General features: G+C 37.8%; 2 protein-coding genes and 3 pseudogenes across 4 annotated transcripts; 2 read left to right on the forward strand and 3 right to left on the reverse strand.

The window, feature by feature from the left end:
• Positions 1–13893: 13893 nt before the first annotated feature.
• LOC143536720 (uncharacterized) lies at positions 13894–19510 on the reverse strand. The gene is made up of 4 exons (XM_077030649.1): positions 18880–19510; positions 17840–18055; positions 16619–16999; positions 13894–14494 (listed from the first exon to the last, which is right to left on the reverse strand). Exons 1-4 carry the CDS (start codon positions 19408–19410, stop codon positions 14021–14023), a joined length of 1602 nt encoding a protein of 533 aa, XP_076886764.1. The 5' UTR covers positions 19411–19510; the 3' UTR covers positions 13894–14020.
• Positions 19511–20661: 1151 nt separating this feature from the next.
• Positions 20662–22605, forward strand: LOC143536723 (calmodulin). The gene is made up of 4 exons (XM_077030650.1): positions 20662–20814; positions 21946–22103; positions 22178–22258; positions 22364–22605. Exons 1-4 carry the CDS (start codon positions 20739–20741, stop codon positions 22496–22498), a joined length of 450 nt encoding a protein of 149 aa, XP_076886765.1. The 5' UTR covers positions 20662–20738; the 3' UTR covers positions 22499–22605.
• A 6485-nt stretch (positions 22606–29090) lies between these two features.
• On the forward strand, positions 29091–30889 carry LOC143536713 (protein C2-DOMAIN ABA-RELATED 4 pseudogene; annotated as a pseudogene).
• An 8596-nt stretch (positions 30890–39485) lies between these two features.
• Positions 39486–42142, reverse strand: LOC143536721 (protein DETOXIFICATION 16-like; annotated as a pseudogene). The gene is made up of 7 exons (XR_013135926.1): positions 41913–42142; positions 41280–41819; positions 40625–40711; positions 40412–40468; positions 39953–40310; positions 39777–39863; positions 39486–39632 (listed from the first exon to the last, which is right to left on the reverse strand). The product of XR_013135926.1 is annotated as a protein DETOXIFICATION 16-like (transcript).
• A 16721-nt stretch (positions 42143–58863) lies between these two features.
• On the reverse strand, positions 58864–60482 carry LOC143536722 (uncharacterized; annotated as a pseudogene). The gene is made up of 3 exons (XR_013135927.1): positions 59946–60482; positions 59633–59861; positions 58864–59171 (listed from the first exon to the last, which is right to left on the reverse strand). The product of XR_013135927.1 is annotated as an uncharacterized LOC143536722 (transcript).
• Positions 60483–72089: the final 11607 nt, after the last annotated feature.

Raw genomic sequence — 72089 nt, forward strand, 5'->3', positions numbered from 1 at the left:
TGGATACTGGGGCTGAACGACACGTCACTCAGGACCAAGGTATGATTCAACAACCTTTATCTTCTCCTGTTAGTAGTAAAATTTTGGTAGGCAATGGTCAATGTTTACCAATATACGGATCCGGGACAGGTTTTCATACCGTCTTCAACCGCACATACATCCTACCTGATATCCTTTACAGCCCCAAAATCATTAAAAACCTTATCTCTGTTAGACGTTTTACTCGCGATAATAATTTGTCTGTTGAATTTGACCCGTTTGGTTTTTTTTGAAGGACCTAACAACTAGACGAATTCTGTCGCGCCACAATAGCACCGGGGATCTCTACCCATTCACCGCTCCTCAGCTTCCGCCCTCTGCTTGTTTCATCACCATTACTTCATTACCTTGGCACGAACGTTTTTGCCACCTTGGTGCTCAAGTTTTGGATGTTCTTAGTTGCAATTTTAATTTTCCATGTAATAAAAACAAGTTTTTTTGCCATTCTTGTCAATTATCTAATAGTAAAAGACTTCCTTTCTATGCTTCAAATTCTTTCACTTTTTCACCATTTGACGTTATCCATTGTGATTTATGGACATCACCGGTAATTAGTAAAAGTGGCTATAAATATTATATGGTTCTCATTGATAATTCAGAACCAGTCTTGAAGTGAATGAATTAGAAAGAACGAAGAAGTAAGGAAATGAGACGACTCTTTCTTGAACTATATTATAAACAGACCTTCCCCTCCACACCAATCACGAGTTTTTCTCCATTCCTCTCATATATCGTCGTAACGCCCTTAATGCTAGGTTTTGAAAAAGACTTTTCATGTCATTCCCATTTAGGTCCGATTCGGATCCCTCCGTTGTTTCCTTTTCCTTCCGCACCTTTTCCTCGAAATGAGAAAGAAGATGGTACACTTGAATTGTATTATTTAATCCCACTTTCTTTGGATTTATCCTTTAAAATATAAATCTGAAACATTTACAACTTTCACAAATTTCCACCAATTAATTGCTACCCAATTTAACAGAAACATCAAAACATTCCAATGTGATCTAGGGGGTGAATTCGATAACAATGCTTTCAAAACCTTTGCTAATCAACATGGCTTACTTTTCTGATTTTCCTGCCCTCAAACCTCTTCCCAAAACGGCCGGGCGGAGCGCATGATTCGTCGCCTAAATGACATCATTCGCTCCCTACTCATTCATGCCAACTTACCACCAATGTTTTGGGTTGAAGCACTTCACACCGCAGCCTATTTACACAATATTTTACCAACAAAACGTCTAAACTTTTATACACCAACATTTGCCCTATACCTACGTCATCCAACATATAACCATTTACGAGTTTTGTGCATGCTACCCGAACACATATGCCACACAACCACATAAACTACACCATCGTTCGGTTCGATGCATATTCCTCGGATATCCCCCGGATTTTCAAGGCTACAGGTGCTTTGACCCCACCACTGGTAGAGTTTCACATATCTCGTCATGTCACTTTTGACGAGAACACCTTTCCATACGCAATCCCATCCACTACCAGGTCCTATGCGTTATTGGATGATTCAATCCCTCCACCTTTCGTTTTCCGTACCCCAGCTCAGCCCACAACAGCCGCACACCAGCCCCGCCCCCGTATCACACCCTATCCCATTACCTACACCCGCCGAGCTAGACACGTACCACCCTCATTGACTGCTCAGCAGCCTACCACTTCTACACAGCCTTCGGCCACAGTCCAAACACCTGCACCCACTTCAACTCCGACAACACCCCAGGGTCACCCCACCCAACCAGCACCGAACCCTCCAACTAACACTCATCCAATGGTCACCCGCTCCAGAGCCAGTACACATCAGCCCCCAACTTTCCAGAAATTTGTATCCACATCCATTTCTCCTGTTCCAACAACCTATGCCAAAGCCTTCGGGGATCCTATGTAACACCGCATCTCAAACCCTATAGGTTTTAGCCTAAAATACTAACTTTTATAAGTATAGGGACCAATATTTTAAATTCTAGAAATCTTCTCCCATCGCGATACGCGACGGGGGTAACATTGAACCCATCGCGTAGCGCGATGGACTTGCACATTAACCCAGAAAAGGGCGGCGTAGCGATACGCTACGGCTTAGCCACCAAGGTCATTGCGTATCGCGATGACCAGGCTAAGTAAGTGGACACGTGTCGACACGTGGCATAATGTGACATGCCACGTGTCACGATAAGAGATGGCGGCGTCAAATTGCGGCGTCGCGATACGCGACGGGTCACAAGGAACCCATCGCGTATCGCGATAGGGTTCAATTTCTGGCTATAAATAGAAGGCTACGGGTTTGAACCAATTCATCCCAAAACACACCCTCATATTCACACATTTAGCCTCGAAAGGCGTACCCCATTGCCGTAACAAACCGACGTGCCATTTTTCTCGAAGTTCGTGCAAGGAACGAAGTTATAATCAAGTAGCAATCATATAAGCGAGTAGATCAAGATCCTGCCTTATCTTATTATCAATCTAAGCATCAAATCTGAGGTAGGAGTTACGTTTAAGTTATTTGAACTATTACTTAGACTATCAATCGAGGCTATGGCCTTTAACCTTGATCGTATTTTACAAATCATTCACAATCATGTTTTCATAAATGTTACTTCATGATGAAGTAATGTTAAACGAAAGATATATTTTGACGGGCATGTAGTAACTGGAAGGGGGATATCACTAGTAGTAAGTTTCTTGCCTAAGGAAAAGTAATTCGCATAAATCCCAATCAACCGAGGGACCCGTTTACTTACCTGGAGAAACTTACCAACGTGTTGAACCTATTAGGCCAAAGCATGCTATATCAAACGTCACATAAAACTAAGTGTTTTCATTCACAATCAAAGATAAACGATTTCAAGGTTAAGCTTACAATCATAGCTTAACATCATTCAAAACATTCATACGAACCTATTTATGTATAGGTTAAGTATCATTCACAATCAATCAATCAGTCATGGTTTTCCAACACCGACGGTACAGGTGAATACGTTAACCTTTTTAACCAGTCAAAACATGTTTATACTCAATAAGACGAACGGGTGTTTGTCTTAACGAGTCAATCAATGTCTACATGAGATAATGAAATCTCTAAAACATTATAATACAAAGTAGAGAATAATATCAACTCAGACCGAATACGCATGTGTATGGATCCAAACATAACTGTTAAAGCTCAATCAATCAATCAAAGGCAATGAAGCCGCGAGCTTAAACGGTCATGACCAGTTCTCAGTTTAGGGCCGTTTAGCTCGGGGAATACCGTTGTGTGTGTAGGGCAGTGGTACATATACCGGAAGTAGAAATGCTTCCGCTGAGATTGTCAAGAAAACTACGTTTGTATTATAATCGTCATTCAAAATGTTTTATTGAGTCATACGTGTTCACCAGCATATAGCTGACGTATTTTTCCAACCCATTGCAGGTAATTAAGCTTAAGTAGCATTAGCAAGGATTAGAGTCTATATGAAGATAGAAGCGCGTACAAGATGGCTCCGTTTTTGATATAAAATCCATGTATTATGAAAACATATCTTTTGTAAACTAATACTCGGGTATTCTATTCCCGAGTAAATTTTCAATGTAAATTAATATTATATTCAACCTAAAGTCTTCCGCTAAAACAAATCCATAAACTCTGATATATTTACAAAACAGGTTCCAACTTTCTTTCACACGCCTAGGCCCTAAGTCGGGGTGTGACAGGTTGGTATCAGAGCCATCGATTTCAGCGAATTAGGTATTAAACATTAGTACCTAGGCTTTAACCATTATTATGATTATTATTACTTGTAGGGATAAGATAGGATTGGTAAACCTCCTATCCCTAATCTAACTAAAAATGCAGATGTCTTATATTAACTACTTTGGTCGTAGACACCGAGTAGCCATTCGATCAATACCGACAATCATTTACGAACCTTCCGATATGGAAAGTAGCAATAGTTATTATACTAGCTTTTTCAGTCACAATCAACCAATCAATCCAGTGATACCCTATGGGAGCCAACCCGTGTATCTCCCCGGCAGTCAACAATGTCCAATCGAAATTTCTGATAATACCGAGGACAACATTCCCCAGTATTACCCTTCCGACATCCCAACATATCATCTTTCCGAGGAACAGGAGGTGCAAAGCAAGATCAAACAGGAAACTGAATCGGAATCATCAAGTTGGATGAATTGTCACTCTAATCAAAGGAGATGGCAATTTGGATCACCACCATTGAACTATCAATACGAGACTCCGCCAGCATCGGCTGAACCCAGTCACAAACCAAAAATGAGGGTTAGCATGCCATACAAAAAGAGGTTTAACTCATCAATCAAGAACCCTCATGAATCGGAGGAAGATCCTGAAGAAGAGAAGGATCCCGAAGAAGAAGAGGAAAACAAAAATCCTTACTTCCCTTCATATTTAGGATCAAGACCTTCGATTTCACAACTAGCAAAGGAAATTCACAAGGAGGCAAATCTCATCGAGAAATTTTATACCAACAATATTTCCGATGAAGAAATGCATGCATACGTTGCTAATCCGAATATTTATCCAAAGGAAAATGCTTATCTCTTCCCAGCCGCATCCGCACCAACGGGATATCTAAACCCGCCTAATGCAGTGATTGACGAGCTGAGGAATGAGAGAGTGGACAAAAAGAAAATTGGGAGAAAGATAGCTAAGAAATGTGACAAGATGAAAAATCTTGTTACAAAATGGATTAAGGATTAGAACTCGTTGTTGTGTACTAGTTGTTGTAATCTTTTTCTTGTAAGATAAAATAATGTAATATAAAGCGTGTCTTTTCTGAATCTTGTTTTATTCATGTTAAAGCATGTCTAAAGCAAACAGTAATCCAGAAATTCAAGTAAACAATAAAGGAAAGACAATTGAAGAAATTTTACAAGAAAAAGCAACTGCGGAAAATATACAAGCCATACCACAAAATTATGTGCTTGGCATCCGCGATCTGATAAAAGAGGCTGTAAATCCAATCTATGAAATATTGAAAAATGATCCAAGTCGTTCCGCTTCACATTCTAATAAGAGAGCAAGTCAAAGTAGAAGTGAAACTGCTACTTCAAAAAGAGAATCCAAGAAAGAATCTAAGAAAGATTCGGAAAAGAAAGAAGATATGAAAAAGGAAACCGAGAAAAAGAAAGAAACGAGTGATGAAAGCTCGACTGCTGAAAACAACCTCCATGAGAAAACAAAGAAACTCAAGATACATGAAGGTTGTGATTTCTAAGGTGTTTAAAGTCTATAACCCCAAAGAGTTTCACGGGGATAAAGGAGTAATACATACCCTCTGATGGTTGGAGGAAATGGAATCAATTGTGCTAATAAGCAAGTGCACTGAGAGAGAAAAGGTTCAATATACCTCCCAGATGTTCAAGGGGGGGGACGTTGGAATGGTGGAATACCCTGATCGGAATTAAGGGTAGAGAGAATTTGTACAATCTAGACTGGGCAACGTTCAAAGCAATGATACTGAAAAATTTTTGCCTAATAAACGAGATGGATCAGATTCAAACTAAGTTGTGGAATCATAAGGTTGTGGGAACAAACCTTAAGGAATATAACACCAAGTTCCTTGAGTACTGCAGAATTGTGCCTCATCTAGTCACTCCTGAAATCAACAAAGTGACACGATACATTTATGGATTACCAATCGAAATCCGTGATTATGTTCGTTCACATATGCCATCTACCACAGAATCTGCCATGGAGTTGGCTGGATATTGATGGACGGAATGTTGAGGAATCGAGATGAGAAAAAGAAAGATGATGGAAAGACAAGTGTGGGTGGAAAGATAAAGAAGATGGAGAAGAAGAGAGAAGGGGGATTTGTGTATAGTCGCCCCATTTGCAAATCATGCGGTAGGAGACATTTTGGTAGATTTCTTCGACCAACTAACACCGTTATATGTGTGTTTTGCAAGAAACCAGGACATTCGGAAGCAGATTGTAGGAAGAAGACTGGAGTATGTTTTGAGTGTGGCGAGAAGGGGCATTATAGTACTGAGTGCCCAAAGAAGAAGCCAACGGTAGTGATGGTTGGTGCAAGTGGTAGCGGTGTGAAGTCCGATGCCAAGAAAGGAAACACTCATGTCTTTATGCTAGACACCCAGAAAGCAGCTGATATACTGGACATGATCACCGGTACGTTTCCTATTAATAATGTTTATGCTAGAATTTTATTCGACTCGGGTGCGAATCAAAGCTTTATAGATTATAAATTTTGTAGTCTATTAAATGAGCCCTTAGTTAAATTAGATAAACATTATGAAGTCGAGACAGCTGATGGCAATATAAGTAGAATAACCGAGGCTTTAGATAATGCCACAATTTCTTTAGCCAATCACGTCATTCCTGTACGACTGTTACCTATGACATTAGCAGGTTTTGACGTTGTTCTAGGTATGGACTGGTTATCGTATAATCAAGCCCATATCCTATGTAACGACAAAACTATCGACATTCGAACACCTAATAACAAAACCATTCGTATAATCGGAGATAAAGAAGGAGGAAAAATTAGATAAACATTATGAAGTTGAGACAGCTGATGGCAATATAAGTAGAATAACCGAGGCTTTAGATAATGCCACAATTTCTTTAGCCAATCACGTCATTCCTGTACGACTGTTACCTATGACATTAGCAGGTTTTGACGTTGTTCTAGGTATGGACTGGTTATCGTATAATCAAGCCCAAATCCTATGTAACGACAAAACTATCGACATTCGAACACCTAATAACAAAACCATTCGTATAATCGGAGATAAAGAAGGAGGAAAAATTAGATAAACATTATGAAGTCGAGACAGCTGATGGCAATATAAGTAGAATAACCGAGGCTTTAAATAATGCCACAATTTCTTTAGCCAATCACGTCATTCCTGTACGACTGTTATGACATTAGCAGGTTTTGACGTTGTTCTAGGTATGGACTGGTTATCGTATAATCAAGCCCCATATCCTATGTAACGATAAAACTATCGACATTCGAACACCTAATAACAAAACCATTCGTATAATCGGAGATAAAGAAGGAGGAAAAGTAGGAATTATTTCCAAGATCAAAGCAAGTCATTGCATAGGAAAGGGATGCCTCGCATTCATGGCCTATGTAACCAAGGGACCCGAACCAAAGAAGATGGCGGAAGTACCAATCGTGTCTGAATTTCAAGATGTATTTCCTGATGAGTTACCAGGAGCCCCGCCTGATAGAGAAGTAGAATTCAAGATTGACCTCATACCTAGAACATCACCGATAGCAAAATCTCCTTATCGTTTAGCACCTACGGAAATGAAAGGATTAAAGAAACAGTTAGACGAGCTATTAGAGAAAGGATTCATACGACCGAGTTCGTCACCGTGGGGAGCTCCAATTTTGTTTGTAAAGAAGAAAGACGGATCAATGAGGATGTGTATAGACTACCGAGAGCTAAACAAGGTCACGATTAAGAACAAGTATCCATTACCTAGAATCGACGACTTGTTTGATCAACTCCAAGGAGCAAGTTGTTTTTCCAAGATTGATCTTAGATCAGGTTACCATCAATTAAAGGTGCAAGAGGAAGATATACCTAAAACAGACTTTAGAACCCGATACGGATATTATGAGTTCACCGTTATGCCTTTCGGACTCACTAATGCTCCAGCAGCTTTCATGGACATGATGAATCGGATTTGCAAGCCATACTTAGACAAGTTTGTTATCGTTTTCATTGACGACATCCTTGTTTACTCAAAATCCAAATACGATCATCAAGTTCATCTTAAGATCATACTTGAAGCCCTAAGAAATGAGAAATTATACGCTAAATTCTCCAAATGTGAATTTTGGTTGTCCGAATTACAATTTCTTGGACATGTTATAAATGAGAAGGGTATTCAAGTAGATCCAGCAAAGATTGAAGCTATAACCAAATGGGAGAAACCTAAGACACCGACTCAAGTCCGAAGTTTTCTAGGCTTAGCCGGATACTACAAAAGATACATTCATGATTTCTCTCGAATAGCTGCTCCATTAACTTCACTCACAAGAAAGGCAATTAAATTTGAATGGGGACCGAAGCAAGAGGAAGCATTCGAAACACTTAAACAGAAGTTAACCCATGCACCTATTTTAGCCTTGCCAGAAGGACTAGAAAACTTTACCATTTACTGTGATGCTTCGCACACAGGAATGGGATGTGTTTTGATACAAGGAAAGAAAGTGATTGCTTATGCTTCGAGACAATTGAAAGTTCATGAAAATAATTACACCACGCATGACCTTGAATTAGGTTCTATAATCTTCGCGTTAAAGTTATGGCGACATTATTTGTATGGTGTAAGATTCACGGTATATACTGATCACAAAAGCTTAAAGCATATATTCGATTAGAAAGAGTTGAATATGAGACAAATGCGTTGGATGGAAACGCTTAAAAAATTACGACTGTAAGATCGTATATCATGAAGGGAAAGCTAACGTAGTGGCTGACGCCTTAAGTAGAAAAGAACATGAGAAGCCAAAGAGAGTCCGAGCTCTTAGATTGGAACTTAAAGTTGATTTAGCTAGTCAAATCAAAGAAGCTCAGAAGTTGGCACTGGAAGAAGGAAACATTAAAGCCGAAAAAGAAAATGGTACAGCCGATCAACTAGTAAAAGGAAATGATGAAATACTTAGACTCGGTACAAGGATTTGGGTACCGATGGTCGGAAGTTTAAGAGATAAGATTCTAGAGGAAGCACACAAGTCAAAGTATATGATGCATCCGGGAAGTGACAAGATGTATCATAATCTAAAAGACGATTACTGGTGGATCGGGATGAAGAAAGACATTGCCTTATATGTAGCTAAGTGCCTGACGTGTTCAAAAGTGAAATCCGAGCACCAAAAGCTGTTAGGATTGTTACAACAACCTGAAATACCGATTTGGAAGTGGGATATGATAACTATGGATTTCATCATGAAGTTACTGAAAACTTCACGTCAAAATGATGCAATCTGGGTTATTGTAGATAGACTTACGAAGTCTGCCCATTTCATTCCAATTCAAGAAACATTTAGCATGGATAAGTTAGCGCACTTATATGTTGAAAACATTGTATCCTTACATGGTGTGCCGCTATCCATCATTTCTGATAGAGATAGTCGTTTCACTTCAAATTTTTGGTCAAGTTTTCAAAAATCTATGAGGACTCGACTAAACTTAAGTGCTGCATATCATCCCCAAACTGATGGCCAAAGTGAACGTACAATTCAAACCTTGGAAGATATGCTTCGTGCCTGTGTTATCGACTTAGGAGGAAGTTGGGACACTCATCTCGCACTGATGGAATTATCGTACAACAACAGTTATCATACGAGTATCCAAGCAGCACCGTTTGAAGCATTATATGGGCGTAAATGTAGAACACCTGTATGTTGGTCAGAAACAGGTGATAGTCAGTTGTCAGGACCCGAGATTGTTCAAAGGACTACCGACCAAGTGATACAAATTCGTGAACGACTGAAAACGGCAAGGGATAGACAGAAAAGCTATGCGGATGTTCGCCGCAAACCTTTGGAATTCAAAGAAGGAGATAGAGTACTATTGAAAGTATCGCCTTGGAAAGATGTAGTAAGATTCGGCAAGAAAGGAAAATTAAGTCCACGATTCGTTGGACCATTCAAGATACTCGAAATAATCAGACCACTTGCTTACCGATTAGAGTTACCCGATGAAATGAAAGGTATTCACGACGTATTTCACGTATCTAATCTTCGCAAGTGTTTAGCCGACGAAACTCTTGCTATGCCATTAGAAGATGTTAAAGTCAACGAGAAGCGTAAGTTTGTAGAACAATCAATTCAAATCGAAGATAGTATGATCAAGTTCCTCAAACACAAGCGACTCAAACTTGTGAAAGTTAAATGGGATTCAAGACGAGGACCCGAGTATACGTGGGAACTCGAGTCAGAAATGAAGAAAAATTATCCCTATCTATTCCAATAAATCTCGAGGACGAGATTATTCAAAATGTGGGGAGGATGTAACACCGCGTCTCAAACCCCATAGGTTTTAGCCTAAAATACTAACTTTTATAAGTATAGGGACCAATATTGTAAATTCTAGAAATCTTCTCCCATCGCGATACGCGACGGGGTAACATTGAACCCATCGCGTAGCACGATGGACTTGCACATTAACCCAGAAAAGGGCGGCGTAGCGATACGCTACGACTTAGCCACCAAGGTCATTGCATATCGCGATGACCAGGCTAAGTAAGTGGACACGTGTCGACACGTGGCACAATGTGACAGGCCACGTGTCACGATCAGAGAGGGCGGCGTCAAATTGCGGTGTCGCGATACGCAACGGGTCACAAGGAACCCATCGCGTATCGCGATAGGGTTCAATTTCTGGCTATAAATAGAAGGCTACGGGTTTGAACCAATTCATCCCAAAACACACCCTCATATTCACACATTTAGCCTCGAAAGGCGTACCCCATTGCCGTAACAAACCGACGTGCCATTTTTCTCGAAGTTCGTGCAAGGAACGAAGTTATAATCAAGTAGCAATCATATAAGCGAGTAGATCAAGATCCTGCCTTATCTTATTATCAATCTAAGCATCAAATCTGAGGTAGGAGTTATGTTTAAGTTATTTGAACTATTACTTAGACTATCAATCGAGGCTATGGCCTTTAACCTTGATCGCATTTTACAAATCATTCACAATCATGTTTTCATAAACGTTACTTCATGATGAAGTAATGTTAAACGAAAGATATATTTTGACGGGCATGTAGTAACTGGAAGGGGGATATCACTAGTAGTAAGTTTCTTGCCTAAGGAAAAGTAATTCGCATAAATCCCAATCAACCGAGGGACCCGTTTACTTACCTGGAGAAACTTACCAACGTGTTGAACCTATTAGGCCAAAGCATGCTATATCAAACGTCACATAAAACTAAGTGTTTTCATTCACAATCAAAGATAAACGATTTCAAGGTTAAGCTTACAATCATAGCTTAACATCATTCAAAACATTCATACGAACCTATTTATGTATAGGTTAAGTATCATTCACAATCAATCAATCAGTCATGGTTTTCCAACACCGACGGTACAGGTGAATACGTTAACCTTTTTAACCAGTCAAAACATGTTTATACTCAATAAGACGAACGGGTGTTTGTCTTAACGAGTCAATCAATGTCTACATGAGATAATGAAATCTCTAAAACATTATAATACAAAGTAGAGAATAATATCAACTCAGACCGAGCTTAAACGGTCATAACTGTTAAAGCTCAATCAATCAATCAATCAAAGGCAATGAAGCCGCGAGCTTAAACGGTCATGACCAGTTCCCAGTTTAGGGCCGTTTGGCTCGGGTTATACCGTTGTGTGTGTAGGGCAGTGGTACATATACCGGAAGTAGAAATGCTTCTGCTGAGATTGTCAAGAAAACTACGTTTGTATTATAATCGACATTCAAAATGTTTTATTGAGTCATACGTGTTCACCAGCATATAGCTGACGTATTTTTCCAACCCATTGCAGGTAATTAAGCTTAAGTAGCATTAGCAAGGATTGGAGTCTATATGAAGATAGAAGCGCGTACAAGATGGCTCTGTTTTTAATATAAAATCCTTGTATTATGAAAACATATCTTATGTAAACTAATACTCGGGTATTCTATTCCCGAGTAAATTTTCAATGTAAATTAATATTATATTCAACCTAAAGTCTTCCGCTAAAACAAATCCATAAACTCTGATATATTTACAAAACATGTACCAACTTGCTGTCACACGCCTAGGCCCTAAGTCGGGGTGTGACATCCTAATTGGTTGCATGCAATGCAAACCGAATTTTCTGCTTTACAAGTGAATGATACTTGGAAGTTGGTTCCAAGGCCGAATGATAGACCGATAATTAGATGCATGTGTTTATTTCGACATAAGTTTAAGTCTGATGGTTCGTTGGAACGGTACAAAGCTAGGTTGGTTTTTAACGGGAAATCTCAAACAGTTGGAGTTGATTGTGAAGACACTTTTAGTCCGGTAGTTAAGCCGGCTACTATTCGGACGGTTTTGTCCTTAGCAGTCTCTCGGTCTTGGCCAATACATCAATTGGATGTTAAAAATGCCTTTTTACATGAGCATTTAAATGAGATTGTATTTATGCATCAACCTCCCGGAATTGTGGACAAATGTCATCCGGAGTTTGTATGTCGTCTCAAAAAATCTCTATACAGGCTTAAACAAGCTCCCAGGGCGTGGTATACAAGGTTTGCCAACTTTATTCTTTCAAGGGGATTCAAAAGCAGTGTATGTGACAATTCTCTATTCATATATCACTCCGGGACGGACATGGCTTACGTGTTGCTGTATGTGGACGATATTGTTCTTACCGCTTCATCTTCTGTTCTACTGCGACAGATTATAGATATGCTTTCCAAGGAATTCTCCATGACTGATTTGGGTAATCTACATCACTTTCTGGGCATCACGGCCACCCGCAGCAACAATGGTCTATTTTTATCTCAAGCCCAATATACCAAGGACATCATTGCACGTGCCTCCATGACGAACTGTAAACCTGTGTCACCCCAGTTGATTTGGCAACCAAGCTGAGTGCAACAAATGGTGCTCCCTTTAATGACCCCACACTTTACCGAAGCTTGGCTGGAGCATTGCAGTATCTCACTTTTACTCGTCACGACATTTCTTATGCGGTTCAACAAATTTGCCTATTCATGCATGATCCGCGTGAACCTCACTTTACTTTTTTGAAGCGTATTATTCGGTATTTGCAGGGCACCATAGATTACGGCCTCCATATAACTCCTTCAGTTACTACTTCTTTAGTTGCATACTTTGATGCCGACTGGGGTGGCTGCCCGTATTCCCGTCGCTCGACTAGTGGATATTGCGTTTTTCTTGGTGATAACTTAATCGCTTGGTCCTCTAAGAGACAACCAACCATTTCAAGATCTAGTGCCGAGGCCGAATACAGAGGTGTTGCAAACGCAGTTGCTGAGGCCACTTGGATTCGTAATCTTCTTCTTGAATTGCACACTCCATTACGACAGGCGTCTATTGTTTATTGTGAACGTTTCAGCCGTTTACCTTTCAGATAATCCGGTACAGCACCAGCGTACTAAGCACATCGAAATTGATATTCACTTTGTCAGAGAAAAGGTTCGTATAGGCCATATTCGGGTTTCTCATGTTCCGTCTTCCTTACAATACGCGGATATTTTCACAAAAGGAATCTCACGGCAATTGTTTCAGTCTTTTAGGTCCAGTTTGAATGTCTGTCCGCCGCCCGTTCAAACTGCGGGGGGTGTCTTAGCTGATAATAATGCCACCATTATTATAGGAATTGATATAGCCTATTAGTTGCTTAATATTTGCCTTATATATATTTTCCATATTCATGAATATCTCTTCCTATTTTTCGGTTGTATGATGCCTATTTAAAGGGCCTTTGTAAATCAATGAAATCAAGAATTATTGACCATAATCTCTTTTACACTTGACCCTTTTTAACAATAGCCCTAAACGTGTTTGACGAGATTTGACCAACGACTCCATTTTAGACAAAAACCCAAACCATTTTGACCATTTTACCCAGATCCTAAACCCCCTTTATTGGTCATTTTAAGTTTTAACCAGACCCTACCCCGTTTTGATCTTTTACCCGACATATTTTGCGATAAAGAGTACGCCACTGTGCGCTTCAAACCAAACCCAACTTTTCATTATGTGGGAATTCCATGGGTTATATTTCATCTGATTTGCAGCAACTAAACAAATCAGAATTTAAGGAAGAGAAACACAAATCTCAGCAAAAAAAACCCGATATGATCAATTCAATTACTCTCATTTTTTCAAGTCATCAACATCAAGTGTTTGTTATACATTATAGTGGTGAAAAAGACAACAAAAAAGCAGACACATCAATACCACTGGGAAAGAGAGAAGCCACTAATTAGCTTGAAACTCAAGAAACATCCTTAGCTTGTGTACGATAAGCTCCCGGCTTCCATACAATGGCTTGCCATTACTGATCCAGTCCTTATCAAGTGATCCTTGTTTAGAACTCATAACCATTTCATGATGAAAAGTTGACACGATTTGGTAAAGTGAAGTTCTGAGAATGTCAGCCATAGAATATGCCTTTGCATAGTGAGGGCCGTCTTTCTTGTGTGATGTGATGCCAACGGCTGCTGCTGCTGTTGGACTTAATGCAGCCCATTTGATATTGGCTGTGGGATATTGGGTGCTTGATGGTTGGAGGTTGGTCTTTTTTCCCATTGAAGTTTCAACAGCTAATAAGCAAGCCAAAAGGGTAGAGATGGTGGATGTGTTGCAGCCAGAGAGTTGGGCAACCCCCAAACGATCTTCTTTGTGGGACCGTATAGTCAGTGAAGATGCAATACGGGCACTCCAAGCACATACCTGTAAAGCGGGTTATGAAAGTTCATAAATTTATATTTTTAATAACTAGAAAAATAATATTAAAATACAGAAAAGGGTCTAGATACAGCCAAAGAAGCTTTATAGACAACTAAAAATAAGCCTAACTCCACGTGTACAAGTAGATACAGCCTATGCAGGAACTTATCCAACAATTTACTCGACTCATTGTACACACTTATACAGCTTATTCAAAAATAGTCAGCACCTAAAAAAAGTCATATAAATAGCAAATTAGCAATTAAAAAATATTCTTCTTAGCCTTAGCTTAAAACTATTAATTTACTAAGAACACACATTTAATCTTTCCATCAAAAGCTCTCAACTTTTGATGTTTTGGTTCTATGAAGACACGAGGAGAAAAAAAAGCTCACCGAGTCACAACAGGAAAAAAAGAAAGTGAATAATGAACTGTAGGGTTAAATTATCGATTAAAGGCTTCTTTATCCACTGTGTAATAAAAAAATCAGCACAAATAAAAGGGTCTGTAAGTAATTGTTCTGTGTCAATAAAACCATACTAAAAAGAGGTTGAAGTAGATGTTAAAAAAAATTCGTATCCGAATCTGAATCATTCGAAAGTACGAATTTTCGGATCAGAATCACAATTTTGGAAATTTTCGCATATTTCAAATATCGGATATCCAAAATTTTAATTTGGTTAATTTTAATTATTTATTATATTTAAATACATAAATATCATTTTGAAAACCTAATCACCAAATACCCATTTCCCACACTCAGACTCGTCATTCTGCATCTGAAAGTTCATCTTAAATTCCTAATATTATTCTCAGCGCTCAAAGCGACTCTAATGCTTGACTGAACCAAAGCCCTAATCTCGTTGGTGCTCATCGACACGCGCCGCTGCTTATCATCTCTGTCTCGCCGGCTTGCTAATTCCGGCCACCAACACGCCGCTAGGCCGGCTGCCCTTCTCCACGTTCCCCAATACGCGAACTCCTCTCGACTGAACTCTGAAACCCAAAGCGAATCTCCGAGTTTTGAATGAAATCTGAAACTTAATCATGTCTTCTATGTTCTAATTTCAAATCTTTGATTTTAACCAGCCATTAAACTTGAATATCTAATTTCCAGTATTCAATGTTCTATTCTTTCAAGTTTTGAAACAACTAGAATTCGTTTGAAATGTTCTTTATTTAAGATTAAATCTGGACAGGATTTAGTTGTTTGAAATGTAGGCTTTACTTTAAGCAAATATGATTTTTTTTTAATTTAGTTTTTTTTTTATTTGGATATCCAAAAGGATAATCCGAATCCATATAATTTTGGATATCCGAAATTTCGAATACGCATTCAGATAGCAAAATCCACTATCCGAAGCTCCGGATATCCGGTTTTGAACACCCCTAGTTTGAAGAACCCAACTTATATAAGCCTCGCCTCACTCAAGCGCCTAAGTGCACATACTCAAATTCATTAATTTAATCATTCATTAACACACCAATTGAGCATCATGAAGTCTTTATTCCCAACTTATAATAAAAAAGATTTAAGTGTACGAGTAGATAGAAAAGAATACTCTAAAAGAGAAGATTTACAATATGCACATGTAGTATAGAGCATGAATTTAAAATTTCAAAATATGTAATCTTTTAACTTGTACGATATATATGTTGATAGGCCCCCCTCCCCCCCCCCAAAAAAAAAAAAAAAAAAAAAAAAAAACTAATGTGCTCCTTAGCTTTGAGTTTCTAGATCTCATTTTCCCAAATAGTGAGCAAAATGTTACATAAATAACATCTTATAGTATATCTAAAAAGGATAAAAAAGATAAAACTTTTGAAACAAGAAAAAGGAACATGCAAGTGAGCATTCTGACTACAAGAACCTCAACTAATATATGGATCTTAAAACTAAGTCATAAAACAATTAAAGACTGACATTTCAACTGAAATTCTTATAGAAAGATTGATTCGAGTTCGTTTCATACAAGTCAAATAAAAAAAGCTAAACTCTTAAGAGTGTAAATTAATACGCAAAACTGGAAAATATAAAAATTGTGCTTGTATTTGACAACCTAGATGTTTGCAAAAACTAATTAAGAGTGAAAATAAAGGACTGCATAAAGAGTAAAATTGTTAACCTGAAAGTCATGAAACGGTTCATAGAGTCTTGAAACTGAAGACTCAGTTGGCGAACGCAACTGATTAGACAACGGAGATGCTGACTTGTCAACGGAGCTCCCGAGTCCTTCACTCAAATCCAAAGTGAGCTGTTCCAAAGGCTTCAAGCATACAGCTATCACTTTTTTGTAAGTCTCGCCAGTTTCTTCAAAAAATGCAGCTCGGCGCCAGGTGTCAACATTACTCTCACTAACCATGCACAGATCAATATAAGCAAGATGATGCACAAGTGACCTTCCACTTGTCTCCTCAAGAGGTGCAAGAAGATGATCACTTGGATTCGTTGCTGCTGCAGCTGATCCCTTTAGAGGTGCAAACAAATACCTCTTTGTAAGAAACACCTATACACCAAGTTTTGCCAATTTAGTACATCTCTTGGAACAAAGATCAAGGATAAAACATAAGAGACAGGTCAGAAAAGTTGAGTAACTAGATCTGTAAAGAACCGAAACAACACAAACAGAGCAGAACGTGTTCGTTTGTTAAACTTTAACAACCTAACAAACAAACACAAAGTGATAGGAGAAACTAGCAGGGTTAAAGACCGCTAAGTTCGCAATGTCACGCGTGTAAACAATGGTCAACGTCAGCAAGAATACTAACGGGGTCAAGGTCCGTTATGTTCGGGAATGACAGAATAAAACAAGTTACAAGTTGGGACTTGGGAGTGATGGAAGACAAATCGTTAGTTGGGAGTGTTATCAGACAATGACTGAAGGTTGGAAGTGTTAAAAACCAATAACCCTTTACTAGATAAACAAATATAAACAAACTTCCAACCAAACAGTTCACTAATGACTAAACGTTCAGTTCGTTTACAAGCCTATAAGTAACATGTCAACAAATGAAATAGGTCGGGTCAGGTATCGTTGGTTGGGCTGGCCCGAAATAGTGTTAGTCCAAAATCTTTTTTTTTTAAATTTATATGTAATTAGTGTGACAAATATGATTACTAAAGCTGCATTACTTCATAATTATTCTATAACTTTTTAATAAATTGGATTATGAGATTTTACTGTTACAGATATATTTTGGGAAACTTTCAACCTGTCTAACCCATTTTACCCATTTCATTTTAAGCTATCTTTTTACCCAACTTGAGCTGTTAGATAACAAATATGAAAATGGGGCAAAATTGCCACAGCAAGTACATAAAAAAATATGTGTTTAGAATATTAAACCTGAAGCAAATGGCGATTTAGTTCCCAACAGAGAAACACCATGCATGATGCAAAGTAGAAAACAATCTGGTCAAGAATAAGATCTCTCATTGCCACCTTGCGGTCACTAATAAAAAGAGGCACCACTAACGAGACCAAATACCCAGTAGTTGCAAGCCTAACTGCTTTTACAACTGCCTTCCGAACACCCATTTTGTAGCTGAAGAAGAGAGGCCTCTGTCAATATTTAGACAAAATATCAGTAAAGAAAAACCATCTGCATGCATATTTTGACAACAATCCAGTTGGTTGATTAGACAAGCAATGATGATCCTAGATTTTGAAATGCACGCATCACATGATGCGACCATCCGTCTGATGCAGCGCGCCTTACGCAGTAACCAATATTTGAACAAACTAAACCATTGATCACAATGAGTTTTTCAAATCCAATTGAACAAATCCGACCATCTATTTTGCAATTAGTTTAAGTATATGAACAGATTAGATCATTGACTGAACAAATCTCACCGTATATGATGAGAATGCCTTAAACTTTAATTTTTAAAATCAAAAACTTAAAATACTATCCAAAAATACTCTTTTTGTATTTTTAGTACTAAATGCCTAACACAAGTATCAATCACAGTGAGTTTTTCAAATCTTATTGAACAAATCTGACCATCAATTGAGCAATGGGTTTGAGTATATGAACAAATTAAATCATTGATCGAACAAATCTCACCATATATTATGAGAACGCCTTATATTTTAGTAACTAAGAGTTAACAACTTAAAAAATATTATCCATAAGCATCTTTTTTGTACTTTTTTTTAATACTAAATGCCTCACATACGTGATGCACGCGCATGACGCAATCGGCTTAATGCGCCGTTTATAACCAAGACGATGATATCAAACTGGCAAATGACCATGATATTTGGATATTGAACAATCAGCATTAGTAAATCAAATGTAATAAATTAAAGGTTTCGCTGATGCTCATTGTTCATTTATTTAACAAATTAATGCTTAAGCAAATTAAACACAAAAAAATGACCTGAACAATGGGGAAATCCAAAATCCATCGCCTCGTAAACACGTAATGCGATCCGTAAACCAATCCAACAACCAAACTCCTAAACCCCAACACTCCAAAAACCTCACAATCAGAGAAGCAAACAACCGCCAAATAAGCAGCCACACAACAACAACCTACAAACACTGACAACCCTAACGTAACCCTAACTCTCCGTCTGAAATCAACCGGCAACGGCTGCCCGCCGTACACAAACACAAGTCTCAGCACACCAAACAATAACTCAACCGGCGAGACGCCGCGGACGAGCTGAGGAGATGATATTATGAAGAGGCTAGTGGAGAAGAGGATAAGAGATAGGTTGAATAATATGAAGGTTGAGAGGATGTAAGTGATTGTGGTGGTTGATTGGAGGAATGGTGAGATTAGGGTTTTGGAGAAGAGGTAGAGCAGTGTTGACTGGAGTGATTGCCAGATTAGAAACCCTAGGAATCGGTCGGTGATGATGGTGACGGTGGTGGCATGGTGGTGGTTGAATAGTCTTCCGATCATTACTGGTGGTGTCACTGCCGCTTTGCGGCGGAAGAAACAAGTAGTAAAGTGGAGTAAGAGTAATTTGGGGGGTTTGGGAATGGGCGGGAAGGAATAATATTATTTGTGACAAAACCACATAGATGAATGAGGTATAACATTTCTAAAACCGAGAGGTATTCTCGTGTTGGAGGCTGATCGTAGAGGTTCATAAATCGGTTTAAAATTCAAAACTGGTTCGGTTTAATTAACAAAAGTTAAAACCAGTTTATGGCATGTTTCGGTTCGGGTTGAAACTAGTTTTTTGACTAGGTTACGATCGGTTTTGGTTCGAGTTTTGGCCGGCTTTTTCTTGGTTTTGGGTGGTTTCGGTTCGGTTAACCGGTTTTGATGGAAAAAATTACAAACTGATTCCGAACCTACAGTTTCAATCGTTTCCAAACCGGTTCGAATTTTGGGTCAGTTCGGTTAACCGGTTTATTTGCTCACCTCTACCCGATCGTATGTGTTCTTTTTATGTGATGAGGTTAATAGTGTTGTGTTTTTTAGCGGATTAAGTGGTTCATGATCTCATCCATATGTGGAACCTGACGTGCTTTATATTAGTCGCACATAACATATCTCATTAGTTTCACCCTATTGTCTTTGTGTTGTTTATAGTAAAGATTCTGATGGAATTAATCACTTAGTAGATGGGGTATGTTCTCTCTCGTCACCTAATCTCATAGCCAACTTAACTCTATAATGGTGAGGCGGAATTTTGACCATTATGTAAGCTTATGAGCAGTCATAATTAGAAAGAAAGGCTAAAAGAGATAGCAAAGTAGCTCAAATATTATTTTATTTTAAGTAGTTTATAAGAAACTAATAAATATATAACTCAAATATTTTTACTAAAATTTAAAATAATCAATTAGTTGTTAATTATCAAAATAACTTAGACCAAAAAAAATATTTCGTTTCAGTTTTTTTCAACTCTAAAAACTTCTAGCTCAAATAACAAAACTAATAAACAAAAACCAAACTTTTTATGAGAATTATAAAAACCAATGTTTTAATCTTTGATTTGGTTTTAACTTAAAACCAAACCCTAACTAAACCGTACACACGCCTCTACTTTTTATGAAAGTAACCATGGTTCGAAATTTCCAATAAGTAAATTTACACCACATGTCTAAAGAAACACCCGAATTGGACCAGACCTTTGACCATTGACGGTCCGCGTTTACTATTCTCTCACTTGCAATTAAATTTCTTACACAATACGCCATACGCGTTTGTTTGTTTAACCCCAAAACCCTACCACTTCTTTCTCTATATATTTCTCATAACCTTCAATTGCAACAACAATGGCTGAACAGCTAACTGAGGAGCAGATTGCTGAGTTCAAGGAAGCTTTCAGCCTCTTCGACAAAGACGGAGATGGTATATATCCTATATATTATTTTGCTATTTGCTACGATTGTTCATGTAGATCTGTTTTCACTTGACTATATGCACATGCTTGTGTCTGTTTTTACTCGATCTATTACGATAGTTAGGAGGTAATGCACATAAACATTGAAGAAATTGGCTGGTTGTTAGGCCGTTAGGGTTTCATTTTGGTCTTTGTAGTGAAATTAGTTTGGAGATCTATGATCGTTGACTGCATTGACTGATTTTATAAACACAGAAATTAATAATATCACGAATTTATAAATATTATTATTTTTTTTACTTTTTTTTTCAAATTTTGTTTACATTTAAATATTGTTAGCTGTTTTATTTTTGTTGAACATGATTTTAATCGTTTATATTGGTTATCAAGTTTAAGAACACAACTACTATGGCTTGTTAGAGTTACGTACACCGGATTTGTCATTGTGATTCAGAATATGAACCTAAAATTAGATATCTGCAATTTTTTTAATAGATTCAAATATAAAAGCATAAAAGTGAAGAAAAATGGTGTTTGACTGTTTTTTCTTTCATTATAAAGTAAATTACAAGTTTTATCTTTTAGGTATATGCCTCAATTAATTTGCATTGGGGTCCTTGATGTTTACATACAACGCTAGATGTCTCTAATGTGATCAATGTGAAAGTCACAAATTACGTCATTTACATACTCGATAGTTAGTTTTACTTGATTAATACGGACATGTGAATTGCTAATGAGGGTATTACTGTAATTATGTCTACTCTTTTAATTTCAGTTGTAGCCATTGTGCGTTTTTCCAACTGTTGCTTATTAAAACCTTAGGCTTGATAATGGCTCTGAAATAAATTGAAAGAGGAGAGTTAATTTCGTTAATACTCTCATGTCATGTGCAGCTCACATGCCTGCGTTTATCAAGAAAAAAATAATGATCGTTAGTGTAAAGGATGTAATTTGTAACAAACTGATTACATTATGGATGTTTAGTGTAGTGTTTGTAAGTATTAAGGACTCAACATGCAATGACAGGTCATACATAAAGAATGAAATTTGTAATTTACTCTTTGTGGTATGAATGTATGATGAAGTTATTGGTTTGTTTATGTTTATATCTCATAAATAAGTATTTGATTTCTTAGGTTGCATCACTACTAAAGAGTTGGGGACGGTTATGAGATCACTGGGTCAGAATCCTACTGAAGCTGAACTGCAAGATATGATTAGTGAGGTTGACGCTGATCAGAACGGGACCATTGATTTTCCTGAGTTTCTTAATCTAATGGCCAGGAAAATGAAGGTAAACAAATATAACTTGGAAAGTTTAAAATATATTTTTAGTCACGAAATAATATGTGCATGGTTTTTATGCAGGATACCGATTCTGAGGAGGAACTCAAAGAAGCATTCAAGGTGTTTGATAAGGATCAAAATGGATTCATTTCTGCTGCTGAAGTATGTATATTATACATATTTTTTAACAGTATAATTTATTGAATAAAATGATTTAAAGGATGTTTTATTAACATTGCAATGATATGTTGATTTAATTTGGTGTAGCTTCGTCATGTGATGACAAACCTTGGGGAGAAGTTAACTGATGAAGAAGTGGATGAGATGATACGTGAAGCTGACATGGACGGTGATGGTCAAGTGAATTACGAGGAGTTTGTGAGGATGATGCTTGCCAAGTAGACTTCTATATCATAATATGCTATTGCAACTAGACTTGTTTTGTAGTTGGTACACACCAAATTATCCCATTAATCTTACTTTTTGAAATCTGTTAAGAGGCGTGAATTTAAGAAGAATTGTGCTTTTTTTTGCTGAAGACGGATATATAATTGTCTAACTTGCTCTCTTCTTAAATCATCCAATTTCTAATACTGTGTATGTTTTAGTTGTATGACCGTGCTCGATCAGTTTCTATGAGAATCATTACAGAGAACTGTGGGGATATTCAAGTCTAAGGAATACTGTAGCTTCTATAAATTAATAAAAAACGAGGGTAAAATTAACTTTTAGTTTTCCTCAGAATTCATTATTTGTAAGAACTAAATAAAGTCTAATATTACCACCATAAATCCAAGTCTTGATCTTGTAAATAAATTTCAATGTAATCATATAATCTTATAAATTTAACTTGATAAAAAGTATTGAATTCAAAGTTCAAACAACGCAATTCTTTTAAAAAGCTGTTGAATCTATGTTTTGTTGTGTTTTGTCACAGGATGATTTAGAAAATGTATTTTTGATGTCTATGAAACCCTTAGATGATATTCTATGTATGAAACCCTGAGATGATATGATCATAAACTGAACAATATTTGATCGAAATCGTATGTATTATTGAATGGTTTGTATAAAGAATTCCAATTAATATTATTAAACAGTTGTTTCATAGCCATAGATTAAATTTCTTCTAAGTTATTGACTTATTTCATGAATATTTTACCCAAGTTATTTCCACTTTAACAGTATTTTTATACTTTAAAACTCACCCTTTATAACCAAGAATGAATCTTTAAGAACTTAATATCATATGATTATATTTTCATTTGAGGTGTAAGTTGAACAAATAACCAAATTCAAGTCAGAGTAGCATTGGTTTTAGACATGAGCAAAGTGGATTTCATTCAATCTCTATTTGCTGTGGAACCTCTTGTGGATTCTTGTCCAGTTCCTCATCATCTGTTACAATCCCGGAGGCTTCCACGGTCCTTGTAACCCATTCCTTGAGTGGATCTTCATTCAAATCCAACCTTAAAACTCCTGCAAATATTCCTCCCATGAAAGCAACAGGCTCCTGTCATACATCAAAACATTAACAACAATCTTATCTACGCTGCTTGTTTATGTTTATGTTTATGTTTATGTTTAACTAGTGACATCTTAGCAAGTTCAGAACTAGTTTCCTGCAGGCCCGTGCAGAATTTGACATAACATATAATTAAAATTCGAAACATATTATTATTCACCCAACATCCTCATCTCAATAGGCTAAATATTAAATAATTAAATAATATTCCATCTAATTCAATCATCATTCATGACTCACGTTTGATTATTTTGTCGTTTTCTTCTTTCAACATACTCTTTGTTGTATGCATCTATGCATATGCATACAGGAACAACTTCATTACATGACCAATTCTAAGTAGAGAACCGCATAAGCATTAGCATGTGGTGGTTTAAAGATCTAGTGATAGTAAAGCAATAGGTATGAGGTTATATGATTCTCGCAGTTCTCTACTTAAAATCGCTATCCATGCATATATGTATGTGTGTATAGACATATAGTATCTAATGGCTCTTTCTCTCTAAATCTGTGTGCGTATAGACATATAGCTGCACATATGCACTGATGTGTGCTTTGTACTTTATTTTCTTATAAACAAAAAAAAAAATCATCAGCCAAATAAACCTTGTGCATGTTCCAATGGTGTTTGTTTAGATGGGGAATTTGCGTATGAACTATGAGACCGATGCTCCAAATTTTAGCCTAGTGCACGAAATTGATTAAAGGAAAGGTTCCTAAAAGTAACACACTTTCGATCACGTAAATTTGGATAAAAATTAGAGTAAATTGTTGGTTTCTAGTTTCATACCCATCGAGACAAAGAACTCGAGATGTTATCTGAAAGCCACTGCAGGCTAAACCCATCATATGTTGCAAAAAAAGGGGATTGGATTGTGTTAGGAGAATTTAGTTAAACGGGAAAGCGCATCAAACGGGTTGAAAGTCACCCCAAGTCTATTTTATAGATATGTCCTCTATTATGATACTATATAAAAAAAGGTGCATATAGCCTATATTTTCCAATTTCCACACTGAATCCAAAAGCTTAGTTGTTCTAGTTACAGTCTGGTCATTCATTTTAAAAAGTAATAACAGCAGCAGCAGCAGCAGCAGCAAATGGAAATAAGGATTTACCTTCAAGGCTTTCTTGAGAATAAGCTCATCAGAAGGATTGAGGAAAAATGATTTGGCTTCACAGTTGTTGTTATTAGTAGCAGTACACCTGATAGACGACGGTCTTCTTACTTGCAACTGAATGAAACATCAAGTTCAGATCAGAGATAATCCTCGTTTACGGAAGAATAGACTAAAGTTATCGATGCGCATGTTGGAAGAGAAATTAGGGGCATGGACGTCATCGTGCTCTTCTGTTCTGTTGCTTTGATTTTCCTTAAAAAGTGTTTGTGAACCTACCAACCTTTGTTCAGCAAGTGCCCTGATTTATGTCTTTCGCCTTATCATACCTATAACCCAAAATAAATAAATTGGAAATAAACGTGTGTCCCTAAATGAATCGAACCTTCGGCGAACTATTTATGAATTGTTTGGCAAAAAGTTCTATGTTCGTTTATTTAATAAGCAAATGAATATGACAAAAAAATATGTTAAACGAACAATCATGAATACATATTTTGTTCATTCATGTCAATTTATTTATATTTGGTTAATATTAGAGCATTCTCAACCCATTCTCTAAAGTTGATAAACTCATATAGTTTAGGGTAAATTTTAAGAAAACCATCAAAATCACTTCTCCAATCAATTCTCTATTATATGGATATAGATGAGTTATATGGCAACTAAAGTAAATCTCTAAATATAGGGACTCATTTTTTATCCATACCATATAATATATCACATATCTCCCAATCACCATTTACTATATAACAAGACAAAAGAGAAAAAAATAATAAAAAATTAATTTATGGATATGAATAGGGAATAGAATGTGAAAGAATTTTAAAAAATAATACATAAATTTATGGAATGATATTTTTTAGCTAAATTATAGGAAAAATATATGAAATGAGATGTGAATACTCTTAGAAGATAATTAAATATTATCTTAAAGAGTTATAATTGTTCATTTATGTTTCCTTGTGTTTATTTGCATTTGTTCATATATGTTTGGTTATTTTTATTCAATTATGTTCATTTATGTTCGTAAACTGTTCGTTAAAATTTAAACAAACGAACATGAACATTTTCATTTTTATATAAACGAACACGAACCCCAAAATATGTGTTCGATTGAGTGTTCGTGTTCGTTCCGATAGTTTACATGCCTATCCGGAATCATGGACTTAGACGTGTAAACGAGTTGAGCCGCCCATAAGATACTTGAGATTGGATTGAGAAAGAACTTGAAATGAGACGAGAAATATCAAGCTAGAACATCGTGTGTCAAAACTAGCTAACCTCGGCTAGTTAACACCCTATAATCATGGTTTCATAGCACATTATGACGTGCTTCTTGTTATCAATTTTCCTTCCCATTTCGTGTCATAAGCAATATGGTACGGTAGATCCTTGTTAACATGGGCAGATTTGGTGTAGTAAGAGTTACGAGAATAAAATACTTTTTCATGTTTATATGGCGATGTATGTACAAGTTCTTTTGAGTGACACTTTTTTTTGAACATCCAACAAGAGAGAATAGTCTAGGTTAGAGGTGAAAAAAAAACCCGAACATGGAACCGGACCCGAAAAAAACATGAAACCGGATTTTTTTATACCCGAGTTTTTAAAACCCGAACCCGTACCCGACCCTATTCGTAGGGTACGGATAGGGTATGCATTTTAGTACCAAAACCCGTACCCGAACCGGACCTGATTTGTACCCGGTAATACCCGAAAACCCGAACCAGTTTCATACCCGAAACCGGGTTTTTCAAATACCCGAAAAATACTACTAAAAAGTGCAACACCTAAAAAATTCCAATCTATACCGAAAAAAAATCCGAAAAAAACTGAAAATATGGTTTTTTCAATACCCGGAAATAGGGTATTCGAATATCCGGTTTTTGAAAACTCGGTTCTATACCTGACCCGAACCCGATACATAGGGTATGGTTTTTAGAGGCAATACCCGGACCCAAACCCGACCCGGGTATTGCTAATATCCGATTTTCCAATACCCGATTATACCCGAACCCGGTTCCATATCCGAACCCGTGTTTTTCTAATACCCGATTTGTGCACCTCTAGTCTAGGTGCTCCTTACCGAGTGACCCAATAGCAATACACCACCGCTAGCTACCCCAACCCAGTCGTATGGAGCCCTTAAGCGTCTCCAAGTTATCACATTTTCCGAGGAAACCCACATGCCCGAAGGCCCACTAGCGGTAAAATCCGGATGCCTCAAGATCAAGCCGGAGATCACAAAGATCTAGGTCTTCCTTCACAGGGGCGGACCCATGGGCGGATTTATATAGAAAGGGGGTGGTTCCCCGGAACCACCTGAGTTTCGAAATAATAGTGTGCTTTTATATAGAAAATATTATAGGAACCATCTTATAAATTAGGAAGGAACCACTCTAACCTCAAGTATGCTCGCTGGTCGGCTGGTAAAGATTTGTTTTTGTACAGGTGAGGTCGCGAGTTCGATCCGGACTTGCTGCGTTTTTTTGGAACTGTTGGTTTTTTTTTTTAACTAAGCGTTATTACCTTATATGTTATATCATATTAGGGTTTTAACTTTTTACCAGTTACCACATATCCACAGCCGCCCTCTCAAGAGTCACGCGCGCACACACAGCCGCTGACCTGTTCTCCGACAGTCCGACCACCGCCCACCGCTGCTGCCCGCCGGCGCTCTCTTTTTCCGGCCATCCACACTCCAGAGAGCTCTGCGGCTCTGCCTTCAGCCTTCTACAAAGCTCGAAATCTCGAATCTTCCCACTTTAAAGGTATGTTCACATTCATTTGTTAAATGCTAATTACTTGTTCTTGTTAATTGTTATTTATTGTATTATTATTGTGTAATGAACTTTGCCCGAACCATCGAACCGACCCGAACCTCAAACCGACCCGGAATTTTTTTATGTCAGACTCTTTGAAATTGAAGCGTCTATAAGTAAGTAGTGCACCACCCGAAAAAAATTCCTGGATCCGCCACTGGGCGGACCTAGTATGTAACGTGCAGGTTCAAGGGAACCTGCTGAGTTTCAGATTTTTTATAGAAAGCCTATATAAATTATGAGAGTGAACCAACACATAAATTGTTGAGTGAACACATATATCAATCTTGGTTTGATGGTAAGGTTTCCTCCTTCCTACAATGGCAACCCGGGTTCGAATCCCTTCCTATGCATGATTTTTAAAGTTCAGGCACACACACAGCCATGACTTGACACAGACCCCTGCAATCTTGGATTTCAATTTTCTAATGTTTTGGTTTTGTTTTAAATGCAATACTATGCATGCTTGAATGTGTTTATTCTCTATGCTCACCGGAAGTTAATTGAATACAATATATACTCATTTGGCATGCTTTTAATTAAACACAAGTATATTGCTTGATAATTGCTACAAAGGTCACAATTACGGATTACTTTGGATAGGATATTGTTCATGTAAGAAACACTGACCCTTTAGCTTAATCTTCCTTTAGTGATGCTTCATTACTTGTTCTTTTAAGGTTTTTAGAATTATGCTCTTAATCTATATGGAACTAAACTGAATGCTTTAGTCAGAAATTTAAAGTCTTATAAACAAGTCGTATAACGGAAGATTTAAACTAATGAAGTTTGGATAAAGGCCCCAAATTTTTTATTTTGCTATAGGCATCCAAAACGATTAAGCCAATGATTATGTTGAAATCTGTTGAATTGAACTAGACAATTAGCTAATGACGACGTTGTTTTTGTTATTATATTTTATTTTTATTATGTAATGAACCTCATTCGACCCGAACTGAAAATATAAACTTAGAGCATCTAAAATATTCACTGAAAAAAATTTATGGATCCACCACTGTTCCTTCATCAAACCACACCCATACCCTCCCAAAATGTTATAAATAGGAATCAAGCCTTAGTCACTATTGTAAACCCAAACTTTCTACCATTGTATATTAGAAAAGACATTAGTTTTCTTCTTAAAAAGCCCACTCTTTGTAAGCTTAAAAAATCCCATAGATAAATAAGGCCAAAAATCAACACCCATAAAAGGTTTTTAAAATTAAGAGCCCACAAAAACCAACGTTCTATGAGTTGGAGCATTTGAAAACAAGGAATTTATTAGCAAAATATTCCAGACGTACCACTGCTTTTTTTAAGTTAAAAAACCAACGTAGATGACATTATGTTGGATAAATTATGATATGATATGATATTGGTAATTTGGTCGAACCTTAAGCTGTGTTCTTTCCTTTTTCTTCTGGTAAACTTAATTAATACTATAATTTCTATTTTTAATTACAAAAAGTGAGTTCCTTTATTTAAATTGGTTACGAACACTAAGCTTACATTATATTAACTATGAAAGTTTATTTTAAATTGATCTCAAAATATTATTAAACATTCAAAATTTGTTTTTATTGGAGATGGAGAATTTCCAGCCATGCAATTCTCCACACCAATAAATCAATGTCATTCATTAAGAGGAAATTAATCTGAAAACAAGAGCTAGCTGTTTTGGAAGACAGGAATGGCATCGCCAAAAGCACGTTGTGGTAGTGGCGGTGGTTGTCGTCGTGGTAGTAGAAAAGGAGGAGAAGAAGAAGATAATTTGCCCGGTCTTTTGAATGTTAAAATCAAGAGAGGCCGTAGTCTTGTGGTTCGTGATTATACAGACAGTGATCCTTACGTTGTCATCGCGATCGGTGATCAGGTAATCTTTTCTAGTTCCACAATCATTTCATGTTTAAATCATTATATGCAAATATGCAATAGAAGATAATTAGCATTTTCTTATAAAAAAGAAGATGCAATTTAGCCCTAACTAAATCAATTATTCAAAAATCAGAATCATGAAATAAATAAAACTTTACATTATTGGTAACAAACTAAAAGTAAACTACAACAAATGGTTTAAGGCATGTTTGTGTGTATACGTTGGATCTAATTAAGGTACCAATTTGAAATGTGCAACTTGAACACAATATATATTAATATTTGTGTCAAAAGCACCAAGCCTAACCTGGATTACTCAAAATTGTGCAACCCGAAAACGAATCGGTAAAACCATTATCTAAACGTGACAAATGAGTTGACGGATTAATGAGTAATAATCTGGTTATATTCGTGTTTAATCGGATTGGCGGGCCACAGAAAATGGGTCGTAAACATGACCGCGGTTGACTTGTTTAATAAAATGGGCTCAACATGTAAATAAATAGGTTCATGCCATATGATAATGTACATTTCTATTGACCTAAATTTCTATTACTTGCTCCAGAAACAAAAGACCCGAGTTGTCAACAAAGATGTCAACCCGGTGTGGGATGAAGACTTGACACTATCCGTACAAGATGCTAATATCCCAATCAAACTTGTAAGTTCTCAACACATGACAGATTGAGATTGTGTCACGTTAATGTCAACATCAATATCGATGTTGTGAGAAATAAAATAAAATTAAAAGGGTCGCTTTTTTTTAAACCGTAAACTCACACATCAAAACCTAAAAATTACATATGTTAAACGAAAATTACATTTTTCCAAATAAAGAAAATACTTGAATGAAGCATTAGTAGACAATGATTAACGGAAGATAAAAATAAATTGAAACTTTTTGGCGTATAGTTCGGATAAACAAGTATATGGTTTCGATAATTAGATCGAGTATCACCTAATTACATACCTTTATCTGAACCCTCGTGATCTTTTTATCATTCCCATATCCGAATATTCATCTAATTACCCATGCCTAATGTTTTGGTCTATCACTATAACTACCCATTACTAAATTATGCAAAAACACAACTTTTTATTGTAATTAATATTTAAATCACACTAGAAAAGTAATAACTTACTATAGTGTTTTGATTGCAGACCGTGTACGACCATGATATGTTATCGAAGGATGACCCCATGGGTGATGCCGAATTTGAAATAAAATCATTTATGGATGCATTGAAGTTGCCTCGTTTAGAGAGGCATCCAAACGGGACCGTTTTAAAGAGAATAGCACCTTTGAGGACAAATTGTCTAGCTGAAGAAAGTTCCATAATATGGAAAGACAAAGAGGTTATTCAACAACTCTCTCTTCGATTACTAAATGTCGAAAGCGGTGAAGTTGAAATTGAACTACATTGGATCCATGATCCGTCTACAACAATGTAAGGGATACGATAATATTGTATCACTAAATACCTCTTTATTTTTTACTACTTTAAACATAAGTTAGTTTCATACTGATATTGTTAAGATGTAAATGATTTTCAGTGATATGTGTTTATTTTACAGGCATAACAGACTTGTATAATTTACCATCATAAACATATTTTCTATTGAGGTTGTAAATGAGTATTTGCAACGAAAACTAATGACACCTCAAGCTTGAGGGGATAAATATTGATAATACAGAAATCAAACGTTTATATAGCATATATATATGCATAACAAAGTCTGTCCAAATTTATATTTCACGTGAATGATAACAAACAAGAGAAATAGAATATATGTCAAAATATAAATTATTGCTAATGTGACATGAATCGATTATGTAACATGAAATGAATCATTACATAATATATTTTAGGGAGTAATAAAACTCAAATGTGTAATTTTTTTACATATAATTAATGCAAGTAATGTGATCTTTGTGACAAGTTTTATATATTTCTTGCATTATAAATTAATGTTATTGAACTATTAAGATATATTGAAAATTTATAACATAATATTTTGTATTGTTTACAAAATAAAATGCAAATTTTATATAGAGAGTCGGTTTTAGCCATGGGTCACAAGTCACAACATCACTCTCCTCCCTCTTGTGACAGTTTTGGCACAACCATATGGGGTCCCCCCCTTGTGTCTCAAGTAGTTGATTTTGACAAAGAGTGGTGTGATGTTTGTACTTGTGTGTCTCATAGTGGGTTTAAGTTAGTGGTTCTCACCAAACTCCATGTGGATCATGTCTCCATGACACAAAATCACATTCGTAAAAAAGGAGAAGTTTAAGGATAGAACTTTAAAAGAAATATGAACATGGATCTCTCACCAAAACCTCTTGGCTATGAGTTTTAAAAACCACCAAACTGTTTTTCTTCTGAGAGTGGATGCTTTGATCGTCTTGATGTAGAAATGCAGAAAGTGCAACGCGCCATGTCCATTTTATAATGCTTAACAATCACATATGAAAAAAAAAATCACCTCTTGCTCTATGAGCATATAAAAAATCACTTGAACACACTTATAAACCTAGAATTAGAGAGTGTTGGTAATCCCAGAGTGTAGTAATAAGTCGGTGAGTAAGAAAGGACATAAGTTGACAAGTTGGTTTAATTTCTTAACTATAATATAATTATTATCTTAATGTCTTGGTCATCAAGTTAGAGTTAGATTATATATATAGGACTTCATTAGAGGCCTTAGAGTAATCAATAGAGAATTATTGTACCAAGTTTTTGAGTCAATTTTCTCTTACAATAACAGGTGTTTGATCGATCTAGTGCCGTATGTTTCTTCTTATTCATCTTTTCATTTTTCTACAAAACACCAAGAATATCAATAAACCTTGTGTTAGCTATCTACACACTACTTTAACTGTTGCATATTAGGAGACATATGAGTTCTTAAGGGGGAGATTCGAAATTTGTTTTGAGGGACCTGTGTTAAATAATCCTCAGCCGCAACCACTAACAATTAGTTTGATTGTTTGATCAAGACTTTATATGTTTAGCACATGCACCTTAGCCATAAAGTATAATGTTAGGCCTACGGCTATGCTAGCTTAGATATGTTATAATTTGATATTTTATCTTCTTATGTCTTCTTGGTCCATGATATCCCGTATACATTCAGTGGAACCATTTCTCTTGGAACCCTATTGAAAACTTTCCAATCTCTAAATAAATATTTTTCCAAAAGATCTGGACTCTTTCACAAGGCCGGCCCAATAGCTTTAGTGGGCCAAGCTAGGGCTTGAGGCCTTCAAAAAGCCCCATTTTTTAAGCTATTTTTTTAAAAAATTAATTGTTTTTTTTTTCTGAGATTGAAGTTTTAACTAGAATGGTGCCAAGAAGTCAAGAAATATGAATCGCCTTTGCTGAAATGGAAAGTGTATTTAATGGAAAATGCAATTAATCATCCATCAAATTAAATTGCAATTAATATTAATATTGGAATTGAAAACTGTCATTATAAAATATGTATTTCCAATTGCCTTCAAATTAAATTATAGTTATTGTGTTGTGTGGATCAAACGTCCAGTTGCCAAATTGCGAATTACACTATTTTACAGCCCTTAAATTAATTATGTCAAACTTTAAAGATTAGTGTGTCTAAATCTAATTTCAATTCAATTATGTGAATTGCTTGTTATTTGCTAGTTAGTGATTAGAGCATTGTTAATATTCTCTTTGCTTTTTAGTAAAAAACTTGAACATTACAAATTAGAAGTTTGTTGAGTAGCTAAAATTATTACTAATAATAATGTTGTCGGTATTAAGCTTGGGGAAACACGAGGGTTTATATCAAAAAGTTTTTGAGAAAGGGCCCCCAACTTTTTAGTTTGATTGAGTACTCCGAAAACCTTGGGCCGCCGCTTCTCATTTTGATTAACTCCTTTTCAGTTGTTCCAAATTTGCAGCATCCCATGCTGTAAATACCTTCTCATAGATGTCATGGTCGATCTTCCTCTCGAATTTCACGCCATCGTCTTCAGGAGGGAGTGTCAGGCATGGGGTACAGTGGTAGATGTTTTCATTGCAAATGCGTTCTTTTGGTTTTGTGAGATTTCTCAAGGTTAATCGGTTGATTCAAAACCTATTTGGATGGGATCGTATCATATCTCTGCTGATGTAGCACGATTCGAAAGAGGAACGGTTTCAACAAACTCTCAGTCGCCTAGGGTTAACATTGTGCAACAGGTATCTATTCCTGTTCCGTCGCAGACAGTTTCTCAGGTGGGTAAAAAATCTTTTTTGCCGATATGCTCAAGGTTCCGATTGCGAGGGCGATTCCGTGTATTGATCTTCCAGATAACCTGCTCTTGGCAGATATAGATGATGGTTGTTCCTTTTGTGTTTGGTTAAAGATATTAATATTATTAATAATATCCTAGTTTTGTGTGATAAAGAAGGATTTTATGACATTAAGATTAAATATGTGGGTGGACTTTGGATCTTACTGAAGTTCCCATCTTTGGAGTCTATTTTTAACTTTAAGAGCTGTGAGTTGCTAATGTCCCTGTTCAAGACTATACAAGCTCCAGTAGCTAACTTTGTTCCAATAGATAGGATTTGTTGGATGGAAGTGTCTGGACTTCCATTTTGTGCTTGGACTAATGGGGCTCTCTCTAAAGTTGTTCAGAATTGGGGGGAGTTTTTTGTTCTTTTATGAAGATGACGAAGAACCTATGGCCATCAGTAGAATTTGTGTGCATTTATCGGCGACCTCAGTAGTGGATAACGTTTCCATTAAAGGAGCATCTTATTCTGTGGTGATTAAAGAGGTTGCCCCTTGGTCACCGTCTTTCAATCGGCCGAGTGATAAGGATAGTGTAGATGATAATGGTGATTTTATAGAAGAGGTTTTGGCTGAATCGGTTGCTTCAGATGAAGAGCAGTTTTCGGAGGCGGAGCATTCAAACGAAGTTAATGGGGTAGACAATTTAACTCATTCTACTGACCACCATCTGGATAACCAAACTATTGAGGACTCGGAGTCTTCTATCCCAGTTCCGCCTGCTTTTAATGGCCAAGTATTTACAGATTGTCGAGTGGGGTCGGATGAAGCGGTATTTAAATTGGAGGAAAAGCATGCTAAGCCAACCCCTTGTATTAAAGCATCTTCTAATAGTAGTGGGAGCACTCTTTCTATTGGAACAAAAAAAATTAAAGGTAATAATGGGTCTTTTCTATTGGACTTTTCCAAACTGATTGTCTTGGGAAAATTGTTGGGTTTGAAGATGGACGGGTCAGAGGCTGATGTGAAGGAATTTATTGATAGAATGGGAGACACCAAGGTTGTCCAATGAATATTATGTCTCTTAATTGTTGTGGGATCGGGTGTGGTATTAAAAGAAGGATGATTGCTTCTTTATGTAATAAAGAGAAGGTTACTTTCCTTGGCATTCAAGAAACGAGATTGGCTTCTATCTCCATTACTTATCTGAGGTCTTTGTGGGGGAATTCTTTATTTGACTTTGCTTCCGTTTCGGCTAGAGGTAAATCGGGTGGTTTGGTTTCCATGTGGGATCCCCGATTGTTTTCTAAGCATAAGTGCTTTTCTTTTGACAATGTTCTTATCGTGGAGGGTTCTTGGGTTGGCATTAATTTAAGTTGCTTTATGGTTAATATTTATGCTCCTCAACGAGAAGTGGATAAAGTTGCCTTATGGAGCTTTATCTCTTCTTTTATCTCTCTTCATCCGGGCAACTATTGCTTATTTGAGACTTTAATTCTGTGAGATCTCATCAGGAACGTTTGGGTTCGGTCTTTGTTTCTTCTAATGCAAATAATTTTAATAATTTTATTTTTCAGAATGACCTTGTCGACGTTCCTTTAGGGGGCTTCTCTTTTACCACGTTGGATGTTAATGCAGGGAAATACAGTAAATTGGATAGATTTCTATTATCTGATGGTTTCCTCGATAAGGTGTTAAATCTTGAAGGTTTGATTCTCAATTTTGGGGTTTCCGATCATCGGCCGATTATTCTTAGACAAAAGGAGTTTGAGTTTGGTAAAATCCCGTTTAAGTTTTTCAATTCATGGTTAGAGTGTGAAGAGTTACCTATATTGGTAAAACAGTCTTGGAATCAAGAAACGTTTAGTTCGGGTATGTCACGCTTAAAAGCTAAATTCAAAAGACTGAAATCTTGTCTTAAATCGTGGAATGCTTCTAAACAATCTGAGTTAAAAAACAGAAAAAAAGATCTCCTCGTTTGTCTTGGTTTATGTGGTGTGGTCTTGGAGGCGGGTCAAGGGGATGACAATATTAGGTCTATTCGTATGCAGTCTGCCAATGATCTTGCTAAAATGGAGCAAGAGTCTTTTAATGAGTTGGCTCAGAAAACAAAGTATAAATGGCCGATCCAATGGGATGAAAACACAAAGTTCTTTCACACCATCATTAATAAAAGAAGGAATTTGAGATCCATTTCGGGAGTCAAACTTGAAGGGAACTGGATTACGGATCCGCCTCAAGTCAAAACTGCCTTCTTTGATTTCTTCAGCGCCAAATTCGCCAAATTCGATACATTTCCGGTTGTAAACCGGAGCGATCGGTTTAAGAGCTTATCTCCTTTACAAAGAGAGGGTCTTGAAGCGAATGTTTCGCTTGCTGAAGTTCGAGAGGCGGTGTTGTCGTGCGGTAGTAATAAGTCTCCTGGACCTGATGGTTTTTCTTTCGCGTTCATTAAACTTTTTTGGGAGGATCTTAAAGATGATATTTTTGATGCCGTTACTCAGTTTTTTAACACTTTTATTTTTCCTCTAGGTTGTAATTCTTCTTTTATCAGTCTTATTCCTAAGGTCCAGAGCCCGATCTTCGCTAAAGATTATCGCCCTATTAGTCTCATTGGGGTTCAATATAAGATTGTGGCAAAAGTGTTGGCAAATAGGCTATCGAAAGTGATGGACTCGATTATTAGTGGTGAACAATCCGCTTTTATCAAATGTAGACAGATCTTAGTTGGCCCTCTTATTATGAACGAGATTGTTGGTTGGGCGAAAAAAAGAAAAAGAGAATGTTTATCTTTAAGGTAGACTTAGAAAAGACATATGACTCTGTTTCTTGGGCTTACCTAGAGTCTATAATGGGTTTTCTTGGTTTCGGTGAAAAGTGGATTCATGGTTGCCTTACGTCATCTCGAATCTCTATTTTGGTTAATGGTAGTCCTTCCTCTGAGTTCATTATGGAAAGGGGTTTGAGACAGGGAGACCTGTTATCTCCTTTTTTATTCAATTTGGTTATGGAGGGCTTGCATGTGGCGGTGGAAGATTTGGTTTATTCTGGGATGTTCTCGGGGATTCGGATTAGAAACGAGGACAAACCCATTTCCCACTTGTTTTATGCCGATGATGCTATATTTTTGGGGGAATGGTCCAAGTTGAATTTTCAGACATTGCTGAATTTGCTTAAGGGTTTCTACCTCGTTTCTGGCCTTAAGGTAAATCTGTCCAAATCTTCCATTTTTGGCTTTCAGGTTGATAGAATGGAGACTGAGTACTGGGCTTCTATTTCGGGTTGTAGTGTTGGTACATGTCCATTCTTTTACTTAGGTCTCCCGGTGGGTTTTAATATGAATAGAACTTCTGCTTGGAGTCCAATTATTAATAGGTTTCGTGATCGTCTTTGTAAATGGAAAGCAGGTATGCTTTCGGTTGGGGCACGTTCCTTGCTTTCTAATGTTGTCCTCGGGTCTTTAGGTACTTATTATATGTCCCTATTCCTAGCGCCTGTTGTTGTATTAAAGACCTTTGAACGTATTCGTGCGAAATTCTTTTGGGGTTTTAAGAAGGACGATAGAAAAATCCATTGGGTAGCGTGGAAAAAGGTGATGGCGTCTAAGCTTAATGGAGGGTTAGGTATTGGTTCTCTTGAGGTGTTTAACATGTTGGAGGTTTGCAAATGAGAAGAACAGTCTTTGGGTGAGAGTTATTGAGGCGATCTATGGTGAAGGTGCGGGAATTTTAAACGAGAGTGAAAGAGATCTAGGATCTTCAACTTGGGGAATAATTGTGAAATTAAGGGACAATTTGAACAACCGTGGAGTTATCCCTTCTTCGGCTCTTACAAAGATTCTTGGAAACAGTGAAGATACTCGTTTTTTGGTTGACGTTTGGTTGGGGGACGAGCCACTAAAAAATATTTTCCCAAGACTATTTGCTTTGGAAAATAATAAATCATGCTCGGTGGCGCAAAGGTTGGGTTCGGAAGGGTGGCGTTGGCGAAGGCTTTTGAGAGGTGGAGTCGAACTGACTTCCTTTGATGATCTGGTTCATTCTACTTCTGAGGTGCATCTTGGGGATAGTATGGATCGTTGGCAATGGGTTTGTAATGGGGTGGTAGGGTTCTCAGTTAAAGATATGAGATTGTTGATGGAGGGACACTTTCTGCCAACCAGTGTTTCTCCAACTATTTGGTATAAACACATTCCGAGAAAGATCAATATTTGTGCTTGGAGGATTTTGATGGATCGGCTCCCCACCCAATGTAATTTGGTGGACTGAAATATTGATATTCCCTCTGTTCTGTGTCCGTTTTGTAACCTTTGGCCGGAGTCGGCTAGTCATATTTTTGGTGTTTGTCCTTCTATCTCTCAGATTTGGAGCAAAATTGCCACTTGGTTGGATATTCGGTTTCCGGTGGATCGATCTCCTTCCCCCCTCATGAATTGGCTTAGTTCGACTCACTTAGTGGAAAAGAAGAAAGAGTTAGTTGGTTCGATTATCTTTATCACTTGGTGGAATATTTGGAGGCTGAGAAACGTCATCATCTTCAATTTAAAAGGAAGTAAGGAGCGCCTTTTTGATGACATCGTTCAATTATCTTTTTTTTTGGTATAGTGGTCGGTCTAGTAAATGTCATTTTTCTAGGACAGAGTGGTTGTTAAACCCTCTGATGTATGTGTAACGCTTTTCTTGTTTCCCCCCGTCTAGTTTCTTGCTAGTCGTGGTTTTGTTTCTTTTTTATATATATATCTGACGCCTTTCAAAATATATATATATATATGTATATATATCTTGTTTCTAATCTTTTATGGACCCTTTGTCGAAATTCATTTTGACTTGTCTTGGACCTCATGTCACAATAAACCTTAGAACGAGTTATGTTTAAATGTATGTCGAACTCCTCATCAAGCTTTTGGTATTCTTGTCATTATAACCTTTGTAGTGATCTCTTGTTCCATATTTACTTTTCTAAGCATCGTCCTTGACAATCGTTTAATGGTCTTTATCGTGAATTAGCTGGTATATATATGCTCGTCATACGAGACTTATGGCCTTTGTATATTACTCTTGATATACATTATCTTATTAGCCGAGGTTCATGAAACACTATAATGTTCCTCCCTTTATCCCATCCACATTTAGATCTTTCTAAAGATGATGTCATTCGATATACTAGTTATTATTTGATATTAAATATATTTTTTATAAAATAAAAATTATTATATTTAACTTAATAATTAATATGCTGGTTTACACTCAAAAGCCTACTTAAATCGGTATCTAATGTTGGAGAGCGGGCTTGTTTATTAAACAAGCTAAAATTTAGGCTTAAGTTAGGGCTCAAGCTGAATTTAGCTATGCTTGATTCAAGCTTTTAACAAGACCATGTCGAACTTTTAGTAGTTTAAGAATACTCAAATATTACTCCAATAGGCTGCAATTTTATCGTGTGAGCAATTTCAATCGCACTTGCGATTCAAACGTACATGGTTTAATGTTGTGACCTTTTATGTACCTATGCGATTTTGGTTTCCAACGATTGATTATAAACTGGTGTATACACTCTATAGCAGAGTAAAATAGTAAAAAGGAAACATAAACATTACACTAAAAGGGTACAATGAAGTGTACCAAATGCACTTTTCTTTCTAATGAGGCAAAACAACACAACCGAGTCTTCGAATCAACATAGGTGTAAACACTCGAAAGACCTTATAAACATCTACAAGCTTAGTCAAAATAGAAAATGAAACTATGACGAAATCTGATCCGTGTTATAAGTTATCACGTAATACGATTTTTCATGAAAGTTTTGAATAACTATATATATGAGATTTAATCATGTCTTTTAAATTCTTCTCCATTCAATTACCTCCAACTCCAAACCTTTGAATACTTTACCATTACGATACAATCTCTACGGGTAATGCAGACTCGTATACCCTTTCCCCTGCCTTCCTAGCCTATATCCACAATAAAACAGCTAACAATTAGATACACGCGTATATCTTGCTCGATAATTAAAAATGGGAATGAGTTAAGAGCCTAGGAGGTGAATATTACGACTAATAAAATTTGGTTAAACCAAATCAGCTGAAAAGTGTTACCTCAGCATCCCAGTTTGTACGTATGGTAACGATCAACAATGAGATCACTTGGACCATCAATGCCGCAATAATCCCGAACCATAATCCCTGAATCATAATATTATAACTCAAGATTAGTATACATTTCCCCTTTGGTAATGAAATTTATTATACAAAAATAAAATATATAATTATACCCTTCCTCCAACATGTAACACGAAGGCCAGTAAAACGGCACAAGGTATGCCAACAAGGTAGTATGACCCGAGGTTAATGTATGCACCAATCTTCTGGGAACCACATCCTCGTACAAAACCTGAAAGAACACACTGGATACCGTCCATGAAGTTTGATACTGCAAGAATTGGCGTCATGGCTGCTACATAATCCACAACTTCAACTTCGTTGCTATACGCGTATCCCCAAATATTACGAATCAGCATTAAAACTGATCCCACTGAAATTCCTAATATAACAGCCACTACTAGCACAACCATGACAGATAACCGTGCGGTGCGTGGATGTCCAGCTCCCAACTCATTTTAGACCCGCGTGCTACACAAATCATCAGAACATACTTCAATATTAACACATGATCGTAAAGAGGCCTGTGACAAATGTCTGTTTGGATGAATGATTATATGCAGAATATATACCTGACAGCACCACTTAGTCCAAATGGGATCATCCACATAACTGCTGCAGTATTAAGGCTGCGGAAGCAGGAAACATAGGATTATACATGTTTTTGTAGTACATAACGTTTGAAATAAACTTCTCTTGTGAAAACCGAAAACTTAAAATCATAAACTAGTGTACAAGCAGTAGTTAATAATTAATGTTTTTATATGATTAGATAGTTAATTTACCATATGGAAAGCACCGATGTCTCCAACTTAGGATTTGGAAGAAGTCCAGAAAGCAGAACAATCATTTCAAATGACCACATCTCCAAACTGCATAAATATATTTTAATCACTTAAAATCTAGTTATTTTAGTTCGGTTATACGATCCAGTTTACTCTTATATATATAGTTAAATAGGTTATATGCATGGGTCGCATTCAGGTTACAAGTTACACGATTGACAAGAATAAGCACATGGCTCGTGTACGGGTTTTCAAGCCACATGGACACTGATTTTTTAATTTATTTATTTTTTTTTTTGGGGGGGGGGGGGGGGGGGGGTTAAATATCTTTTCATTTGACAATATATGGGCCCACCATAAGAACACTTGATCATGCTACGATTTTGTGACCCACAATAATATATGTTTAAGAATAATGATTTGCTAATTAATCACTGTTTTCTTTGACTCAATCCAATTTTTGGCCTTACCCAATATTTCCACTATTTTTAATATTTTTTGGAACCGTCACTGCTGACACTTGACGCCTCAACTAATCCGGCTGGAACAATTTTGACTCGACTAAACAAAACCGATCCCCATTACCTCGAATATGTTGCCACCCGTATAATGGATTGCATAAGTTTAAATTTGTGTGTGGAGAGTAAAATCTTACCATACCATAACAGCTGAAGGTATTGCAAGCTTAATAAAAGCAAGGATATCATGAAAAGCTTCTCTAGAGAACCCTGTCCATGTTTTCCTACAAGCAGATGAAAACTTGACATAAAGTGTCAACAATATCACATTATTCCAACACGATATTGAGTTTGCCAATGCAGCCCCTTTGCTTCCAAGCTCAAGCTTAAACACCAAAATCCAACACACAAGTACATGAATCAAAGTGGCGGTTCCGGAACTCAGCATCATCACAAACACAATGTTTTGTGTTTGTAAAAATCTAACAAGACATTGAAGAAGACCATAGGCAAAAAGACTAGGCAGCATGAAGCGAGCATAGACCCTGGCCTCTTATGTCAGGGGCTTGGCCGACGAATTTAAGGATCGGAGCGGTGTTAAACCAGATGACTGCTAGAGGAATACCAACCACCGTAAGAATAACCATTGCTCTTTGCATATATATGCCTAGCATATGGTATTGTTTTGCTCCATATGATTGTCCACATAGTGTATCTAAAGCACTTGCCATGCCCATCTGATAAAATTAACAAGTAATAATACAGTTTAATGATGATAAAGTTTAAAAACTTTGTTTATAGTATTTAGCTTGAGTTAGTTAAGTGCATACAAATAAACTGAAAGCAGTGACTGTAGCAAAAGAGGTAGCCATGGAAGCACCAGAGAGAGATAACTCTCCAAGATGACCAACAAACATAATTGAAACAAGTTGCAAAGAGTATTGAAGAAGTGCAACACATATGAGAGGTCCAGCTAGCCATAACTGCTTCTTTACTTCCTTAAACACACCACCACCATCATCTTGTGTAAGTAGAGGTATCTTTATATTATGATCCATTTGTTGTGATCTGTTCACGAGGTGTGAGAGAGATGTATATGAGAGGTGATAATCAGCTAGTACGACAACCAGCTAATGGTTAAAGTAGATTTTTTATAAGTTTAGAAAGAATATTAAAGTGCAAACAAAAATGATGATAGAAAATCGTGGGGGTATTGTCATCTCGTAAATGGAAAGACGACCCGTTCACGGGTCTTCATTTTTCTATATACCTCCTCTTACTCAAGTAATTTGAAATCTCAAGAAACTTATGTACACTGAACGTTGGATTTCAACGATGGGAAAAAATGAGAAAAAATAAAATAAGGGAGAGAAGGAAAATGTATGGCTGACAAAAGAGTACTTATCGTGTTAAATTAGTTAGAGACAACGAGCTTAGCATAAGCATTAATCATGAATACGACTTGTTTAACGCATTTATATCTTATATTTATATGTTTCATGTACCAATAAAAAATATAATGTACTTTTTTTTTATTACAATGTACTTTTTTAGGTTTAATCGTGTCTTAAACGACTTTTGAGTGGTTGTTTGGTCAACGTTTCTTTTGTTAGAAATTAGAATCTATTAAAATAAAACTAAATTAATATATTGTAAAAAAATAAATTAGAACGGTCATATTTATATTTTCTCAGTTCGTTTTTTTAGTTATTATATAAGTTAGTTTCTCGTTTCCTTTTTTTAGTACGGAAATCTTGATTAGTATCATTTATTTTGTGCTTCTCGTTATTCACCTAATAAGTTGTGTTATGATATCTTTTATATATATATATATATATATATTTGAACCTTTTTATTAGTCTTTCTAGGAAACTTCTTCTTTTTATTTGAACATTTTTCTATATAGGGTAGGGTTATCCTAAAAAGAAATAGTTTCCTAGGAAGACTAGGAATAAATCATAGCCATTGGATCATATCAATCAATGGTTGAGATTTAAAATTACAAAAAACCGTCATAATTTCCTAGAAATACTCTTTCAACATTATAACCGACATAGTTTCCTAGAATTATTCTTTCACCATAGGTTTTAATGCCAAATGTCAAAATTCTATTGGTTATTACCATTTCTAGGAAACTTCTTCTTTTTATTTGAACATTTTTATATATATATATATATAAAAGAGTTATGTGAAAAGACTTTGGAAAAGCTCCATTAAAGTTATAAAAGTTTGATGTATATTGAAGTAGAAGAGATTATTTCTGTATTAACTTACAACTAACTAGAAATGTTGGTTCAATTTAAAGAAATGTTTTTTTGGATTATTTTGTAGTTTGGTCATATGTTGCGACACCGCAATAATATATGTTTTTCGTGCGTTGAACATTTTATTGAGCCATCAAGTCTGACTCATAATTAAGTCGACAATCACTTTTTCATCCTACAAACATTTTCTTATTGGTCCTCGATGCCTTCGTGGAAAAAAGTCACTAAAATGAGTAACATAATAATTATTTGTTTGAAAATGTGCAAAATATTCCGTTATGGGTCCGTCGTCTTCGTCGTGTATAATAAAAAGAAGCACAAAGATACTTTGCATTCTTCTCATACTTCATGTGTAACACGTTGAATGGAATAATGATACTCGGCCTCGACATCTAATTCCTGTGTAACACATCACCAAAGGTACGTAATTTATGTTTTCCGGGTAGTGCAACCATAGTCGTCGACTATGGTAAGGAAACACTTATAACCATCCTAAGGACACTATAGAGGTAGGGTACCAAAAAGACCCAAATACCCTTAAGGACAACCCGCGGGTCAATCAGAAGTCCCTCATAAGTCACCCGCGGGACATATAAACCATCCGCATAATCATTTGAGGAAGAAACACCCTCATAGCGCATGCGGAAACACCACAGCACCCTCAAAGGTCATCCGCGGGAAGAGCTATCCTTCCGCGTAAATAACCACGAGGTAAATGCTCTGGGACAGCTGTCAACACATGATTGCATTCTAGAAGATTTACCAAAATGCTTTCTTGGGCAATACGTGAGCCCCCGGCCAGTCAATTGATGACAAGTGGCAAGGACGTTATAACCGTGCACATGGCCAATATTCCCCCATTAGTCAGTGGGAAAAAGACATGTGTCCAGGTTGTTATGCATGCACATGCAACGTATAGGATGAACCTATCACATAAGGACACGTGTCCAGACGGTTATGCAGGCATCTTCTTAAAGGACAGCTGGCCCCAATCACCTTCCCACACCATTCGGCTATAAATACTCTCTCAACCATCATGAGGTATTCATTCACTCCCAATGTACTCTCTCAATTTACTTAAGTGCTTATCTTCTACAGAAACAGTACTTATTCTCACGCCGGAGGGTGGTTACGGGAAGACCCCCCTCTTGTCCTTCCCGTAATGAGCTCACGATGTCTGTTTTGCAGGTGTTCGTCACTGGACTTTAGGCAATTCGGTTCATATCGTTTGGCAGTTAACCGTATCCTACCTTGTTGACTCATCGGATCCAGGACCCATACCCGGGGAGAGGATTCGTGTTTCTTCATTGGCGGCATCCGTGTTTTTGTTAGAACTGCAAATTTTGTTTTCGAATTCACGATATGAATCAAATTCCTAAAGTGCCGACGGGGACCTCAGAACAAATCCCACGTGTTACTAACCTAGAGACACGTGAGAGAGCAACGTCATTGTTCGCTCAGAATCTTACTCCCGATGAGCAAGATGATGTTGTGACACCTGGAGGTTTTACTTTGGGTGGTTCATCAACTCGAAAGCATCGTACCCCACTGGCAGACGCTGCTCCAGTGGGTACAAGAAATGTAGTAACACCAGCTGGTACCCCGCCCAACGATCTGGGAGGGGTTACAGCTTAGAGAGGTTCCAATTTGGGAGATCTTGAGCGAACTATGAGAGAAAGTCGCCGGACTCACCCAAAATTGGACCTCGAAGAAAATTCAGGTGACTCAGCCCTGAGGAAAACTCATACAACAAGCCACATATCTGAGGAACTCTTGTCTCCGGATGAGTGGTTCCGTATTCAACAAGAGAGTCTGGCTGCTGAATATGGACAAAGGGTACGGAATGAGCGACTTCACGCCCGTACCCTAAGTTATGATGACCCTCATAGGAGATCTATTTCTCCTCCAATAAGAGGAAGTCATATTCAGTACAGTCATCCAGAAGAGCAATACCAAAAGGAAATCCCGAGGTTACGTCCTCGTCCCCGCATAAATATGCGAGTACCGTCTTACGAAGAAGAACTAGACGGACACGACTCAACATATCATCCAGGAGGTAGTTATTACAGCGGAGACAGCCGTTTTCTTCCATTTGGAGAGGCTAGTTACCCGCGATCGGCTATTCGCCACGCAGAGTATTACAGCAATGCGGAACACGACTTCTCCAAACCATACCGCCCATAGTCATTCGCAGAAAAATCCAAGTTCAATCCGGCCATCGCGACAGCTCCGTTCCCGATAAACGCGAAAATACCAACATCCGTTGGGACATATAACGGGATGACGGACCCCAGTGATCACTTGCTAAGGTTCGAAGCGGTTGCAGGAGTCAGTGGTTGGACTCTTCCGTACTGGTGCCATATGTTCGCATTGACATTTACTGGAGCTGCGCGAGAATGGTTTGAAAAATTGCCTTGCGGACACATTAAGAGTTGGAAAGACTTCGTAGCAAAGTTTTCCCAGCACATTAGTAAACAAAAGAAACACACTCGTGACCCGTCTGAAATACTTGATGTAGTAAGGCGAAATAACGAATCCATTGAGGATTTCATTACTCGTTTCAATAATGAGAGCCTTAATATTGGCGGAGTCAGTGAAGACATGCTGAGAGGAGCATTCCGAAAGAAAGTAAATAGTGACGCCCTGATTCGTACTCTAACCGGAAGAGATGGTATGCCCAAATCTTGGGACGAAATCATGACGTCAGCCAAGCTATTCGCAAGAACTGAGAAAACCTTGGGATCCGGTGCTCAAAAACAAGTTCCAAGAGTCGAATTCCAAACCCCAAGACCAAATAGATAGGCCAAGGGGCCAATTTGGTCTAGACTACAACCAAGTACAAAAGGCACCAAAGCAGTTTGATGCGAGATCATTGATTAGCAATAAGAACAAACGCAACTTTCCCGCACGTTCTTCCAATAACAGTTGGACTCAGCTGTCAAAATCTCCATCAGCGATCCTCACGACCGAGAACCTAACCTTCCGCAAACCTCAACCAATACCGAGGAAGTCATTTCTCGACAAAAACAAACACTGCTCATATCATGAAGACATTGGACACAACACAAATGAATGTGTAGCCTTAAGAAACGAAATTGAGGCAACAGTGAGAAATGGAAAATTGGAACACTTGGTCAAAGGCGCTAAGGTAGGGGGTGGCAAACCTCCCGCAAAGGATAACCAGGGCCCGTCAAAAAGGCAAATAAAGGATCTGAACGTTCATATGATTCACGGAAGTCAGCAGACCAACGGGAAGAGAAAAGAATTTGAGGACGAAGAGTGGAAAAATGAGCCAGTCATTTTTCCTCGTATCAAAGGAGGACCATGTAACAAGAACCCTTTGATAATTACTGCCTTGTTCGGACACTACCGGTCGCAATATGTGTTCTTCAACACCGGTAGTACATCCGACATTATGTATGAACAGTGCTTTGAACAGCTTGAAGAAAAGGATAAAGAACGATTACGACCTATTCACGCACCCGTCTCTGGGTTTGGTGGGGGAAATAATGCACCCACGGGGTGTCATTAATTTCCCGGTTACACTTAGTGATGGAATTCACTCACGAACCGAAGAGGTTGAATTCTTAGTTTTACCGGCAAGGTTCAAGCATGATATTATCCTCGGACGGGAGGCAATTGGTGACTTCAATGCACATCCGTCCACAGCTCACGGAGCAGTAGGGGTCCCAACCCGCACTGGCGTAGCAATAATCCATGTTAACCGACATTGCTACACAGCTGAAAGTTCAAGACCGAGCAAAGTTTCCAAACAAAGCCAGAGGACTGAACCGGAGAAGTGGATCCTCAACAAGAAATTTCCCGACCAAACCGTAGTAATTGGTCCGGCTATCTCCGAAATCGTCCAAACTTTTCTGAAACAATTATTGACAAAGAATATCGACATTTTCGCATGGCAACCCGCGGACATGACTGGTGTCCCGCGGAACATTTCAGAACACAAATTGAAGGTGAATCCGTTAATTACCCCAATTGTGCAAAAGAAGCAAAAAATGGGCCCCGAACAGACAAAAGCCATGAACGTGCAAGTACAAGACCTTCTTCATGCCGGAATCATCCGAGAAATCAAGTACCAAACATGGGTGGCTAACCCGGTGATTGTCCCAAAAAGTAATGGAACGTGGAGGATGTGTATAGATTACAAAGATCTAAACAAGGCATGTCCGAAAGATTGTTACCCACTTCCGGAAATTGACTTAAAGGTAGATGCGGTGGCCCCATTCAAATTCAAGTGCTTCCATGATGCCTACAAAGGGTATCACCAGATTCATATGGCGGCTGGTAACGAAGACAAGACAGCGTTCCGCACTGACCAAGGCACATTTTGCTACAGAATGATGCCTTTCGGATTAAAAAACGCGGAGGCCACGTATCAAAGGCTGATGGATCAAGCCTTCAAAGGTCAGATAAGTCGAAATCTTGAAGTTTACATGGATGATTTAGTAATCAAAAGTATCGAAGAAGATCAAATGCTGAGGGACATAGAGGAAACTTTCGAAACACTGAGAAGTATCAACATGAAACTCAATCCGGCAAAGTGTTCCTTCGGAATGAAAGAAGGGAAGTTCCTCGGGGTAATCGTTACAGACACGGGTTTTAAAGCTAATCCAGACAAGATACAAGCAGTAGCCCGCATGCCATCCCCCGCATCCCTCAAAGAGGTCCAAACACTTAACGGGAGACTAGTAGCATTGAATAGGTTTCTGGCAATCCACCCTGCTAAATCTTATCCGTTCATTTCAACTCTGAGAAATTGCCTTAAAAAGGCATAGTTCATATGGACCCCGGAAGCCGAGCAAGCGTTCCAAGAAGTCAAGAAGTGTTTAATAGAATTACCCACGCTAACTGCTCCACACGCGGGTGAACCATTAACACTATACTTGTCGGCATCTGACATTGCTGTGGGGGCTGTTCTATTAACAGATAGGAAAATGTCCAAACTCCAATATATTACGTTAGTAAAACATTATCGGACCCGGAAACAAGATATTCAATGTTGGAAAAGCTGGTATTGGCGCTGATCTATGCAGCTAGACGACTCCGCAGATATTTCTAGGGTCACCCTATAAATGTGTTAACCGGGTACAAACTCAAGAACGTGTTGAGTAAGCCTGAATTGTCCGGTCGGCTGGCAAAGTGGGCCATTGAATTAGGTGAATATTCAATCGAGTATAAACCAAGACCGACAATCAAGGGGCAAGTGCTGGCGGACTTCGTCACGGAAGTTCCGCAACACAAAGAACAAGAATGTATGATCGAACAACAACCCCAAGCACCTCCGGAACAAGGACAAGTCTGGTCATTGTTTACGGACGGAGCTTCAAGCAATGAAGGATCGGGCGCAGGCTTAGGGCTGGTCAACCCCGAGGGGCATGAATTTACATACGCCATCAAGTTGGACTTCAAAAGCACCAACAATGAGGCGGAGTACGAAGCCTTCTTGGCAGGCCTGTGGATAGTGAAAAAGCTCGGGGCAAAACATTTGGAAGCGCGGGTGGATTCCATGCTAATTGCGGGACAAATAAATGGAACATATGAAGCCAAGAACAACGTTATGGCCTCCTATTTGTCCCAAGCAAAGGTCTTGATCCGCCAATTCAACTCTTTCAATGTTGTTCACATTAAGAGGAGCGAAAACAAATCGGCAGACGCCCTTAGCAAACTAGCTTCAACGAATTTCGAGCATTTCGCTAAAGATATTCGGGTAGAAGTCTTGGATCATCCATCCGTTCACCAAAATCAAGTCCTGGTAATCCAGACCGGTGTTGAGTCCTGGATGACACCCATCAAAGCTTACTTATCTTCCAGAGCACTCCCAGCAGGAAAAGCCGAGGCTCAGAAGATCAAGCACAAAGCTTTAAACTACCAGATGACTGATGGCATTTTGTACCGGAGATCATTCCTCGGCCCGATGTTACGATGTGTAGACTCAGAGGATGCAAATTACCTAATTCGAGAAATTCACGAGGGTATCTGCGGACTACACGCGGGGCCAAGAATGACAGTTGCGAAAATTATTAACGCGGGATACTATTGGCCTGGCATGCATTTGGACGCTGTACAAGAAATCAGAAAGTGCGATTCTTGCCAACGCCATGCCCCCAATACCTTGCGTCCTAAAAACGAACTGATCCTGGTCACTTCTGCCTGGCCGTTCCAAAAATGGGCTATTGATATTATGGGACCTTTCCCAGAAGCCCCGGGACGAGTCAAGTTCCTGATAGTGGCCATTGATTACTTCACCAAGTGGGTAGAAGCCAAACCAGTCGCCTCAATAACGGCATCAAATGTTAAGAAATTCCTGTGGGAATTCATCATTTGCCGGTTTGGCCTCCCACAACAGTTGGTAAGTGACAATGGGACCCAATTTGCTGATAGCGGACTACAAGAATGGTTAAGAGAACTTCAGGTAACCCAAGTCTTCACATCTGTAGCTCACCCGCAAGCAAATGGTCAAGTCGAAAGGACCAACCGAACTATCATGGAAGGAATTAAGGCGAGGTTGGGTACTAAACGGACTGGTTGTGTTGACTAGTTACCCCATGTACTTTGGGCCTTCCGTACCCAGAAAAACTCTAGTAATTCAGAAACGCCGTTTAGCCTAACCTATGGCACTGAAGCCATGATTCCGGCAGAAATCGGGATCCCATCCGCGAGGGTCCTGTTAATCAACGATAACGACCGTGAACTCCGGATGAATCTCGATTTGCTCGAGGAAAGACGAGAATTAGCATCGATTCGCGAGCACAATTACAAAAGACAGCTTCAAAAATACTACACTCGCGGGTCCAAATATGCGAATTCGATGCGGGAGATTTTGTCTTCCGCAACAACGAGGCATCCGGACAGGAGCCTCCGGGCAAGTTAGCCCCAACTTGGGAAGGACCTTACAAAATCAAGCAAGTGCTATCCAAAGGTGCCTACAAGTTGGAGAAATTAGATGGGACCGAAATTCATCGGATGTGGAATGCAGCACAATTAAGGAAATGCTACATGTAGTGCTCCTAGTTGTCTTTTATTTTCGGCCTGCGCGCCCACATAGTTCAGTAATTGTATAATTTCCTTTGACGGCTTATGCCTAGTAAGAAACTTATGATAGTTATGCACTATTTTGATAAGTTGTAATCTTTTATTGACGCAAACGAAGTCCCGGATAGAAACTTATATTATGGTACATAAAAACAAAGTGCACCGGAAGAAAACAAGACTTCTTATCGGATAGTCAAATGAGATTACAAGCAGAAAGACTATTTACAATAAGAACCTATACACCTATGGGGTAGCATCTTCTTCCGTGGTGGCATCAGCTTCCGCTTCTCCCTCATCAAGGTTCAACAAATTCTTTAATTGATCTATAGCATCTTCTTTGTCCGCAAGCTCCGATATATGGTCGGAGAGGGAAAATTTCAGAGTATCAAACTCCGTGGTTTTCTCGATAAGGATAGAGGCAGTATCCTTGCCGGCTAACACATGCTCCTCTGGAATCCGGCCCGCAGAGCCAAATTCATATCCTTCTTCAAAGCCCATTTGTCGGCCTGCTTGCTCGGAAGCACGGAGGAGTATCGCAACGCAATTCCCGAGATCATCACTGTTCCGAATGTCAGCAATAACCTATTAAGCACAACAAACAGATGTAAGCTCATACACATCTGAACTGATTAAGTCAAACAGACTTTGTACCTTGGGAATAGCTGTTGACAGAAGCCACTTCTTATCCACCTGAGCCCGGATAAGATCCATTTTGTGCTTAGCATACTCCAGCGCTTGGTCTCGACTCTTAGCATTAAGGTCAGATAAGCGCTTGTCCTTAGCTGCTGAATCGGCTTGAAGGGTCCTAATCAGCTCAGCTTGGTCATCCAGCTGTTTCTGAAGAGTGACCTTAGCTTTCTCAGCAGCATGTTGTTCGGCCTTCGCCACTTCCATAGCTCGATGACTGTCTCAAGCATCAGTTAATGCTTTGAGAGCCTTCTTCTTGGCATCAAGCAAGTTCCGCTCGGTTTCCTCCAACTCATCATTCATAGCTAACCAATCCCGGCGAAGTTCCTAGTTGGTAGACACAGCATTCGCCATGTGATAAGAGTTGGAGTCGAACAGATCTTTGCGGACGCAGCGACGTTGTCGTTCCCGGGCAGCAAGTTCTCGAAGGCGAGCACCTAGGTCCAGAACCTCGGTTTTCTTTTCCTTGTTCTTCTTCTTTTTAGGAGGCACGGCGTCGGCAGGCTGCGCTTTTCGCTTACCAGCGGCCTTAGAGCCCTCCGCCTCCATTACCCGAGGTTCGCCCTCAACGGTCTGAGGACCACCTCCCTCACCAGTTGTTGGGTCGGTGGTGGACTTCAAATCTGGCTTGCGGGTCAAACCTGCAGAAGAGGGAGAAGGATTAGTAGCACTAAGTGGTAACCCTCCTTCACAAAGTGACGACTCTTCGCTAGATGACAAAAATACGATCACTCCGCTTGAATTAACGGCGGTTACAGGGAGAGGTTGGGAAATACCTTCGCACTTCTTGACAAATTCCTCACCTTGTGCATACATTGCCTCAGAGACAATGGGCTCCGGGGTGAGGGTGGTGGAAAACAGGAAGTTGTCCCGCGTGCGCTCTAAAAATGGCACGTCATGTCGGGCAATGGGGCGGCGCACCATCATGCCCCCCACCTTGTTCAACAAAGTGGACAAAACTATATCTTCACCTGCAACCAGTGTAAAAGTTTAAATAACAGAACGAAAAAGCCCCGATAAGCATAAGTATCAACTTACCTCCGGCAGTGTTCTCATAGTAGGGTTCCAAAGCAGGAAACGGCCACAACTGACTCATCCTCGCATAAACCATCTCCCCTTCATGAATAGGGCGCATGGGCTTCGGCGTCTTGGTCAAAGTGTCAAACCATCTATGACCCTCATATTCAATAGCCGGAATCTCAGGGGCCGCATCTTTCTTCTTCCGTCGGGTCATGGCAAAGGGAATGGTGTCCTCGCGAATCCAAAAGAATTTGGATTTCCACCCATGAAGGCTCCAGAGCCACTCAAAGCCAATGAAACCTTTACCGGTGGTAGCGAAACTATACCACCTTTCACGGTATGTCATCTTGTAGAAAACGGCGAACATATTAATGGATGGGTCATAGTTGTGAGATTGACAACAGAACTCGAAATGACGAATCCTCAACATCCCAAACGGGTGAATCTGGGACAGATGGAGCCCATAGGCCCTCATTATAGGTCGAACGAACTTCGTCACAGGCAAGCGAAAGTTACCTGTGGTAAAATGGTCCACGTAGACGACCATTTTCTTCGCCGGGGGCTCCGTTGCAATAGCCCCTCGTGACGGACGTTCGGCTTCCCATTCCGGAGGAAAGCCGTACACGTTTTTTACGTCCTCGAAGTCTTTCTCTTTGATATCACACCCGACTTCAGTAATAGAGGGAGGATTTTTCTTCTGGGAAGCCATTTTTATGGAAAATATGTAAAACAGTTATCAAAAAGAAGAAGTTCTTTGATATGAGTAAGAGAGAAAATATGTAAGTGATAAGAATGGATCGAAGACTTCAAGGCCTATTTATACCCATCGCAATTAATGTGACTGTCAGACTAACTGAAGAAAGAGAAATTTCGGGCCACAGGATGACTGACACGCCAGGCGGGAGATTTGAAAACAAGTGCTTACAGGCTGTCAAAACAGGCGTTTTACACGTCCTGTCAGCCACCGGCTAAAAACCTCTCTCCGCCACGTCATCAGTATTATCTACCCAACTTGCACAAATTCAAAATTCAAAGAAAAATATTCCACAAGAGATAATGCGTGCATGAAATTCTTTTCATTAATATCAAAAAACAGTGATTATAAAAACATGAAAAGAAGTTACAAGTGTAAATTCTAGCGCCTACACATAACCTAAGGGTTAGAAGTATGAGCCTCGTCTTCCGCCTTGTCATTAGAGTCATCATCATCAGATACGTCATCAATGTATACCCGTAATTGCTTCACACCGTCTTCGGATGAAGCAAATTCCGGAAGCATATTCTGTAACGGGAAGACAAGGTTATCATACTCTTGATCCCGCATATCCAACTCCTGCTTCGCGTCGAGGCCATAGAGCGGGTGACTCTCAATAGGTTGTCCGGATTGGGCAAACGCCAATCCCTCATCAAAACCTTTCACCCGGCCAACGCCTTCCGAAGCAGTAGTCAGGTTCACGAAGCAATCGGTAAGCTCCGTACTCCTCTTGATATGGCAGATGACCTGGGAACGAGACTTGTTAACATCATAAGATCAAACACACACAAAATAAAATGTACGCGAAGAACACTTACAGAACCAAGGCCACGGTCAAGGAAATATTGCCTCTCCCGCTCTGCGCGTTCCGCCCTGTTGCGCAGTTCTTGCATTTCGGTGGAAGCGCGGTTCTTTGTCTTAGCTTGAGATTGCAAGAGGGAATCATACGCAGACTGCATGTCAACAATCGTCTTATCTTTCAACTCAGCCTGCTCCCCTTGCAATTTCAAAGCTTCCTCGAGCTCTTGGATTCGGACATTTTGTTGAGACAATTCATCCTGTGCCCTCGACAATTCGTCCTTCTTCCTTTGAGTCTCAGATCGGGAAGCTTCAAGAGTGGCATTAGACCTTTCACAGGCCTCTTTCCAACTCTTGGCAGCAGCAGCACTTCGTTCTTTCTCTAGCTTGAGTGCAGCCTCAGCATCGACCTGCTTCCATTTTGCCGCAACCGCTGCCTTCCGCTGCTCCTCAGCTTCTCTTTCCGTAGCCTTCACGGCCTCAGAAGCCGAACCATGCCTCCCACCCATTGTTCCCCACTCCCGCAAGATCTCTTGACTACAAGCTAAGCTGTTAGTCAAAGAAACGGCTAAGTTAGTATGAAGATCTTGGCGGGAGCGAGTCTTCTGATACGATATCTCAGTGGGTGGCATGCAGTGTTCGACAAAACTCATACAAATTTTTGGGTCTGTAACTCGCGACCCATTGACAATGTCCCAAGGTGGGACAAACAAATCATAGTCTCCTCCTAATTGAACATTCCCAAAAAATTGAGAACTTGAAGTCCCAAGACGGATAGGGGAGGAGGAAGTATGCGGGGGAATATTCTGCGAAGAACCTCCCCCAATCTCATGGACAGATGGTCCAAAATGGAATTCTCCTTCCTAACCCGACATAAAAGGCTAAGAAATAGAATAAAATTGAGAGGCGGATCGGAGGGGAGATTCATTAACCCTGAAGCCCTCAGCGGTAACCTCAGGGTTATCATGTTGAAAACTAGCAACATCCCCACCTTGAAAAAGGTAATCTAATGGCCCAGTAGTCGCCGGTTGAACGCTAGACCACTCCACAGTCGTTCCAATAGGAGGGGTAACAGACTTCTCTGTTTCTTTCTCCGGAGGAGGCAACGGTTGCTTTTCAACATTTGGTTTCGGCGTTGATAGCCTACCAAACGTGTGACCCTTAACGATGGACAGATCTGCATAGCATAATCAAAGTCAGATTTCATTGTCTTATATAACAAAAGCTAACATATACGAACTTACCGGTCACGGTCCCCAGTCGCTCTGAAAGGCTGGGTGGTAGTGGTTTCCTCGGACGATGTGTCCGGCGTTTCTTTGTTTTCGGCTCCTTCTTGGCGTCCGCAGCGCTAGTACCCGCGTCACTCGCCTGCAACGCATGGAAGGACCTCTTCCGGTAGAGTTCTGCCAACAGATGAGAGAGATGAAATTTCAGTGGCATCATCTGAGCTTTCCCCCTAAAGAATATTTGAATCGTCACTTAGAATGACGATTATCCCATCGAAGGTCAGCATATTAAGAGGCGGAGGGTTCAAGATGTACGCACCTGTTTCAAAGATATTATCTGAGACAGCTGGCTCGGCCCGCACACTCACAGGAAAGAGGAAATATTTGGCATTCCTCTCCATGACAGACACTTGCTTAACATCACGGATAGTTTTCCCAACACACCCCTTGTCGTCATACAATGCGTTAAGCATAGATCCGAAATCTAAAAAACAAATGTAAGAATTAAAGTAACAGAAAATTTGGAAGATCACATAAAGAAAACCAATAAAACTTACGGCCGTTCGGTTCGACGAAAACAGGCTCCATATCGGGAGCAGGCCATAGACGGCTCATTCCCGCCCAGACAAGGGCCTCCTCAGGAAGCACCCGCATTGGTGTTAGCGGGACAGTCAGCTTCCGAACCCAATCACGGTTCTCATGGGCAGCTGGAGTAAGATCAATCAATGGCTCGTTGCCTGGTCGACGAACCATCGTGTCCAGCACCACGTTTTCTGATATCCAGAAAAACTTCCTCTTCCATTCCTAGGATATCGTCTCAACCTCTTGACCAAACGCCCTGTCAGTCGACGAATGACAAGAAAACCATCCATTCCGACGGGTCATCTTGTAGAAAACAGCGAAACGGTCCAGCCGTGGTACCATCCCTTGAGCCATGCATACGAACTCGAAATGGCAAATGACAGCACGGGGATGAAGTTGGGACAAGTGAATCCCAACGCCTTCACTACCTTCATAAAAAACTTCGTGACAGGAAGATGGAAGTTTCCCAAAACAAAGTAATCGGCATATAATGCCATCTTCCCAGGAGGAGGGAAACTGGCAATGGAACCGGCAGATGGGAACTCCGGTTCCCATTCTGACGGAATACCATAAGTTTCAATAAGCTTTTGGTATTCACCATGGTCCCATTGTACTTCTATCTCATCAACCTCTGCCATCGTGCTAGTCATAAAGGATAATGTCTGGTACGATAGTAAAATCAAAGGAATATGCAGAGAATTTCAAAGAAAGATAGAAGTAAAATAATCAGAATGCAAAGACGATAAAACTTCGAAAAGAAGTTAACTCCACGTATTTATACCCACCGCAATTAATGCGATGGGATACAGACAATAGAGAGAGAAAAGGCAACCCAGTAGATAACTGCCACGTCACGCGGGAAATTCGAAAAAGGGAAAAAGTTGAACAGTCGGGTACAGTTACAGCCGTCATAAACGTCCTGTCACCTGCACACGCGCCTGCGAGTGGCCAACTTGTCCTTTTGTATCATTATTCACAAACAACAAAAGATATTTTTCGCCAGCTGGCAAGTCAAAAACCCCCAAATCCACAATAAATCCAAAATTTCACCCGCATAAAATACTTCACACGGAAGAAACACTGGACTGGGGGGAACTTATAGAGGTAGGGTACCAAAAAGACCCAAATACCCTTAAGGACTACCCGCGGGTCAATCAGAAGTCCCTCATAAGTCACCCGCGGGACATATAAACCATCCGCATAATCATTTGAGGAAGAAACACCCTCATAGCTCATGCGGAAACACCACAGCACCCTCAAAGGTCATCCGCGGGAAGAGCTATCCTTCCGCGTAAATAACCACGAGGTAAATGCTCCGGGACAGCTGTCAACACATGATTGCCTTCTAGAAGATTTACCAAGATGCTTTCTTGGGCAATACGTGAGCCCCCGACCAGTCAATTGATGACAAGTAGCAAGGACGTTATAACCGTGCACATGGCCAATATTCCCCCATTAGTCAATGGGAAAAAGACACGTGTCCAGGTTGTTATGCATGCACATTCAACGTATAGGATGAACCTATCAAATAAGGACACGTGTCCAGACGGTTATGCAGGCATTTTCTTAAAGGACAGCTGGCCCCAATCACCTTCCCACACCATTCGGCTATAAATACTCTCTCAACCATCATGAGATATTCATTCACTCCCAATGTACTCTCTCAATTTACTTAAGTGCTTATCTTCTACAGAACAGTACTTATTCTCACGCCGGAGGGTGGTTACGGGAAGACCCCCCTCTTGTCCTTCCCGTAACGAGCTCACGGTGTCTGTTTTGCATGTGTTCGTCACTGGACTTTAGGCAATTAGGTTCATATCGTTTGGCAGTTAACCGTATCCTACCCTGTTGACTCATCGAATCCAGGACCCATACCCGGGGAGAGGATCCGTGTTTCTTCTGACACCGTGTTTCATCAAGAGTAAGATCAAATATATAAGAACTAGTACGTTGACTAGCTAGTAGGAAATGGTAGTTTATGTTGTCAAGCTTGAGGACATATGGTGCAGTGATTAGGAGATCAGCCATGTGTATTATATAACAACATTCAACTGTTTTGAGTTTATACAGTGACAAATGCCCAAGCTTGTTATGCCAAATTTTAATATAAACAACAGAATTACAATGAGAAATTAAAAGAATTGACGGAAACAAAAAAAAACAATATATTTGGATTCATATACAGTCCACAGATTGATTATCAAGGAGTGGTAGCCTCTTCATTGAAGGCCATTCCTTGTGTGGATACATGTACATTTGAGACTAGAGATCTTCTTGTGCTATTCTTCGGTCTAAGAATATCTCTTTGTAACATGCATATATCAATTGGGGTGCATTAGGAGTCTTGTGTCTTTAGCTTATTTGAAACCCCAAAGTGAGAGTTGCACACACATCTTGTGCTGATATTAGGACGGCTTTCTCTCATTGGAGGAAAATCTAAACGGAACGAGGTACAACGATTTAGGACACCTGAATATAAGAATAATTCCAACAAAAATCAATTTTTGGCCTTCTACTTATAACTTCTTGTTTTAACTAATGGTTGACGCAGGAAGCTAGTTGTGGTAGATGATATTTTCATTGTTTAAAAGTAGAAAAATAATATAGCATTTGAAAAAAGTGAATCCATTGTGTGAATGAATTGCATATATCACAAGTGATTAGTGAGGTTCATTTATGAAGTTGCTGTAATTCACTTAAATTAAAAGTACTCTTTTTTAGTGGCGGCTTTATTAAGAAAACAAGTCCAACCCACAAACAGGCCCAGACCAACTAAAAATATTTGCATGCAATATATTACAAGAAAATACCACCCGGCCTAATCACGGAACTAGCGCCTAGCGGCCTTTAATCTATGATCCACCACGAATTCCGCGTCTTCCTTGATGAGCTCAACTAGTTTAAAACATGAAATCTACTTTGTTGAATTCTCCAGAAATTCCAAACAGTTGAGAAAAAAATTCGCCTTGATGAACTTTTCCTTGTCATTTGAGCCTCCTTGTTCCTCACCAAAATCAAGTGTTTGCACATTAACCGGGAAGGGAACGCTCCTATTTGCCACCACAACGTGGATCTAGCCGTTACGCTCCTTATAGACATGAAGCCCAAGGCACGGAGAGACTATTGCCCAACTTATCCTCATTTTCTTCTCGATTGTAATTCCTATTAAAAATATATTGCTCCATGAGCAAAAACACTTACCATAATGAATCCAATTTTAACAAACCAAAAATGTTATCTTCATTAAAATTTGACAGATTAGGAGTTGGTAGTTATGGATATATGGTTTAGGTTGCTGTATTTTGCATTTTATGAATGTAAAACCACAACCAATATGCTCACAAATGTAATCTATATATGTGCTGATTGATGTAATGAGATTTATATGTGGTAAAATTCTACACATATGCATGGCCCGTATAAATGCTACACACGCTGGCAACGACACCAAAAGGCGGTGCCCCCACTTCTGCCACGAGCGACCGCTATTTCTTCGTCTATATAAAACCATATGAAAAAGGGATTCTTGGTGGTCGGTTCACTGTCATCGTCTCCTTTAAAGTTTATCTCAAACGGGTTAAACGGTCCAATTTTTATTCAAATTAGCTCAAACATGAAGGCAAGTATTCTCTTTTTCCATGAAAACCTCCCTTCAAATGTTAGGCACCCAAGAGGTCCCAGGTAGACACCATTCTCTATCCTCCTTGCCTGAAATTTAATTTCAAAATTACACACATATTTTGGTAATCTCAGTACTATACACATTTGAGGGGGATTCCAACCCCCCCCCCCCCATTTTTTTTTTTGCCTAGCAGTGTAATTTTATTCATTTTCGTCCGAAATTTTTTATACGTAGTGTAAATTTACCCGTTTTCGTCCCCATTTTGGATTTTCGTTATTTGAAAGACCGAAAAATATCAAATACTAAACTATATATATAACAATTGTTTATATATCTAACAAAATCAAATTACTCTTTATTAAATTTCTTAAGTAAGATACTAAACCATTATAACTAATCTCATATAGGGATGGGATGTTTCATGGGTTGGGTAAAAGGGATAATGTTTAGTTGAAACAGAAACTGGTGTGCAGTTTGCCCCAAGTAACATCATCTTATAATATTCATCATCAAACAGGAAATAAATAAATAAATGGAGAATGCTTACAGCTGCATCAAATCTTTGAACGGCAGTAATTGGAAAGTATTACTGCCTCGGCTGTAAATACAAGCATCCAAGTTCTCCCAGGAGATTCGGATCCACCAAGAGTCTCACAAAACGTTGTCGGATCCAGTTTAGCCTTCTCAAGCACTTTAAAGGCCGACAGAATCTCTGTTGCTGGAACCTTTCTTGTTTTTGCAGCCTTCTTAAGAAGTTTTACACTCTCTTCAACTTCCTGAACAAACATTCACATTTTTATAAATTATATATTATTATTCTTATGAAATTCACATGAGTTCAAACTTCAAACCATGTGTACCTTATTTGGTGTTGATTGCAATTCATCTTCTTCGTCTTCAACCGTTACAGTTACAGGAGAGTTGAGGTCTTTTTCATCACTCACGGCTTTGATCTTTGTTACAGGTGATCTAGAATTGGTGGATTGGATGGGCTTAAAGTTGCAATGGAGAGAGTGATTTGGTGGTCTGTGAGGTGAACTAAAACTGACCACAGATACGCATGGATAATTGGCGAGGGAAAACATAGTTTATTGATGTGGTCGGATATTATTGCCAGGATCACTCATTGTGGATCAAATAGTTTTATGACCAACCAATTAATCCTCATCCCTTTATTAATGCTTCCTTTCCTTTAGCACACAAGTTTTTCTATAGATATGCATATTTGGTCCTTGTGGTTATGGTTGGCTTGCATATTTAGTAGGTGTGGAAATCCTTTTTGGTGATATTGGCATGTTCAACTTAGAACCTAGTTAAATCTCACGAGAGGATATTTAAGGGTATCAATAGTTTTCGGTTGTGTGTTAGAGTGATTCACAATGGATCATCTGGACTAGAATATCCCATAGTTGTCAAAAGGCTCAAATAAAACTCCAAGAAGAACCTGTTAAGAAGAACGCTTGTTAGTCTTGTCACATGGGATGATAACAGTGACGGATCCAAGAATTTTTTTCGGGTGGTTCACTACTTTAGATGTTTCAATTTCATAAAGTCAGGTAAAAAATTTCCGGGTCGGTTTGAGGTTCGGGTCGGTTCGATGATTCGGGAAAAAGTTCATTACATAACAAAAATACGATAAATTAATAAAAGAAACTAACAAAAACTAACAAATTAAAACCAACAATCTAACAAACTAAAACTAAATTTAGCAAATAACTTAACAATTAAATAGTTAACACTTAACAATTAAGAACAGTTAACATTTAACAATGAATCATGAATGTAAACTTACCTTCAAAGTGGGAGGATAAGAGGATTCGAGTAAGAGTAGGCAATGGCAGGAGGACGGGGACGGCTGAGTGGCAGACAGCGACGAGGTTGACGGCGTTCCGCGATGGTCGGAGTGACGGGGACGAGTGGCTGACCTGACGGAGTGAGGCTGCCGACGGTCAAGGGTTGAAGAGGTTCAGGGACTGGGGCGGACTGTGGAGGCTGGAGAGGGGCTCTAATTTTGGACTGGTTATGTTTGAAACCCTAACTAATGTTTGGGTAAGTTATTAAAAAATAAAAGAAAAAAAAAGTTTCAAAACCGGAATCGAACCTGCGACCTCTGGGTTACAAAACCACCATGTTACCATCTAGACAAGCGCTTCAAATATTTATAGAGTGGTTCCTTTCTAATTTATAAGTTGGTTCCTTTATTATGTTCTATATATAACTACACTATTATTTCAAAACTCGGGTGGTTCCGAGGAACCACCCATTAACACCGTAGATCCGCCCCTGGATGATAACCCTCGGACAAGAGAGCATAACTCTAATTTTTTTAAAAAGAAATGACAATGAAGGAATTCTTGACACTTGACATTTTCACGTTAACTCTATTAACAAAACATTGTTATCTTCGTAAACTCAGTTATGAAACACACATGAATGTCACGTGATCTCACACACGAGTCTGTCCACAGATGTTGGTGGTATAATAAAAATAAAAGGTTTTGGATAAATAATTAACAAGACACATTTATTTAAATTATATGTTATGTGTTCATATGTGAACTTTACATATTATACTTGTTGCACGTTGTAATATGATGTGTTATGAATGATTTGGGTCAAGATATTCATGAGCGTGACATGGCAGCAGTGGTCCCAAATGAGCCAAAAAGGAGTAATCGAGTGAGAAAGTTGCCTGCCAGATTAAGGGACTAGATCTTTACACATCAGCAAAGGAGTAACTAATTTTGGCATCTTGTCTATAATAAGGTCATGAGAGGAGCATGAGAGGATAGACTAAAATGAATATTGTTATTGGTTGTTTTCTTTTCCCATCCCCTCTGTATTCCCTTTTTCTCATCTCCTTCTTTGAGATCAGTTATTAATAAAGTACACTTTCCTTTGCTGCAAATTTACTCTATTTGTTACTTGAAATTCTAGTTACTACATTACATGATGCATGCCTACACATAATATAGTTACATGGTGCGATACATGTTTGCATACTACATATGTTATTGTATTAATTATTAGCATAAGTTGTATAAGAATAAACTAATTAGGGAAGATCATTTAGTAGGCTATTCATGAAAGTAATTATAATTGAGTTATGGTGCACTATGACATCACTTAACACAAATAGGTTACTAACCCTTGGTTTTCTTCCATTTCTCTCTTGGCCATAAAACACAACACACACACATTATCATTTTTTTTCTCTCAATGCGCAACACACACACACACTTTGTTCAAGGGTGGATCAAGATCAACACATTGGAAGGTTGTTCCATTGATTTCTTTGCATACATGCAAGTAAGTGCTTATGTTATGATTCATTCTTTGTGTTCTTGAAACTGGGTTATGGGAAACATTGTATCCAAGTCTCGATAAAACCTATTAAAATAGTTAATTGGTCTGTATGATCGATTAGGAACCCTAAATGTTGCATAAAAATCATTATTGTATAAGTTTTATTGATAACAATTTGCTATCAAATTCGAATATGCTTTTTGTTGAGGCCATAACTCGATAATAACAAAATCGTTTTCATAGATTCTTGATCCTATGATGTAGTACTTTGAGTCTAGTTTCTAGGAAGCTAAATTATGTGATATTTGGACGAGCTTTGAATTGTTATTATGATTTTACAAATATATGTGTCAAGGGTGTTACGAGGATTAATTCATTTACCTTAATTCCCAACATCATAACTTCCTACTGACAAGTCCAAATAGGCTGGTTCCACTTATAGAACTTCATGTTTTAAGTTAGGATTCTAACCCAGTTGGCCTTTCTGGATTTGGTTGAGTATTTAACTTTAACCAAATCAAAACTTTATGTTGCGCATTGAAATAGCTGCATGCGTGTACCTTTCTATGGTAGATGAATTTTCATGATTTTTTTTTGTTTGGAAAAATATAACAAAAACTTTTATAGAAACCTAAGACATGTAATATTCTGTGGTAAAATATTCATAACAAAACCTATGATTTGGATAGCTAACAAATACGTCTTTGCATGTCAAAATCTACCATTATAAATCAGAATCTTAGTGTATGTTAAACGATTGTATGTTTGATCTATTCGTCTCTACTTAGCTTATGGTTGATGCTAAAACTTCGTTTCCCTTTTGATATTAATGCAATCACCAACGTGCCATTGGTTCAACTGGGTCAAACCTTGGGTCAAAGGTCAATAAAAGTCAAATATTGGTCAAAAGTCAAACCTTTAGGTCAAAGGTTAGCAAAAGTCAAACTTGGTCTAGGGATGGCAATGAAACCCAAACCCGACATAATTGGGACGGGTAATACCCGATCCATTAGGGTTTTAAGATGTGTTTGGGATTAGTTTTCAACTTTTTCATGAGTTTGGGGCAGGTTTGAGATTTATAATATACCTAATTATTCGACCCGATTACCTAATAACATTGACCAATTTACCCAATTGTATACCCGATGTATCCGACATGACTTTCTTTGTACATATATATAAAATATTCTATATATATCTTATAAATAAACATAATATAATCTATATATGAACTTTAAACGCACTGACTTGTGGTTTCCTTGGTTAACAAAAGAAATTCTAATTATATTCTATCATTCTAACAATTTTAATTGCTGACTCTACTGCTCGTCTTCTTCTTTTAGTGTCGGGTTCTGACTAGGTACTCTTCTTCTTCCTGGTCCCAACACTAATTCGACGCGTTTTAAGCCGGGTATACCCGAATGGTATTTTGTCAAAACCCAGTAGGAAACCCGAAAACTGATGGGTTTCCGCGAAACCCAAAGAATAATTACCCGATTGATACCCGATGGGTTTGGGTCTTGTTTGGGATGGGCTTTGATAATCGGGTATGGGTTTGGGACTACCTAAACCTGACCAAAACTCGACCCATTATCATCCCTAATTTGGTTAAACACAGTAAACAATGGAATTATTTGGATATTATGAGTTTTAGGAACCATCACACATATACTCACGTACTTGTATGCTATATGATACTTATACAAGGCACTCTACGTTTAGCCATTGATATTTATATAGCACGCATTCGAGGTGAGTTTTATAGCCCCTCTCTTTTACATATTTTTTGTCTTTAGTGGGAGAAAGCATGCACAAACTATTGGATATTGTAAGACTACTTTATCTCATGGATACATAGTGCAATTACCAACTAAAAGTCCTCACACACATCAGAGCGTTAACTAAGGTTAACTAGCGAGGTAATATTAAGTAATACTATTGGTTTGACAAACCCCACCCGCACTAAAACTCGACTAGAGGTCGGACGGGTGTAACATTGACCTAAACACATTGCCAAGTTCTGGTAAGACTTAGTGGGAGGTACACAAACAAATACATCTCAGCTTCGGTCTCAATGGAACCCCACACTTATATATCATGACATTTAGAGTAATTAACTAGAATTAAACTTTAGTTACAAAATCTGCACGTTAAACAAACTATTTTATTTACGGACCTTTGAACTCACCAACCATTGTCTTAACACTTTTTAGCATGTCTTTCTCAGGCTACTAAGATGCACATTAAGAGTTAGGATGCATCATGGTTGCATGGGTTTCACCAAGAATCTAAACATGATTTAAAGTTTTCATGAACTATTATGTATGGGAGAGCCTAGTTGTGAACTCGAGTCTTGAAACTTATACTTCTTTACGCTTCCGCAAACGCAAATCATATTGTTATTGTATTTTCTCATTGTTAATGAGTAATATTAAATGTTAACGTTTTCATTATTTTATGGTTGTTCAATATGACATGTGGCTAGATCTTGGTATGTTACGCATTTCACGTTAAAACCCTGTTGGTCGAAATTTGAGGATGTGACAAAATAGATATGTATTGTAATTAGCATAGGAGAAATATACGGAGAATAATTCTCTAGTTAATGCTTGGAGATATTAATGGGTTTGGCCTCCAATAGTATTATTAATTGTTCTCTTTGTAACTAGTAGTGAATGGACGATTGTGGGCTTTAATAGAACGATAGAGGTTGATTGAGAAGCATTATTCTCGTCAAATTTCATTAGAATGCCTAATACGCCATAGAAAATGCCTAAACTCGTATTAAAATAGTAATAGTAATTTAGAGAATTACTAGTGCCGAAGATGTGACTTTAATGTAATTCTAACGATAGATTGGTTGTCTATATAACAACTCGCACATCATACTCGGGGGTATTTGGACAAAATTGTAACTTATCCAACTTCTCCACTCACATCACAAAGACACTTAAACATCATTTAACTTTTCAGAAAGTTAAAAAGTAATAACGAGGCCAAAATAAGGAATCCCAAACACCCCGAAACAAGTCTTGGATTTATATGATTTTGTGAATGTGTTTAAAATGGATTTTTCATCTCTTGATGAGATACCTTGAGTCACTCAGAGGTTACATAATCATAACTTACAATAGTAGGGCCTATAAAAGAAGGGAACACTTATGATAATTTAAGCTCATACGTCAAACCCGAAAACTTGACCCGCTTAAATTTTCGGATCTTCTTTTTAATTTCTTAAGTTGATCGTTAACCTTATTTTACGTATTTTATACTTTAATCAAAGTCTAAGGGTAAAAATGTCAACTTCTAATCTTTATGTGAAAATTTGTTCTTTGCGTAATAGCATGATCAAATTTAATAAAGTTCTCATTCATCATCTATATTATTATTTGTGAATCATAAATTATTCATTTCAAGTTATTAACATTATTTTCATATGTGCAAATACTTGAATCTATATTCAGTTCATTGTTTTATACGTGTACTCGTTAACTTGGCACGTTGAATCGGGTATGTCTAGATAAATATTTTAACATGTGACATAAATAATTATGGTCATCTTAAATTAATTTTTATCCTAAGTATTTTACTTGACATCTTTTATTAGTTGAAAATCATATTTCTAGCATATTTCAAGCCCAACTTTCTCTCCAAGGCTTACATACTTAACCCCTTCTAATCACAAGTAAATACCCTTCATTTTTCCATCTCATTTCATTTGCTCATTCATCTCTTCTTCTCTCTTTAAAAAGTTCCTCCAAGTAAGAGTTTAATTTATATTCTTTATTTTCATCATATTTGATTTGTTCTCTCTTATTTTTCTTTTTGTTTATAATGGTTCTAAAACCATGATATAGCCATGTCAAGGATCCCACATAATCCGTACATCATGTGTGTGTTGTGGAGGAGGCAAAGAACTAAATGCTGAAAGATGATCTTTAGTGGTCACACCTTCAAAAGCTCTTACATTAATTCTTGCAGTTTTTGTTTTCTTTAATTTATTTTAATTCATGAACCATAAGGACTTTGATGATACATGACCAAACATACTGTATTTACCATACCACAAGTGATTCATAATTTTTCTTTACCAAAATCCATTACAAAGCATCAAGAACATTGTTATTTACAATTCCAGATTTGATAGCAGAATTGTTCGACAAAGGTTGAGCAATAACGTCGTTATCAAAAATGGGAAAGTTTCAAGGCCAAAGCCTATCATTAACATTATTGAGTTACAGTTCTAAAGACTATTTATTTGTATTTTTGTTCTTTCGTATGGCTTCACAATCATTATTTTAAAATTAGTGCGCAGATCTGTATGTACCTTTTAGAACAACGGTTGTTTTAGCTAATCTCGGGTCCGAATATGGCCAAACTTTATAAATGAAAGTTGGTCCTAGCTCACCGGTTTAGTTGAATGGATATTGTTTTAATTTTTGGGAATTGTTTCATATTTTTTTTATAATTTATCTATTCTGGGTCAGCAAGTTGTCCAATTATGTTATCATTTTTCTTTTCCCTTTTCAAGTACAAGTTACCATATCATCATTACATTATAACCCTTAGTTAATTATTCATCAAACACAGACTAAAACTAGCTGTCACACCCCAACGTACGGCGGAAATGCCGGGGCGTGAACTGATTGTCACAGCTCACAAGGTTACTATTATGCAATAATAAATGTTTCAATATCTATTTAATAATTTCAAATCAAACAATTACAGTTAAGTACATCAAGTATAACGAAATTACAACAATGATTAATTAAGTTTGTATCCTAAAAAAGCATCTCTACGTGATCTTCACTTGCTAATCAACCAAGCTAATAACCTGCAAATGCGTATAAAATATATTTTTGTCAACAACACATGTTGAGTGAGTAAAACACCAGTTTAAGACACAACAGTAATAGTATATATAATATATAAAGAAAAATGCAAACTGTTCCTGTGAGATAAACAGTTAAACCATAGCACATACACAAACAATCTAACATAAAGAAAAGGCTAAACCGTTGCCATGCGAATGGGCATTGGTTACCAAAAATGAGGTGTCGGTGAAACCATTGTCAATGCGTCGGACGCCGGCCACTATGATGGTCGTATGATCATACTAGACTGAGAATATGCTGGACCTCTCCGAATGCGGTTCAAATAAAGCAAGTAAACAAATAGCAAGTTAGACATAAACTGATATACGCACAAGGATTAAACAGTTGCGATTTTGAATACCATATAATAGATAAATATGATACGATACGCATATGTCCTCAAAAAGGTTAAAAATAAGTAAAAAGGGGAGTGATTACTCACCTTATCGGATGAACGAAAATATAAGTGAGGATGATGAACCATTCGGGATACATCGACAAGGATTCCTAATTAAATAGGATAATATAAATTAGTTATAAAAGATATAACATGATTTGATGAATTAAGATTTCGATGCGAATTGAATTATGTTTTAGCTTATAATATTATGGATTTGAACGATTGATTTCTGTAGTAATTATTATTGCAAAGACTATTATTATTGATATTGATATAATGCTAAATGTTTATCTTTCCCGTGTATATTTTATTTAATATTTTAATAGTTTTTGTTCGTTTTTAGTCAAGATTTATATACTACTAACACTTTTATGTGTCGTAGGTTCCGGGAGTTGATCGTGATAAAAAGGACGAAAAACGAGCTAAAAAGAGCCAAAACGGATAACCGGAACGCATCAGAAGGAGTCGTAACAGAGAACCGGTCAGACCGGGCTGGTGGAAGCCAAAGCCCGTCGCGCGGCGCCTAGGCAAAGCTGGAGGATTTTTAATTTTGTTTTTTTATTACTTGTCGGGCCTTGTTTTGAGTATTTAAACATCTTAAACTTAAACCTGAACATACCCTGCTGCCACCAGACGAATTTGGAGTTTCTTGGAGCATACTTTCGAGTCTTGTGGTGATTTTGAAGGCAAGAGAACATCCGGTGAAGAGCTTTATGTTCAAGATCGAAGAATACGGGTTTTATCGCCTTTAATATTTCGCTTCTTTATTATTTCACCATGTTTTCAGTTTTATTTGTTTTGTTTGATTTATACTATATGATGCTAGGCTAAACCTCATAAACTACCTAGGTCGTGATGAACCTTAGTTCGGTTTGATTTTGTTTGGATTTCGTTTCGTTATGGATTTTATGTTCTAAGTAAATTGTTGAGTTTGGTTTAATTGATGCGTATGATTGCTTGGTTTTGTTTACTTGAATTTATTGTTTCACATTGCCCTTGTTGATTGTTTCATATGATAGGGTTTTGTTAGGTCATTTACTGTGGGTTATTGACTAGTTTATGATTAATATCGATTAAAATCATAGAAACAATAAAATCAATTAAACAGATAAAAGTGAGCTGTTACTCTAAAAAGCTGTAAGGTGATAGGCTATTGATAGATCTTTGCTTGTCGGGATTACTAGATTTAGTTCTTTGTAAGGAGTCCGTCTAGGTTTGATTGTCAGCTTAGTCTATTAAGTTAATTGAGTCTGCTTTGCTATCTTTGAATACTGCGCTGTAAGGTAGGTCTTCGTCATAAAGATACTTAGACATAAGTTATTAAATAACCGTAAGGAAGTTTAATTCATAAAACTGGTGATTCTTAAAACTTGTTAGAAATCCATAGGCGTCTTCTTGAAATTCAAGGGTCCTGTTCGGGTTTTCTGTCAAGGGTCTATTTTATGATCCCAGTTCCATAACTTCAGTTTTCCATTTAATTAATAACCGTAACTTTGGGGATTCTAGCCCAGGTAGCTATCTTTATCATCTGAATCAATCTAAGTTTTTAATTGTTTATTAGTTTAAGTAATTAGGGTTAAGGTTATTATTAATTAATTAATCAGTTTATGGTTATTATTATGTTTTATTATTATATTAATTAGGGTTAGGTTTTAATTAGTTTATTATTAGTTTAATAGTTAAGTAATCATTAGTTAATTATTATTAGTTAATTATTATTTAGAGTTTTAATTATTAGTATTAAATTCCCCCTCAAATATTATTAATAAATAGTCGTGTCTTATAGTTGAGTCTTATTTGCTAGTTTCGTAATTTAAAGAGTCTCGTGAGTTCGATATCCGGACTTACTTAGTTGTACTATAGTCGATCGGTTCACTTGCCGGTTAGTAGTTTAAGGGTCTAGAGTGTTACTTAGTGTCTAGATTAGTATAATTTTAGTTAATAATTATTTGATTACTTTTAGCACATCTGTTATCTTTTGCTTTAAGGACTTATTTCAAATTACCATCAATTTTACACTTTGATTAAACAATTTAATTGCAAATACCCTTCAAATAATATTTAGGTAAATATATAGTTAAAATATTAAAATAAATATTTTGGCTAATATAAAATTGAGATATACTTATAATTATCCAAAAAGATAAAATACAAGTATATAAACGTTTAAATAGGTAGATGTTTAAGCAATTAATTATAATATAAATATATTAAATAAATATATCAATGTAGTACGTAATCTTTTAAATGAATAAGTATTTCGAACCTTTACCGAAAATCGGTTTATGGAAAATTATAGTTAACATATGTGTGTGTGTGTGTATATATATAATATTTATTGTACCATTTAATTAGTAGCGAAAACGTATATATAAATAGATAAAGGATCAAATACAATAATCCCTTATCATCAATAGGTACGCGAGTTTCTTCACCATCGATTTTCAAAAAACACGCCACCGTTCTGATCCTCTGCTCCACTGCTCCATCCATTCCGTACGCCTTCACCGTCACCGTCCAATGATTGCATCTACCGTCGCGACCGTCGACGGTACCGTCGTGAACACCATCTTCCTCGTCACGCCTTTTTCACAGGTCAGTTGATAAAATTGACCAATTGAAATTGAAATTGAAATTGTTGAACTAATTGATCAATTAAACTTTGAAATTGGTCCAATTAATCATCAATTTGAAGTTTCAATTAATCAATTTTGAATTTTGAGTAAACCCAGTTGCAGACGTTCCATATTTTTTTCATATGATCGAATCAATGATCAAATTAACGGTCGATTGACGATTGTTTAATGATTTTGAGATTATATAAAGTGATTTCAATGTTCAATTTCATGTTTACCGGTGTTTAATGTTTTTTTTGTTAGTTTTAGAAGTTCTGAACACCCAGAACTTCTTAGAACTTCTAAACTTTATCAGTTTTGAACACCCAGAACTTCTTAGAACTTCTAAACTTTACCAGTTTGAACACCAGAACTTCTTAAAACTTCTAAACTTTATCAGAACTTCAATACTTTTTTAAACACCCTGAACTTCTTAAAACGTATTAGAATGTTTAAAGATGTTCATTTTTTTTGAACACCCAAAACTTCTTTGAATGTATTAGAACGTTTAAAGATGTTTTTTTGTCAGAACGTTTAAAGGTCTTCAGTTTTGTTTCGGAACGTTAATTAAACATAATATTTTGAACCTTAATCAGAGCTCGATTGAGTGCGTTATTTCTGCAATTCCATAATTTATTGATGAATCTATATGCTTATACACATCAATTCGATTGTTTAAATCATCATTTTGGTGTTTATTTTGGTCAGAACGTTTAAACTTTGAGCAGAACGTTTAAACATGAACCCTAATCAAAGCTCAATTAAGTGTGTTAATCTGTATTTTCATAATCGATTGATGATTCTAAAGCATCTTACACATCAATTCGATTGATTAAATCATCAATTTTTGATCAATTTGAATATTTTTAATGTTCAGTGACGTTCTTTTCAATTTTGGGTTTTGACTTTTGAGATTTCATACTGTAAGTTGTGATTAGAGTTTAGAAATTGGATGAGATAGATTAAGGAGTTCTGAATTTGGATTGGAATCGATTTTAAATCGATGAATTTGATCGCGAACTACTGTTTGGGTTATTTACCAAACTGCCACCGCGTGAAATTGAAATCGATGACCAGCAGTGTCGCGTACGTAATGTATGATAAGTCATTATTGTACAATAACTCACCCCTATATAAATATATGTATTATAAAGATATATATATACACATACATATATAATGGTTAAAAAAATAATACAAAGATGAGTAAACATCCCGAAAGCGTTAATATAAGGTGTCGGTTCCATAAAAAAAGATAATATTAGTTTAGGTTTATTTTATCTATAGTTAAAATAATAAAAGAATTAAATAAAATTGAATTAAATAAAAATAAAAAACAACAAAGTGGGCTGGCCAGGGCTCGAACCTACGCCCCTGGCCGGCTCACCAGGTTAACACACCCTCCAAACAACCAGATGAGCTAAGCTGCAAGATTGATATAAACTGAAAACGAACTTTTAAATATAATATCCGAATTTCCTCTCAAATTGATTATAAACCCTAAAAATCAAATCGAGTAATCTGTTACAAGTTTAATTAAATTAGTGTTAGGGCTATCATTCCCTGATCATAGACGAACAACATGGTTTAAATAATTACCTAAAACGCTGTTGTATTGTTGGTCAATTAGATCGACAAAGAGTCGGCGCTTGGATGACGAAGAACATGGTGCAAACAGACATTATAATCCAATTGATGTTGGGGTTAAGGTTGGACGGGTAAAGGAAGGATTCTGGAAGTTTAATTGGATTATTACATACGTTTATTATGTCTAACGAATTCTAATTAGTGTCGATTAAGTAAATAAAG

The sequence above is a fragment of the Bidens hawaiensis genome, unplaced genomic scaffold (assembly GCF_021521415.1).
Source record: "Bidens hawaiensis isolate Kalapana, Puna unplaced genomic scaffold, B.hawaiensis_p1.1 tig00010895_1, whole genome shotgun sequence".
NCBI lineage: Eukaryota > Viridiplantae > Streptophyta > Magnoliopsida > Asterales > Asteraceae > Bidens > Bidens hawaiensis.

Bases quoted from the DNA above. Each gene is read 5' to 3' on its own strand.
- LOC143536723 (XM_077030650.1), top strand. From the start codon at position 20,739: ATGGCTGAACAGCTAACTGAGGAGCAGATTGCTGAGTTCAAGGAAGCT. The intron at 22,104-22,177 runs GTAAACAAATAT...GTTTTTATGCAG, and splicing joins TAATGGCCAGGAAAATGAAG to GATACCGATTCTGAGGAGGA. The intron at 22,259-22,363 runs GTATGTATATTA...AATTTGGTGTAG, and splicing joins GATTCATTTCTGCTGCTGAA to CTTCGTCATGTGATGACAAA.
- LOC143536720 (XM_077030649.1), bottom strand. From the start codon at position 19,410: ATGATCGGAAGACTATTCAACCACCACCATGCCACCACCGTCACCATC. The intron at 18,056-18,879 runs GTCATTTTTTTG...AAATATTGACAG, and splicing joins TGGATTTCCCCATTGTTCAG to AGGCCTCTCTTCTTCAGCTA. The intron at 17,000-17,839 runs GTTTAATATTCT...CTTGGTGTATAG, and splicing joins TAAATCGCCATTTGCTTCAG to GTGTTTCTTACAAAGAGGTA.